Below are 72,089 nucleotides of genomic sequence, written 5' to 3' on the forward strand. Positions count from 1 at the left end.
ATTTTGATCAAATATTTTGTATCGGTTTTCATGGTAGAAGACACTAAAAGCATCGCAATAATAGTGGAAAATCAAGGGGCAAAAGGGAGGGAGGAACTTAAAACAATCAAATCACTAGAGAAAATGTACTAGGCAAACTAATGGGACTAAAGACTGACAAGTCCCCTGGATCTGTTGGCCTGCATCCTAGGGTCTTAAAAGAAGTGGCTGCAGAGATAGTGGATGCATTGGTTGTAATCTTCCAAAATTCCCTGGATTCTGGAAAGGTCCCAGTGGATTGGAAAACCGCAAATGTAACGCCCCTATACAAGAAAGGAGGGAGACAGAAAACAGGAAACTATAGGCCAGTTAGCCTAACATCTGTCATTGGGAAAATGCTGGAATCCATTATTAAGGAAGTAGTAGCAGTACATTTAGAAAATCATAAGACAATCAAGCAGAGTCAACATAGTTTTATGAAAGGGAAATCGTGTTTGACAAATTTACTAGAGTTCTTTGTGGATGTAACGAGCAGAGTGGATAAAGAGGAACCAGTAGATGTGGTGTATTTGGATTTCCAGAAGGAATTTGATAAGGTGCCACATAAAAGGTTACTGCACAAGGTAAGAGCTCACGGTGTTGGGAGTAATATATTAGCATGGATAGAGGATTGGCTAACTAACAGAAAACAGAGAGTCGGGATAAATGGGTCATTTTCAGGTTAGCAAGCTGGATCAGTGCTAGGGCCTCAACTATTTACAATCTATATTAATGACTTGGATGAAGGGACTGAGTGTACTGTTGCCAAATTTGCTAACGATACAAAGATAGGTGGAAAAGCAAGTTGTGAGGAGGACACAAGGGGCACGATCTTACCTTTCAGTGCGAGTTGGGAGTGGGTCAGCTGCCTTGCGGGTTTCGATCCTGCCCCCCAACGACGCCCGACGCACAGACGTAATTTGGCCTTGTTAAGTCCACCCTGCAGGCTTCCTGGCTAATTAAGAGAAAGTCGGTGTCAGATGACGTTAGTTGATGGCGCGTAATCTGCCGGTTTTCTTAAAGGGGACACGCTCATTTTTTTTTGACAGCTGATTTTTGAGTGTTTGACAGCATTGAGGTGAGCCCTTGCACTCAGGCTCTCCAAAGACTCTCTCCTTAGGATAAAACAGATGGCAGCTGCAGGTGAGGTTACAAAAGCGATCTGTCACTGGTGAGAAAGGTTTTCCCAATGAGGTGGGACTACACAAACACTTCAAACCTTATTACCTTCAGAATAGTCTACATACATTAAAAATGATTTTCCCAGCATTTTCTTACCTCTGAAACTCACCAGTGTACCATAGGATCCTTCACACCACTTCTGCAGCTGTCATCAATGAAGAAACATTACAGTAGACCCACAGCACACCACACTTACCTGGCGTGGTGTCCGGACGTCGGGAAGCCCGCAGTTGACCTGTCAAAATTGGAAAAAGCCTGTTAACAACCTGTTAACAAGCAGTTAAGTGCCTATAATCCTCTCCCCGCCGGTAGGTGTCGGGTCCCTGTGCAAATCAGGGACCCGACACTTGAGAAGATTGTATGGAGGCGGGTTGACAGGGGGTTAGGGACCCGCTGTCAAGCTTTGTAATTTTGCAGCAGTCCCACCTCCAAACCCACCCTCTGAGCGCCGGCAAAATTCCCCCAAAGAGTCTGCAAAGGGATATAGAGAGGTTAAGTGAGTGGTCAAAAGTTTGGCAGATGGAGTATAATGTGGGAAAATGTGAGGTTATCCACTATGGTAGGAAGAATAACAAAGCAAAATATTATTTAAATGGAGTGAGACTACAGAATGCTGCGGTACAGAGGGATCTGGGTGTCCTCGTAAATGAAACACAAAAAGTTAGCATGCAGGTACAGCAAGTAATTAGGAAGGCAAATGAAATGTTGGCCTTTATTGCAAGGGATTGGAGTATAATAGTAGGGAAATCTTGCTACAACTGTACAGGGCGTTGGTGAGACCACACCTGGAGTACAGCGTACAGTTTTGGTCTCCTTATTTAAGGAGGAATATACTTGCATTGGAGGCAGTTCAGAGAAGGTTCACTAGATTGATTCCTGAGTTGAAGGGGTTGTCTTATGAGGAACGGTTGAGCAGGTTGGGCCTATACTCGTTGGAGTTTAGACGAATGAGAGGTGATCTTATTGAAACATATAAGAATTCTGAGGGGGCTTGACAGGGTAGATGCTGAGAGGATGTTTCCCCTCATGGGGGAATCTAGAACTAGGGGGCATAGTTTCAGAATAAGGAGTCGCCCATTTAAAACGGAGATGAGGAGAAATGTCCTCTCTGAGGGCCGTGTATCTTTGGAATTCTCTATCCCAGAGAGCTGTGGAGGCTGAGTCATTGAATATATTCAAGACGGAGATAGACAAACTTTTGAAAAACAGGGGAGACAAGGGTTATGGGGAGCGGGCAGGAAAGTGGACTTGAGGCCAAGATCAGGTCAGCCATGATCTTATTGAATGGCAGAGCAGACTCGAGGGGCTGAATGGCCAACTCCTGCTCCTATTTCTTATGTTCTTATGTTCTCATGTGCTTATCTTGCTTCCCCTTAAATTCATCCATGCTAGTCACCTCAGCTACTCCTTGTAGTAGCGAGTTCCACATTCTAACCACTGTCTGAGTAAAGAAGTTTCTCCTGAAGTCCCTATTGGATTTATTAGTGACTATGTTATATTTATAGCTCCTAGTTCTGGTCTCACCCACAAGTGGAAACAACTTCTCTACGTCTAACCTATAAAACCCTTTCATAATCTTAAAGACCTTTATAAGGTCACCATTACATTATGTCATATGTCTTACAGATTGAAACAAATGGAATCTGTATATTTTGTAATGTATTCTAGATAGATACAGCACTCGACTTTTGTTTATACTGAGAACTTGAACACCATAATTGTTCGTAAGTATACTATGTAAATATATAAATAGATCCATTTATATAACTGTAGTAGTTATTTATTTAGCTAGCTACTGGTAGTGGGTAAGTAAAATACTATTTCATGTATTTTCATGAACCAATAAAAAAAACTTGCTTCACTGTCTTTGGACAGGTCTCTTACAAACTTCTTTTCAAACTCTTTCACTGGATGTGTTTACCCCTCCCCCACTTCCACATCCTCTCCCACCTTGGAACAGCATCATTTCTGATTCGCTATGGACAATACCGCAGGAAATCTGATATGTGAACTTGTAACAATGATGTTACAATAGTTAATCATCGAGTGTGGACGTCATTGCATGTCAATTGCATGAAACATCCCAGCCATTAATGTTGCCATGACACGCTGCCAAACACAAGTAGCAAAACTAAAAATGAAATAAAACAACTTTCAGCAATTCCACAGTTTATATTATGAAAATAATGGATACATCGGAGTGATTTGAAGATGATAAATTTCCAGGTGTCCCTTACTCTGTATTTAGCAAGCTACACAGAGTGCTCAAACTCTATACTGTGTCGGTCCTGTTACTGGACTGAATCTAATTTGGGATTTGACAGGACAACATTGACTATTAACTGTGAATAGTGGTTCTGAATTTCACTTCTATTTAATCTTAGAATTGGAGCCCCATCATCATTTAAAAATAAATTAAACAGTTAAAAAGAACTATAATTAACGTCAACTTTCTTTCCCCGCTTATTACTATTGTTTTCTTTAAAGTTTTTGTTAGAATGGCGAGTACTAATGACCTCATTGAGATTATTGGTTGGGAGGAGCTTATGATTCAGAGGGTGTGAGGAAGTTGAATGAACAGCGACAGAAAAACTGTAATTAAACACGGGAGCTCCAACATTCGTGACATTTCAACTATGCACTGGTTTCCTCATACCAACGGGCTCAGCAGTGGAATCCGGAGAATTTCCCAAAGATGTCGTCAGCATTCTTTTTTAAAAACATAAATATTTTAAAGAAAGATTTATATAGCAATTACAACACAGAAACAGACCATTGAAACCAAACAGTCCATGTTGGCGTTTATCCTTCACGTGAGTGGTAGTCCTAAGCTTATGTGCCCACCTTGTTCCCACATCTTTTTATCTCCATTTACTTCAACCAGCCATCTAACCTGTTCTTAAATGTTGACATGGTCTCTGCTTCAATCACTAAGGCCTAGAAATTGGGTTTTGGCTTAGCCAGGGCTTTAGCGCTGGAAGTTAGTGCCGGCGCTAAGTCCCCTGCGCGCGCCAAAAATTCAGTGGCGCCGCGCCCAAACGGCTGCCGGCGCTACTGAAGGGTCTTTGCGGCGGTACATCGGCGCTAACTGCCGTTTCGCGCCGCAATTCCGGCGCTGCGGCACCCGATGCGGTGCGGCAGGCTGGGGACGTGCAGGCCTCCTCCTCCCGTTAAGGAGGAGCTGCCTGCACCCGGCCGCGGCCCGCGCAAATCAGCTTAAAAATGAGCCCGGCACCTCGGACAAGTGCCGGGCTTGCATCTGTTCCAGGGGGGGGCGGGGAGAAGTCCGGGGAGGGAGCTGCGGGCAGGCGGCCGGCGGGAAAGTGGCCGGCCGCCGCGGGGCCTTTAATGCGCCGGCGCAAACTGGAGTAAGGCACCTCTGCCAGAACGTTGCTTGCGGCTGCCACGGGCGAGGCGGCCGCAACTCAATTTCGGAGTTCGGGCGGGTTACCACGGCAACCGGGACGCTGCGCACACCGATGACGTCATCGGTGCCGGCGCAGCGCTACCGGTGCAACGCCGATTTAGGGCCCCAGGGAATTTTTAAACTGGCCATAACTCTGGCGCTAGTCCCTCTAGCGCCTCAAAAGCGGCGCGAAGGCTAGTGAATTTCTAGGCCTAATTCCCTGCACAGGCTCACAACCCCCTGTGTAAAAAAGGTTCTCCCGCTCTCTGTCCTAAATCTCTTACCATTAATCTTATATCTATGTACCCTTGTTCTAGACCCCTCAATCACTGGAAACAGGTTGTTTCGATCTACCTTGTCCCATAATCTTAAACACCTCTATCAAATTTCCTCTGTTCCAATGAAAACAGACTCCATTTTTCAAGTCTGTCTTTGTACTTGTACTACTTCATACCAGACTGCATCCTGATCTGTGCTGTACCATCTCTCACTGCCTCCACATTCCTCTTATAGCATGGAGCCCAAAACTGCACACAGCACTCCAACTGTGGTCCTGCTAAGAAATACAGAACAAAGTCAAAAGGATGTTTAGTTAATCAGTTTTCCCTGTTGGATTAATTTGCAAAGAGTTCTCGGTAGTCAGCCCTTCTCAGTAGTAACACATACATACAGTAGTAAAATAGTGGTTGTGCACATAATGGTACTATTGTGAATGGGTATTTACCATCCACTGTTAGCAGCACTTCAGGAATTCCTGTCATGATTTACCACAGTATCTGAGGTATTTCATTCCCATTTAGACATGGGATCAAATTCAGTATGGATTGCATTAAACTGAATGGATTCCACTCACTAGTACTTAAACTACACCTTTGCCCCTGCCCGGGGCATGTAGCTGACATTTTGACCGCATCATATTGCAGTTCAGTGCATGTACTCTATAGAGAGACTGAAGGAATCCTGGTATTTAAACCAGACTGACTTGTGTTGTGACCTCTTAAATCAGAATTAATTTTAAACCAACATCTAAAAAATTGAGGAAACTGTAGATTATGCCCCCATCTAACATTAGATACAAAATTTCTATTATTCAGGCCATGCATTATAGCTCAGAACAAGCACAGATTTAGAATACTTTAAAATTTAGTACTTTTATCTGAACAGAGCTTAATAATGCCATTATAGGATCTTACATTTCTATAATGCAAAAAGAATTTAGGTTGCAATAATACTGCAGTTACAGGTCTCAAACCAGAAGCTGGAGTACAGGTTCCAGGCAAGTAATTCTGTCATTACACTTCCCAGCCACTGCTGGCTGTAACTCCCACTGTCGTGCCCAGGAGAGAGCTCTGAGCATACATCATTTCACAGAGCTCCTCCCTTAATGTTTACAATTAAACGTGGTTAAGATTGAAATGTTTTTAGAGTGCAGAGGGGAGAATCCCCATTCTCCAAACATTTAAAGAAAGAAAGACTTGCATTTATATAACAAAAGCAAAATACTGCGGATGCTGGAAATCTGAAATGAAAGCAGAAAATGCTGGAAATACAGGTGAGGCAGCATCTGTGGAGAGAGAAACAGAGTTAACGTTTCAGGTCGATGACCCTTTGTCAGAACTGGAAAAAGTTAGAGATGTAACAGATTTTAAGCAGGTGCAGGGGCAGGGAAAGGTGGGAGGGGAGGAAAGAACAAAAGGTTCTGTGATAGGGTGGAAGGCAGGAGTGATTAAATGAAAAAAGGGATGATTGTACAAAGCAAAAGGAGATGGTAATGGGACAAGTAAAGAAACAAAAGACGGGTCTAGAAGAGGTGTAAATGGGTATAGAGATGATCAACAAGCAGCCATCTAAAAAAAATAGGGGCAAAGGTTATGGTCTGAAATTGTTGAACTCGATGTTGAGTCCAGAAGGCTGTAAAGTGCCTAATCGAAAGATGAGGTGCTGTTCCTCGAGCTTACGTTGAGCTTCGTTGGAACAATGTAAGAGGCTGAGGACAGAGAGGTCAGAGTGGGAGTGGAGCGGAGAATTAAAGTGACAGGCGACCGGAAGCTCAGGGTCACACTTGCGGACTGAATGGAGGTATTCTGCAAAGCGGTCACCCAATCTGCGTTTGGTCTCTCCAATGTAGGAGTGACAGCACTGCGAGCAGCGAATCCAGTATACTACATTGCAAGAAGTACAAGTAAATCGCTGTTCCACCTGGAAGGAGACCAGGGTGATCACCGCTCTCCCAGTGGCAGTCAAGGTCACCGTTGCCCTCAATTTCTTTGCCAGTGGATCCTTCCAGTCTGCAACAGGAGACATAGCTAACATCTCCCAGTTCGCTGTCCATTGCTGCATCCGGGAGGTCCCAGAGGCTCTCTACAGTAGGAGAAGGGACTACATTTCCTTCCCCATCACCAGAGAGAAGAAGGACGAACATGCATGTGGCTTTGCCAGGATAGCGGGATTTCCCATAGTGCAGGGCGCCATTGACTGCATCCAAGTGGCTTTGCGGGCACCGCATAACAATCCTGAGATCTTCCGTAACCGCAAAGGCTACCACTCACTTAATGTGCAGGTGGTGTGTGACCACGCACAGCGAATCCTCACCATCAATGCCTGCTATCCTGGTAATGGCCGCGATGCCTTCATCCTGTACCAGACCGGTGTGTCAGCACTCTTTCAGCTGCCACATCAAGCTCGTAGCTGGCTGCTTGGAGACAAGGGCTATCCGCTCTCCAGCTTGCTCATGACTCCCCTCCGCAACCCCAACACTCCTGCCCAGCACTCATATAATGAGAGCCATGCTGCCACCAGAAACATCATCGAGCAGACCATCGGCCTGCTGAAGCAACGGTTGCGATGCCTTGACTGTTCAGGAGCAGCCCTCCAGTACTCGGCTGAGCAGGTGCCCCATTTCATGGTGGTCTGCTACATGCTCCACAGCTTGGCCATCATGAGGGCCCAGCCCTTGCCACCAGGGATTGCGGGACCACCTCAGGAGGAAGAAGAGGGAGAGGAGGAGGAGGACTGTTATGTATTGTGTGTTCTATTGTGTGTTCTCCTCCCACCTGTGGTGGCGTTGTCACAGGAGATAAATGGTTGGGTGTTCTCTGTTAAGTTTAGCTCTCTTTGTTCGGAACTTTCCAGAACTTCCTTTCCTTCCAATAAAGCACTTCATGTTTGAATCTCTGAGTTCTGAGTCCTAAATTGTGTCTAGGTAGAAAGGTACCGACAAAACAAGTGGCAATGAGGAGCGGATGAATCTGCGTACGTTACGGGTGCAGTGAGTAAACAGAAAATTTAATTTGAAACGTGAGATGGCTACTATATTAGGAAACATCGGTGATTTTGATGAAAATGTGGAGCAATGGAGTGCATATACGGAACGTTTTGACTATTTTGTATTGGCGAATGCAGTGGCAAATGAAAAGGTCGTGCCTACCTTTTTGAGTGTAATCAGGCCGAAGACATTCAATTTACTTCGCAGCCTCGTGCAGCCAGATAAGCCAGGAACTAAAACATATAAGCAACTAGTGGAAATTCTTGGAGCACATTTTTCACCAAAACCTCTGGTTATTGCTGAGAGATTTAGATTTCACAAACGGAATCAAGAGGAGGGGGAATCAGTGACGATGTTTATTGCTGCTTTAAAAAGGTTGTCGGAACACTGCCAGTTCAAGGAGGTGCTGAATGACACCATTAGAGACAGACTTGTGTGTGGTCTGCAAAATGCAGCCACAGAAGCGCCTTCTTACTGAGGACAACCTTACTCTTGAAAAGGCCATTAAAGTTAGTGTCTCCATGGAGATGGCGGAAAAGGAGGCTCACCAGTTGAGTTCAACAGGGAGAGTTCACAAGGTGTCGTCTGAGCCTAAAGGTGCGCGGAACGGCACATGTTACCGTTGTGGGAAAACGGGCCATCACGCTAATGACTGCTGGTGTACGGAGCTGGAATGCCGAAATTGTGGCAAAAAGGGTCACATTGAACGCGCCTGTAGAGGTAAAAAAAGAACAGACAGAGCTGGGAAGCATGGAAGCAAAATGTTTGTATTTGGACAAGAGAGGAAAAAGAGTGTTCATTCAGTGCAGTATGATGGAACAAGCAAAACAGAGGGGAGTGACACCTCTGAGGAGGAAGAGGTGCACATACTGACAGTTGCAGGTGATTCAAATGGCTACTGGGTGTCACCACTGGTGGAGGGACAATCAGTGCGGATGGAGGTGGACACAGACGCGGCTGTGTCCCTTGTTTCAGACACTGTCTACAACAAAATGCTAAAGCATCTTACCCTTCAGCCAACAAACATTGTGCTAAAGACGTATACCGGCGAACCTGTGGCCATGAGAGGTGTCATTGAGGTGACAGTTAAATTGAACGGACAGACTGCAAAACTGCCACTATATGTGGTAAAGGGAAATTACCCATCGCTACTGGGACGTGTGTGGCTAGAGGAAATCACGCTGGACTGGCCTGCAGTCCGCATGATGTCAAAAGGGGAGTCAGGTCTGACTGCAGTGTTAAACAAACATGCAGAACTCTTCAATGGGGAACTTGGGAGCATGAAAAGGATCAGCGTGAGACTGGACATTAAACCTGACAGCAAGCCGAAGTTTCACAAAGCCCGACCTGTACCCTATGCAATTAGGCCAAAATTTGAGGCTAACTTGGAGGCCTTAGTCGAGAATGGAGTCCTGGAGCCTGTGAGCATGAGCAAATGGGCCACACCCATTGTTCCTGTCCTGAAAAAGGATGGATCTGTTCGAATCTGCGGGGATTTTAAAGTGACTATTAACCCGGTGCTGTCTGCGGAACAGTACCCTCTTCCCCTCATTGATGATCTTTTTACGGGCCTGGCCGGAGGGCAAAAGTTCAGCAAAATAGACTTATGCCAGGCTTATCTACAAATGCATGTCGATGACAAATCAAAGGAGCTGCTGACAATTGTGACACACAAGGGGCTATACAGGTACTGCCGCCTTCCGTTTGGAATTACGTCGGCCCCTGCTCTATTCCAAAGGGCAATGGATCAGATTTTGAATGAACTGCCAGGAGTCCAGTGCTACCTGGATGACATCCTTGTCACTGGGACAAATGAGGAGGATCATCCTCTGAACTTGGATGCGACACTACAACGACTGAAAGAGTACGGACTCAGAGTTCGTAAAGACAAATGTGAATTCTTTCAGTCTTCAGTTGAGTACCTGGGGCATGTGATTGACGCTACTGGCCTGCATAAGGCACCGTCAAAGGTCAAGGCGATCGTGGAGGTCCCAGCACCCCAGAATGTGAGCCAGTTACGTTCATTTCTGGGGCTACTTAACTACTATGGGAAGTTTATTCCAGACTTAGCAACATTGCTGAAGCCGTTACATCAGTTGCTATGTCAAGATTGTTGGTGGGTAAGTGCTGGGGGTGTGGTGCTTTGGGCAGTGTGTGAAGATTGTGGTACAGATGGTGGTACCTGACCACCCGAATGAGGTTGCTAAATTTCTTCCTGCACTGTATGTGGGTCCTGGGGACCACAGTGCTGCCCGAGATATGCTACGCTACCTCCCTCCACATGCTGTGGAAGACTTGTGGCGAGGGCCTCCTGCCACTTGTCGGGTAGAGCACCTCCCTCAGTCTCTTCATAGTGAAAACCAATGCCTCCAATACTTCATCTGAGAATCTGCGGACTCTCTCCCTGGGGCGTGGATCTGCCATGAGCACACCTGGTTCAGTCCTCCGACTCTTCTCCTTGTTCTGTTTCTGCTTGCTGAGGCAGCTGCACAGCCAGCAATGCTGAGAATGAGGTGCTCCAGTATCAATGAACCTCCCCTTTAAGAAGTGAAAAAAGTCTGTGGCAATGATGAGTTGCGATTAGATTGCACCTGATATTGGTCCACCTTTTGAGTGTGACGCCAGTGAGCTTGTGTTTTAAGGCTTGATTTAGGACTCCAATCATTTTATTGAGCAGTGAGCATGAATTTTGCGTGTAGTCTAAAGCATTTGTGCCTGGCGCTAATTCTCCAACTTTTCGACTGACACCGCCCATTCCTTGGCTATGACGAATTTCTAGCCCATAGAATCTTACAGCATAGAAAGAGACCCTTTGGCCCATCGTGCCTGTGCCGACTCATTGAAAGAGTTAACCAATAGTCTCAGATCCCGAAATATATTGGGAGCAATTCAAAATCTTCCTACCAAAATTATGGCTGAAAGAAACCATCAAAAATAAACAAACTCCCCAAACAATGAAAAATTCAGCTCTCACAAACCCAAATTTAAAGCCTACTTTCATCTATACTCCAACTAAAAATACAGCAGGTCTCCTTTAACATTAACTTCCTGTCAGCCCAGATTGTGCCTCAATATCATTGCCCACTTTATAGAGGTGAATTGTGTGCACAGTGAAATCCCAGGGAGAAAATTGGGGAATCACACCTGCGCGCTTTTCCATCTCATTACATCACCATTTTCATAGAATCAGAGATTCATAGACTCATAGACAGCACAGAAGGAGGCCATTCGGCCCATCGTGCCTGTGCTGCTCTTTCATGAGCTATCCAATTAGTCCCACTCTCCTGCTCTTTCCCCATAGCCCTGCAAATCTTTCCTTTTCAAGTACTTATCCAATTCCCTTTTGAAAGTTACTATTGAGCTGCTTCCAGATATTAGATGATCACCACACTTTAATAAAGATTTGCAGCAATCCGATTTTACTCTAATGCCTAAATTAGTACTGTTCTCATAATTGGATTCCTTCTTGTCTTCCCTGAATGCTGGCAGGGACCTTAAAAGAAAAGAATCAACATTAAAAACAGAGCTGGAGATTGAAAAATTCATGTGGTTTTAACATTTTGAAGACTATTGTAGCTTTTCTACTCTCGACTTAATAAGGCAACCAAGTTACAATGTTTTTGATTATTCCTACAAGACTATGAAGACTTTGAACGTAAAATGACTGTCCCTCCATGTGCTGCAGGTGATTAACTTTTTTTGTTTGTCCAGTGTATTTATTTTAGGGATTACCATTTGAAGGGCTGATGAAAGATTCGGGCAGACATGTTTCACTGACCAATAGTGTGGGGAGTCTGGTGGAATTTGTCTTTACCCAACATTGATGTGTGTGTAGTGGTTTACTTCTTGCCCAATCAGAAGCTCTCTTGTTTTCCTTTATTATAACCTCTCCTTTTGACCTTTTCACTGGTTAGCAAAACAAAAGCTCATAAAGAGAGAGAGAGAGAGTTTAAAAACAATCTGTTGAGTTTACAACTTCCATTTATTAGGCTTTCTAACAAAAACTATGGGGAAATAGAGTCTGGCTTTAAAATGCACAGCTCCCACTTGACCAAGAAATGGACCTACTACACTTACATCACATGCTTTGAAGAACTCTTTTTATTGTACAGGTATCATGAGGGTGCACCTACACGACTTTATCATGAACTAAGATGGATGTCTTCTTGGCTCCAGAGAGGCATTTACAAAAAAGAAATACATTATCTTAAACAAGTGGAAAAAGGTCCTTTAGTGTTCAAAGAGCCACATTGCATCCTTATGGCTTCTCTGAGCGAGACTATTAATTAATGCTGAATTATTGTCCATTTTGTGCTCTGGGCTTGTGTCTGTGCCCATAGTCAGTAGGAAGTATTTTGAGACTACCCAAACCCATTTCACAAAAGACCTTTACAGCAATCAGATGAGGGAGACCTTCATCCATGTATTATTTTATATCCCATTCAAGCAACACAATGACATTTTCATTTAATAAATCAAATTATGTCATTGTATCACATAGTTGCAACATTTAAAAAATTGCCGTGCAACTTTGGACCAATGATGTTGCTTCTTTAACAATTAAGTGTTCATTTGTATAGTATTGATGCATTTAAGGGGAAACTAGATAAACATATGAGCGAGAAAGGAATGGAAGTTTATGCTGATAGTGTTAGATGAGGAAAGAGGGGAGGAGGCTCGATTGGAGCATAAACGCCGGCATGGACTGGTTGGGCTGAATGGCCTGTTTCTGTGCTGGATATCCTATGTAATTCTATGTAATTTGCTTCATTGATTCTCTTAGTACTGAACTCACTCATGAGTTTTGATATTATTCACAAATGGTATCAGTTGCATCTGACCCATTGATTATGAATATTCTACTTGAGCTTTCTGTCTTGGATGCTTAAGAAGCCAGTCTGGGTGTTAAACTTTTTACAAAGCAGAGAGATTGGTGGAATCTCATGAGTGAAAAATAACTCATAACTCAGGAGTGACAACATTATAGTTTCTCTCCCCTACAGCAAGTTTCCGTCACTAAATAACTTATTTCCAACTTCCTTGAGTTTAGTTAAAATCCAGTCATAGCACGTGTAGCTGCACTTTCCTAGGGTGGCCATTTGGAGCATGAGAGAACACTTTTAGTTCAGAATCATTTAAAGGTACAGTGTCACTAACCTATTAGGAGAATTTTTGGGCAGGCTATATCAATGATCTTGCTATCCCTTATACTCTTTAGTCTGCCATTTTGCCTTTATGTGCTTTGCACTTCACTGGATAATTCATCTGCTGTTATGTAAACTTTTTCTGTGTGTCTTTGTGCTTTTAGATTAGCGTTTAGTACAATTTTTAATATAAAAGTTAAAAATTAACTTTTAAACAGCAAGGAGAAACATTGCTTTTCCCAGCAACATCACTACACGCTCCTCTGTTTAAACAGTTGGTGAAGTATCTTCAAGATACACAGATTTTAACTTTGGTATCTGCATGTGCCCATACTGTGCCAAGGTGAATGCCAGGTGGCCCCACTCCCAGAATGATGGAGGAAAATCCAGAAAGTAAATTGCTTGGGCTGTTCCCTGACAGCTGGATAAACCACTAACCGAGGTTAACCTGGCATCACTTGACATTGGTAAGTGGCTGAGAAGGCTTGGGTGGAACAAAATTAACCTACAAAATGAAAGAAAAACTTGCATTTATATAGCGCCTTTTAACAATCTCAGGAAGTTCCAAAGTGCTTTACAGCCAATTAAGTGGTTTTGAAGTGTATTCACTGTTGTAATGTAGGAAATGCAGCAACCAATTTGCACACAGCAAGAACCTACGAACAGCAATGTGATAAATGACCAGATCATCTGTTCTTTAGTGATGCTGGTTGAGGGATACATATTGGCCAGGACACAGGGGAGAACTCCCTTGCACTTCTTCGAAATAGTGCCATGGAATCTTTATGTCCATCTGAGAGGGTTGACAGGGCCTCGGTATAACGTCTCATCCAAAAGATGTCACCTCCAACAGTGCAGCACTCCCTCAGCACTGCACTGGAGTGTTAGCCTAGATTTTTGTGCTTGAACCCACAACCCACAAGATGCACTGCAGCAACTCGCCAAGGCTCCTTCGACAGCACCTCCAAAACCCGTGACCTCTTCCACCTAGAAGGATAAGGGCAGCAGGCGCATGGGAACACAACCACCTCCAAGTTCCACTCCAAGTCACACACCATCCTGACTTGGAAGTACATCGCCATTCCTTCATTGTCGCTGGGTCAAAATCCTGGAACTCCCTCCCGAACAGCACTGTGGGAGTACCTTCACCACACAGACTGCAGCGGTTCAAGAAGGTGGCCCACCACCAGCTTCTCGAGGGCAATTAGGGATCGGCAATAAATGCTGGCCTTGCCAGCGATGTCCACATCCCATGAACGAATTAAAAAAAAACTTCTGACCCAGAGGAGAGAGTGCTACTACCCAGCCCAGAACAAAAATAACTTACACAATGAGGGAGGAGAAGGAAGAAACATAGAAACAGAGAAGATAGGAACAGGAGTAGGCCATTCGGCCCCTCGAGCCTGCTCCACCATTCAATGAGATCATGGCTGATCATCCAAATTCAGTACCCTGTCCCTGCCTTCTCCCCATATCCCTTGATCCCTTTAGCCTTAAGAAATATATCTAACTCCTTCTTGAATATATTTAATGAATTAGCCTCAACTGCCTTCTGTGGTAGAGAATTCCACAGGTTCACCACTTTCTGGGTGAAGAAATTCCTCCTCATCTCAGTCCTAAATGGCTTACCCCTTATCCTTAGACCGTGACCCCTGGTTCTGGACTCCCCCGCCATCGGGAACATCCTTCCTGCATCTAGTCTGTCTAGTCCTGTTAGAATTTTATAAGTTTCAATGAGATCCCCTCTCATTCTTCTAAACTCTTGCGAGTATAAGCCCAATCGACCCAATCTCTCCTCATACGTTATTCCTGCCATCCCAGGTATCAGTCTGGTGAATATTCGATTCCCCAAATTTGCCTGGAGTAACCAAAGTGAAGACTCTGCAGTGGGAAAGCGCCCCCGCCCGCGCTCAGTGATTTGGTTGGGGGTTTGGGGCTGGAGACTGCTGGTGTGGGAGCCGAGAGCTGAGATCCCAGCCGGGTTTTGGCAGCAGCTCGGCAGTGAGGAGGTTGGTCGTGTTTGGAGGCGGGGCAGTGTTTGGCCGGGCTGGCTGTCAGCTGTAATGTAACCGTGTGACGTGGAGCTGAAAACCTTACTACACAGAAAGTTGCTGCACTAAGGAAATGTGATGCTCTGTCATGCCTTGGGTCTGAGAGGAGAGCGCTTTGGACGTGCGGGACTCCCAACAACACCAGGCACTTCGAACACTCCTCAAGCCAAACAATAATGTAGAGAGAGTGGGAGAGAGAGAACAGTCAATCGTCAAGATTTGTAGGATCTCTTTATTTTTTTTACCTCCCCTGGCGATCGGACCCGAGGAGAATTGAAAAAAAAAGAAAATGTTAAGTACAGTCTTGGACTCGGTGATCGCAGTCCTCCTCTTGTGTAAAGCGACGACATCGCAGTATTCCAGCAACCAATGCAGCTGGAAGGGAAGGTGAGCAGTAACCCCACTAACATGTAACCTGTCAGCGAGAGAGAGAGCAAGACCACGTATCAGATCCACAGGAGTGGACAGGCTCCCTGAGCTGTATCGGAATGCTCCGATTGACGAGGGGAGGAAGCCCATCTCGCTGTGGTCCACCAGCACCCCGCACTGTGCCACCCAGGGCACTGGGGTTGTCCTGACGGGGCATTAGAATGGGGACCTCAGACCATTTGTTGCTGCTGGATGTGGTCAACACATCCCATTGTGTGGGGTCGTTGCATTGGGTGCTGAGTTTGAGCCACTTTTATATTTATTTATGTATATATAGTGTTTACACGTTCCCTGCTCGGTGCTTTATTTTTAGTAAATAAGAGATTTGACGGGTTATAAAGTGTTCAATACTGAGAAAAAAGTAGCTTTTTTTAACAAAAACAAGGCACCTTCATTGTTCTGGAATATTTCAGTATTTCGAGTTGGTGTTTTTCTTTAATGGAAAGAGAGGAGAGTTTCAAACCTATGAGTTTAACGAGCCGCTTCTACCCTGTAATTTAATCCCAAAGTAACAGCACACTGAGATTCTCTCCAGTCTTCATCTCGCCTCTGGAAGGCGGTACATTGTTTTTAAACAGAGAGAAGAAGAAAAACACCTGCGACGCATCACACTTGTTTACTTAAGAAAGACTTTTAAATTGAACCACTTTGAGAAAAAGATTTTACAAGGAGATACTGTTATGATTATACACGAGGTATATGTTTTTATGTTCGTTTAAAATAATAATTTTAGTGTTCAAACGTCCCTATTCTTATTTTTGTCTGAAAACCGTAATGAAATTACCTGTTGCTGTCACCTGCTCCTATTATACTCGCAGTGATTCATCCACTTGATTCACTGGGCTTGTGATGTCTCATTGAGCAACTGGGATTTTGAAACGGTGCTGGTCAAAAACGACAAGGGCAACAATCTATTGTATCGATGGAAGATGGTGGCCTATATTTTTGAAGTGCTATTGCCTGGAAAACATAAATTCATCAGAGATCTCTTTGAATGAAAACGGCAGCTCAGGCTCCAAGGCCCCACACTGCCAGTGGGCATTAAGGAGTGTCGAGCGTGTGTGGCGGGAAAGGGAGAGGTGTGAGCTTAACAGGCACACGCATGAGGAGTGGCACTTGGCAAGGTGTAGGAAGACCAACATTGTTCCCCAGCATGAGCTGTCACTCCTAGGTGAAGTGGAGGTGAGTGAGGGGAGAAAATGGAAGTGGCAAAAAGCACAAGTTTCAAGCTTCAATCAACCAAACCATAGCTTTCATTTGTATATTTTTGCTATGTTACTCAAAATATGGTATCTAACTAAAGTCCAACCTTGCTGTTACAAACTGCTGGGTACGAAGATGTGCCAGGGATTTCGCTTTACCGGAACCTCTACTGTGTGTGTTCTAATGGGGCCCAGCAGATAGTTTCTTACAATAGGTATAATGGTACGTTTACCAACATATGAGTTTGCCTTCTCTTCCAACCATGTTTAAAAAAAAGGCTCAGCTAATTCCTTCCATGTTTAATTAGTCAAATGCCAAGGCTCTTTGTTTGCCCACCTTAAAACCTTTGTGTATAGTTGTAGTTATTGTTTGACATGTGATGATTATACCCTGGGAGGTCTGAGACGTCCTCCAGACAAAGAAAGTTTACTTTACCCAGGAAAAGTTTGCCAAAGCTAATGAAAAGTGACCTGTTATCTGTCAGTACGTTTACAAGTGTGAGATAAGTCGACTCAAAATAATGACCACTTAAATTAAATATGGCTTACTGCAATATAGCTGCATCGCCCAGTAAATTTAATTGGAAAGATAAGCTGTTCGTGCTTGGTGCTTTTTTTCTTTAAGTTCACTTATTCAGATTAAGTCAGCAGTTTAAACTGACCTGAACATTGGGAACATATGTGCAACGACACTTCAGTTGAGCTAAAGATCCACTGCAATAGGAGCAACATGCAAACACCACCGATTACTTTTAGTGCATTATAAACCCACATAAATTGACTTTGCTGGCAGATACAAACTTTGAAGTGGGCAAGATTATCAAATGTGTTAAATAGAAATAAAGATTTTTTTTTAAAAATTTGCTTGATTGTCTTCGGAGTTTCCTGTCAGCAGGCTAACTACTACCTCAAACTCGAGCAACTTGTCAAATTCAAAACAAAAAGAGTATTTGAGGCAAAGTTATACTGATTGAAGAACGGAGTTATTCCTGCTTGTTGAATATCTTCACTATTATCACAAGTGTATGAAAAGGATGCTGAGGGTTAGAGGAAGTCAGACAGCAGCACTTGCCTTGCAATTGTTCACACAGTATCCAAGGGAATAGGGATGAGAAATAGATCTCCACCCTTCTGAAATATATACAGCCCGGTTCAGGGGCAGCAACTAATGTTAAATTGCATTATCCCTTTGTCTTTATTCAGAGATCAATATTGTAATCTACAAAAGTTACAAACTACAGTGCCTTTGTTTTGCAATTCAGTTACAATCATTCTTCTACTGAAACAATTGATGTCTCATGTCAATATTTTCTGATAGGCCTTGTTCAAAACCCTTCCGAATATGGCGAGATTGCTTCTTCCGTTTCAAATTTATGGAACTAATAAAGAAATGAATGTAAAAGGATTGCGGCAAGGAATACTCCACCAGCAAACCACCCAAGGCACATTCAGTGGGATTTTTTACAAATTGCAAAGATTTTAATTGTTTTTCCCTCTGTTTTTTTCCTAGTGGATTAACGCACAACGCTCACTCCAGAGAAGTTGAACAGGTGTACCTGCGCTGTTCCGAAGGCTCACTGGAATGGCTGTATCCTACTGGAGCCTTAAGGGTTAACTTAAGAACCAATATAGCAACATCCTCCTACAAAGACTTGACTGTCTGCGTTAAGCCTTTCAAAGACTCCAAGGGAGCTAATATTTATTTGGAAAAAGTTGGTGATCTGAAACTTCTTGTGAGTGAGGAGGACCACATCCCTAACAAGGTGTATTGCTTTGGAATGGACCAGGGGGCACTCTTTATCCAGGCCACCCCTCAGATGGACATAAGCAGAAAAATCACTGGCTTCCAGTATGAATTATTTAAAGATAGGACTGTTGCAGATTTACACAATACACCGGGTAAGCAATAGATTTATGGTTACTGTCACAGCTTCGGCATTATTTTACTCCCTGTTGCAAATTACATATTGATTGCCAGAAGCCAGTCACTAATCAATGGTGGAAAGATTTTTGACTTGAAATCACTGTTTCTACTTGGGGTAAATGCCATGGCTTATAACTGTCCTCCAAAATAGTTACTGCAGCGCAGACACTGGTACACAACATATGGGGAGAAAATAACTTGCCATATAACCAGTTATAATTGATCTCCTTCTTAGGCAGTCCCTCGGAACCGAGGATGACTTGCTTCCACATTAAAAATGAGTTCGCAGGTGACTGATGAGTCCAATGCGGGACCTACAGTCTCTGTCACAGGTGGGGCAGATGGTGGTTGAAGGGGCGGGTGGGTGGGGTGCTTGGGTTGACGTGCACTCCTTGCGCTGCCTGCGCTTGGCTTCCGCTTGCTCCCGGTGAAGAGACTCGAGGTGTTCGGTGCCTTCCCGGATGCTTCAATATAATTGATACAGATATGGAAACTAACATGAGGGATGACCACCTGTTGTAGTTTCCAGATGTTCAAGTCCCTCTGAGCTTCAATAATTCACTCTTTTCAAAGGATTTTTCTCTCTGTGTTTTAAGCCCTCACTGTCATGCTTCGTCCTGGGGATTTAGATAGACTGGCCTGTGCAGTAGTGTAATGTGGCTGCCAATAGTGTTCTGGGATTGGCTGTATGTAGATAACTCATTGGGGTCCTGCTGTCTCTCACTCGCTGTCTCTCCTTGAATTAAAGTGTTGCATTGGCACACTGCACTCCTGCAAGCAGCACACATAAGAAGTGACAAAATGTGCCCAATGGCTGGGATTCAATCGCCTGACCTGATGGCTGAAGCACGGTGTTAATATTTATCCATTAAATGATGGTGCAACTCTACCAGGAATTAGGGTATAACACTGACTAGGTCTGATTTATTTTAATTGGTGAGTGCCAGATGAAAAGGCAGTATCCACAAAGTTTAACTACAACATGTATTTATAAATATAATCCAACTATAAATAAACAGCAACTGGTATGTCCATTACAATATTATCAGTGGGTTTAAAATTGATTTGCTGTTTAAATTTAGTTGGGTTAAATGTAATCGGAGCTTAACTCCTTGACCTCTACACAACCTCAGGAATGGGGTGCAGTGCTTATCTGTAATGATACTAAATACAAAAACATTTTCTATGCACTCATGCCTCTGTGCTGCACAAAAGAAGTATGATGAACTACAAAGCTACAAAATGACCTGTACATGATGAGAAGATAATGCTTGCAATAAGCAATTATATTTTCTGCATGCAGACATAATGGCACCTAATATTTTTACAGCAAACTAGGTACATTTTGAAAGAGACCCACAATATGACTAAAATGTAAGTTACTATACCTACCTAAAGATCATTTGAATCAGTTACATTCTTTGTTTAGTTTGGTTTACTGCAGCCGTAGAGTTTCTACCACCAATAGGTGGCGCTTTCACATCAGAACCTTTAAATGAAACAAAACTTTTTAAACCATTACCGACCGGTCTAACCTGCTTTGTTTAGACAATGAAGTAAGATTATTGGCTTTCTTCACAAACTTAAGTCTAATTGGAAATGCAGTCAAATTTTAAAACAAAAATGGATGAATTGTTCAACCATACAACTTGTCTCAAGAACTGAATGAGGCCTTAAGGAAATCGCATCGAAATATCTGGGTAGCATATCAATGGAAATTTGTGCTTTCAACATTTACTGAGCCTGTTTTCAATGCCAGGAACTCTTGTTTTTCCTTCGCATTAAGCAATGGCAAGTTTTGCACACATTCTTTATGGTGTCAGAATGGAGAGGCTGACTGGGGCAGGTTGTGCTTTTAGATTGAATCATGCATTACCAATTCATTGCAGTATGAAATGAAGTGTCCAGTGTGCATTGAGGTGCAATGTAAGTCAGAGGTACAGGAGTCTGTTTGAGCCAAGTCAGGAAATGAAAACCATTTAGTAAGGCTGCCAAACAGCTTGAAGTGTTTTTATATCGGAATGAATAGGTTTTTCTTTTTTTTCAACATCTGTTTACATCAAGTATAACCAAATCTAAAGTAGGGAGCCTCTCAGGCCATAGTCAGTCCTATTGAGAAACGACCTTTTTAAGTATTCAAAATACACACATCTGCCATTTCATAATGCATCTTGAAAAAAACATTTTTTATACTTTCCAATCCTACTCCAAAATGCATTCCAGTAGTTTATTCCTCGAATAAACAAACAAAAATAAAGTTGTATTCTAACCCAGGCCATGTTGTTGAATCAGCCTTGTCTGTACCATTGTAATAGTGACTGAGAGCTGTTGTATACTGTCTGGCACACAGATACACAGAGAGAATGGACAGGTCACTTAGTGGTTTATTTTCCAGAATGCATTATATAAAACTAACCTTAAATTGGGTGAACAGCACCTTTGAAGAGTAACTTTTGGGTAATTACTTCCTTTTGTTGAGCTATATGTGAAATATGTTCAAAAGGCTTAAAGTAAAATATCTATCGCAAAATCTTCAGCCCGTGCTATAGGACCACTTGGTTTTTAAACCCTTGCTCTTGCTGGAAGCAAGGAGTTTAATCTTGTGGTGCTATGCTTCATCACATTGGGCTACCTGTTTATCTTGTCACCTCAGTGATGCAAGGCCCATTTCTATTACTGAAGCCAGTTCCAAAAAATATATCCAGTTTCCTTGCTGCCAAGTCTGTTTGTGGAGTAGTTTTGACAACAACAGATATTTGTGCATGTGCAGTATTTGTGCAAAGTCATGCTTGTGACTGCCATTCTAGCCAGGATCTTCCTCCCGGTTCTGGAGGAAGTCTATGCAGGTCATCAATGGGAGAACTACATTGCACGCCTGAAAGGCCAGCCCATCTGTAACTGGAACCAACATAGAAGCCAAATAGATCTACAAGGCACAAGTAAGGAGTGTGATGGAATACTCTCCACTTGCCTACAGCTCCAACAACACTCAAGTAGCTCGACACCATCCAGGACATAAGAACATAAGAAGTAGGAGCAGGAGTAGGCCATACGGCCCCTCAGGCCTGCTCCGCCATTCAATAGGATCATGGCTGATCCGAATCTAGACTCACGTCCACTTCCCTGCCCTCTCCCCATAACCCCGAATTCCCTTATCTGCTAGGAAACTGTCTATCTCCATTTAAAATTTATTTAATGTTGCAGCTTCCACAGCTCTCTGGGGTAGCAAATTCCATAGATTTACTACCCTCTGAGTGAAGAAGTTTCTCCTCATCTCAGTTTTGAAAGGGCAGCCCCTTATTCTTAGATTATGCCCCCTAGTTCTAGTCTCACCCATCAGTGGAAACATCCTCACCGCATCCACCCGATCAAGCTCCCTCACAATCTTATATGTTTCGATAAGATCGCCTCTCATTCTTCTGAACTCCAATGAGTAGAGTCCCAACCTACTCAACCTTTCCTCATACGTCAACCCCCTCATCTCCGGAATCAACCGAGTGAACCTTCTCTGAACCGCCTCGAGAGCAAGTATATCTTTTCTTAAATATGGAAACCAAAACTGCACGCAGTATTCCAGGTGTGGCCTCACCAATACCCTGTATAACTGCAACAAGACTTCCCTGTTTTTATACTCCATCCCCCTTGCAATAAAAGCCAAGATTCCATTGGCCTTCCTGGTCACCTGCTGCACCTGCATACTAACTTTTTGTGTTTCATGCACCAGGACCCCCAGATCCCTTTGTACTGTAGCACTTTGCAGTTTCTCTCCATTTAGATAATAACTTGCTCTTTGATTTTTTTCTGCCAAAGTGCATAACCTCACACTTTCCAACATTATATTGCATCTGCCAAATCTCTGCCCACTCACTTAGCCTGCCTATGTCCTTTTGCAGGTTTTTTATGTCCTCCTCACTCACTGCTTTCCCTCCCATCTTTGTATCGTCGGCAAACTTGGATATGTTGCACTCGGTCCCTTCCTCCAAATCGTTAATATAGATTGTAAAGAGTTGGGGTCCCAGCACTGACCCCTGCGGAACACCACTAGTTACTGATTGCCAGCCCGAGAATGAACCATTTATCCCAACTCTTTGTTTTCTGTTAGATAGCCAATCTTCCACCCATGCCAGTATATTACCCCCAATCCCGTGATTTCTTATCTTGATCAGTAATCTTTTGTGTGGAACCTTGTCAAATGCCTTTTGGAAGTCCAAATACACTACATCCACTGGTTCCCCTTTATCCACCCTGTATGTTACATCCTCAAAGAATTCGAGCAAATTTGGCAAACATGACTTCCCCTTCATAAAACCATGCTGACTCTGTCCTATTAAATTATGTTTATCCAAATGCTCTGTTACTGTTTCCTTAATAATGGACGCCAACATTTTGCCAACCACAGATGTTAGGCTAACTGGTCTATAGTTTCCAGCTTTTTGTCTACTTCCCTTCTTAAATAAGGATGTTACATTAGCAGTTTTCCAATCTGCCGGGACCTTTCCTGAGTCCAGGGAGTTCTGGAAAATAATCACCAATGCATCCACAATCCCTACCGCCACTTCTCTCAAGACCCTAGGATGTAGGCAATCAGGTCCGGGGGATTTATCCGCCTTAAGGCCCATTATTTTACTGAGTACCATCTCCTTAGTGATTTTAATCGTCTTTAGCTCCTCCCCCCATTGCCCCCTGTTTGTTCAGTGTTGGGATATTTTTAGTGTCCTCTACGGTAAACACTGATACAAAATATTTGTTCAGCGTCTTTGCCATCTCCATGTTCCCCACCACTAGTTTCCCGGTCCCATCCTCTAAGGGACCAACGTTCACTTTAGCCACCCTTTTTCTTTATATAGCTGTAGAAACTCTTGCTATCTGTTTTTATATTTTTTGCTAGTTTACTTTCATAATCTATCTTCCCTTTCTTAATTAATCTTTTAGTTATTGTTTGCTGGCTTTTAAATGCTTCCCAATCTTCTATCCTCCCGCTTGACTGGCACCCCATTCACCACCTTAAACATTCACTCCCTCCACCAATGGCGCACTGTGGCTGCAGTGTGTACCATCTACAAGATGCACTGCAGCAACTCGCCAAGGCTTCTTCGACAGCACCTCCCAAACCCGCGACCTCTACCACCTAGAAGAACAAGGGCAGCAGGCGCATGGGAACACCACCACCTCCAAGTTCCCCTCCAAGTCACACACCATCCTGACTTAGAAATATATCGTCGTTCCTTCATTGTTGGTGGAACTCCCTCTCTAACAGCATTGTGGGAGTACCTTCACCACACGGACTGCAGCGGTTCAAGAAGGTGGCTCACCACCACCTTCTCAAGGGCAATTAGGGATGGCCAATAACTGCTGGCCTTGCCAGCGACACCTACATCCCAGGAACAAATATAAAAAATAAATAACCTCCTTCTGTGCTGTAAAAATCCTATGGCTCTATGAACGCTATTTAATGACATTATAGGATTCATGTGGAATAGTTGCAAGTCACAACACCCGGATCCTCTGGATTATTCCTAGAACATTTCCCATGGTTATTTATTCACATTCCCCTTTTGTTGACCCAGAATAAACTTCCATAAACTGATGGTGAAATCTTAATAGCAATCTGCAATCTAACTTTTAGAGGTTTTGATAACATCTTTAAACTTGGGCCATTTAAGAATGCCCTGAGGTTTATTTTGACCTTGCAGGTGCTGAACATCCATCAACAAAGAAAGGTTGAAAATATTAAACTATCTCGGTCCTTGGCAACACAGGCTAGTAATACAACATCTGAGTTTTTAGAATTACCTAAACACAGGTCACTGAGATATTGGCTTGCAATCGTTTTAATTTTCGTTTTACCATTTTGAAGAAAATCATTCATTTTCAGTGCTTAAGTACGGGCTGAAGTCAACTTGAATTGAAGAAAAATATTTTCTGCCTATTAGCTGACCTGAGCACAGATATATTGGTGTATTTATGGAATGCATATTTTCCTTATAGTTAATGCTTTACAAGCTTCTCCAACCTAAACATTTACTACATTCATAAAACTTGTTAAATCAGAGCATCCTTACTAATTTTACAAATTGAACAGGTTGGTGGAGTCTCTTCCAGTCAAGTGTAAAGGTTCAGTTGTTTGATTGTTTTTGTATTTTTTTTCTCAATGCATGTTTAAGATGGAATCAGAAGATTGGCTGATAATCATAGCGTACAGCGAGAGGGTTGTGGAATCCAAAATAACTGTTTTGCTGGGCTGCACACCAATTATAATTCATCTAATTTTTCATCTTGAGAGTTAGTCAAATGCAATAAATCCAGAGCATGAGTTACTGCCTATTATTGTCTGGCTATGAGCATGAAAGATTTTCAGTGACTTTAAAACTTTCATGAATTCTGATTCCACAGAGCCTCCTCCTAATGTGCGGGCAATTGCTAATTTAGTTGAACTGAGTTGGGGGTGAAATCTTGTTCACGACTATTTTGTTGCTTAAGAGAGAGGAGAAAAAGTGCAAATGTTTACTGCTCTATCTTGTTACTGATGTTATTTGCACTAGCGAAAGAAATCTGTGATAATCTGTACTGAATTGGACCTTGCAGCCATAGACCTGGCACAATTGACTGAACTAATCATATCTGAGGGACAGTATTGAATCACAGTCCAATCATCACCTCAGACATAGAATCATACAGCACAGAAGGAGGCCATTCAGCCCATTGTGCTTGTTTGTAAGTGCTGTCCAATTAGTTCCACTTCCCCTGCTCTTTCCCCATAGCCCTGCGATTTTTTTTTTCCTTTTTAAGTACATATCCAATTCCTTTTGAAAGTTACTATTGAACCTGTTTCCACCGCCCTTTCAGGCAGTGCATTCCAGATCATAGCAACTTGCTGCGTAAAAACAAATTCTCTTCATCCCCACGCTGGTTCCTTTGCCAATTATTTTAAATCTGTGTCCTTTTAGTTACTGACCCACTTGCCAGTGGAAACAGTTTCTCCTTATTTACTCTTATCAAAACGCCTCATCATTTTGAACACCTACTAAATGCCCTTTAGTATACCGCAGTGACGCAGGACTGAGGTGTGAATCAGTGTTGCCATCAAGTACAAATACTCCCCTGGGTTTGACGAGGGGTAAAAGCTCGCTCTGTGCTGCCCAACAGTACAGCTCAAGCCCTCCCCTACAGCAGCCCTCCACTTCACTGCCATTCCAACAACAACTTCACAGCTTCAAATTGGTGCTGAATCCTCGGTTTGTGCTGACACCCGGTCCCATGTTTAGTAAGAGCTGGGCTGTGGCTGATTTCAACAGAGCACTTATAACTTCTTGGAATAAAGAGGACTGTTTACCTCATCAGCTTGGACCACATTCCAAACCAGGGCTTAGAGCTGAATCTCTCGCGCCCCATTTCAGAACCTAGTCCATGTTTACAGAGTTTTTTGTAAACTGGTATCAGGAGTTGGGAATTTTTACTTGGAGTTAAAGTTCAGAATGACTTGTCCCACAGGGTTTGGATGGTACATTTTAACTGGCAACACCAGTTCATTCAGAACAAACACAGACTTATAGCTGTTGTGTAAACAGGACCTTTGCTTACTTGTACACAGACTGCAGTTAACATTGATGGCTTGTTCATTTTGAGTAATATCAGACATTCCTGATTTGAGGAGTCTTATAATGTCTTTGAGCTCAGTGCTTACCTTTCATCCTCAATTGATGTGGATTGGGGAGCAGGTAACTTGTGTCAGATTAAATCAATGTCGCTGCAGCATGTCATATCTAAGATAGGATCAAATCTGTTGACCATATCATAATATAAACCTATCTTAACACAAAGCTTCTTTGCAACGTGTATATATAAAATAATAGGCTTCCATGACCTAACTATTGCTCTTGCTTCTGAGATGAAACTGAAATGTTGAACCATAGATGCCACACAGGAAGATCAAGGCAATGTTGTAAAGAAGGAAAGCACATCCTGCCCCTGACATGCTATCTTCCAGGAAGTTATTTGGCGATGTTAGTGATGCCCTAACTGGACACTGGCCAGTGAGAAGTTCAGTCGTGGTTGTCTGTGGATCCACCAAGGCCAACTTTACAACTTTGTGCCAGTGGTTTCATTGTTTGATGAACTTAGGGGATGACATCAAAGAATCCCCTTATCATCTGTTCATGTAGAGCTTGATCTGTGCAATAATATTCTGTTGTCTGGATCAAGCTGAGCTACTTTCATATACCCTAGTGGGAGGTTGGAGCTGTAAGACATGGTGAAGGCTTGTTTTTACACTCTGCATGTGATGATTCCTCGAGAACTGCAAATTAGTTCTGTTCTCCATTTTTCACATGTTGTTACTATGAAGAGGTGCTTAGACAAGAAATACCTAGAATACTTGAACATACTTTGAACTAGCAGTATGGTCTTTTAGATGTTAAATGATACAGTGCTGGAAAAGATGAGGGCAAGGGATCAGGTAAAAGGGAAGGTTTTTTTCATGTACAAGGAATTAGATGCCTTAAGTTAAGGTACAGGCAATATTTTTAGGCAAGTAATTTGAATATTGATTTGAGACTTTTTTTATCCCCCTTTTTCTTTCCTCCCCATCTGTCCTGAAGTTAGTGGCTCATGCTAGGTATGGTTTGCTGTATGAGCATTGCTATCCCTCCATTATTTCGCCTGAGTGGACATTCCTTATGTGTGAGCCTGCTAAGTGAGCACCCATTGGCTATTTGACAACAGAGGGTATCAGAGCTGAACCTGATCCTGGTCTCACATGATGTACACACATGTCACTTTTCAGTAGGGAGCACTTGATACTGACCAGGACTCCGCCCCCCCCCCCCCCGGCCCCCCACCACCACCTACTCTTCCGCTCCCTAGTCCAGGGACATTGAGGCCTGTTTGTTGTGCTGCAGCGTTGTCCTGGCTGAGATCTGCTAACACAGCACAGGTCATAGTTGACTAGCTGTTAAGCGATCCTGATGCTCTCTGAGGTATTTCATGGATCCTGGAAAGGGAACTAATCTGCAGTACGAGAAATTTGACATACAAAATTTACCCAAGTGTTTACTTATCCAAATACTTTTCCAGGAAACTGGTGGAACATAAGGCAGTCATTATTGTGAACATTCAGAGATTACAAGCACTTTATGATTTCTCGATCTGTTTTTGTACTGTAATCCTTTCATGCAGCACTGAACCACAAACCAGTTCTGGTGAATGTTTTTTTTAACCAAAGTGGTGACCACTTCCATAGTAACCATTCACTATATTAAACCAATCTTTTACTGATAATCAAGCTAAGCCAGTTTCTATCAGGCTGATTTAATTTTTGTTGTATAGGATTGAAACTGTGCAGTGCAGGACTGATATGTAGCATTCTTTGTATAAGATGTCATTCTGAAGAGCACATTATGAAGTCAAAACTTATTCTAGTACAGTAATATATTGGTCTGTGTTGATGTTGGTACCAGTATCATATATAAGACTATCAGCAATTGGTACTTAATTAGCAATACTTAATGTTGACAAGTTTGTAGGGTTCATTTTTGAATGAGCTAGACTTTTAAATATTTACATTCTCCAATATGATTCACCATTTATAGAACTAATTCAAATGGACCAGCCTAGCCAGGGTGCTTTCTAGCTAGGAATACACTGAGAGATTCCATAAGGTCTAGAATCAACCCCTGTTGTGCTGTACAACATATACACTTTTTCCCCTTCATGGATAAAACTTAGTTCTTGTGTTGTGCAAAGATGGGAATGCTTTCAGTAATAAAAAAACAGTGGATGTGTGATGTCGAAGGTTCAACATAATAACAGTGGATGTGTGATGTCGAAGGTTCAATATAATAACAGTGGATGTGTGATGTCGAAGGTTCAATATAATAACATCTAATCAGAGGTGGAAAATGACTGCATCACTGTAATTCACACATTCTTGCTATCAGCATATCAGAATATAAAGATATAATTTGAAGCATTATGAGCTAATAAAGGCACTCAGACCTGTACATTTCAGTTTTTCAACAAGTTAGAGGCTGCAACTTCAAGTGTACATTGAGTTTAATGAAGTTCTTGGTCTCACGAACGTAGGGATCAAGTCAGCAATGGTATGACCTTAAAAGCTTCAGTTTTTTATATATGTGCATGTGTGTGACTGTGTGTAGGTGTGCCTGTATGTGTATGTGCATTGTGGGCATCTGTATTCAAGCGTGTATATGTGTATATGTGTATTATGGGTGTTTGTATGTGAGTATGTGTGTATATATGTGTGTGTATATATGTGTGTGTGTGTGTTTGTATATGTGTGTATATGTGTATGTGTGTGTGTATATATATATATGTGTGTGTTTATATGTGTATATGTGTGTGTGTGTATATGTGTGTATGTGCGTGTGTATATGTGTGTGTTTGTGCATGTGTGTATTTGTGTGTGCGCGTGTGTGTCTGTATGTGTGTATTTGTGTGTACTTGTGTGTATTTGTGTGTATGTGTGTGTATATGTGTGTATTTGTGTGTATTTGTGTGTGTGCGTGTATGTGTGTGTATGTGTGTGTATTTGTGTGTATGTGTGTGTATATGTGTGTATTTGTGTGTATGTGTGTGTGTGCACCTGTGCTACAAAGGTTGTATTGGGCAGTCTGCTATTCCTACATCAGGTAGCTGACGTCCAATCACAGGCATTCATCAAACCCACATTGCTAATGTGCTGCCATGTTACCATAGCTTACTGTGTCTGTTCTTTTCACATTAGAGGTTATTAAAAGAACGTTCAACAAGCAGGAAACAGTGTTAAAAGCATCTTAAGGCACGACAAGTTGTTTTTGGTGTTTTTAAAAGATATGCTATTATGGCAGAGACGTTCTAACCTTTCTGTTTGGGCGACCCTCTGCAAATATTGCCACACTCTCAGTGACCCCCTGCAACTACTGTAAATAGTAACACATCCCCGAGGGGCCCTTGTCCTAACTTCCAAATGACAGTGCTGCTTTCGCTTGGGTAGGTAACTATCATTGCAGAAACCGCCATTAGAGTACAAAATATTTTGATGTTCGGTTTGCGTGCGGAATCACCAATTACTGACAAATTTGGCTACCACCAGTGGTACATCCTACATCCTTTTCAGTATTTCATGAGGTGACCAAAGCAAGTACAGGAAACACAATGAGAAAATTCACCAAGGACTCAAGTCAGGCATCATCTGAACTGTATCGGTCTGATCTGGTGTTGTTGTGGCTCGCTAAGAAGGCTGGTTATTCAAGGCCTTACTATAAAGTTGACGTATTTGTTTTGTTTGAAGGTCTGCTCTTCCGCGATCTGTTGTTTAGCAACATCTAAGAACTCCAGGGGATGGGGGTGTTGGGAAAGTATGAAGGAATAATGTATGAAATAAAAACAGAAAATGGTGGTGTGTCAAGCATTATTAAAACAGGATAACATTTCACGGGTGTAGATGCTTCACCAGAGCTCAATTAATGCTGCAGTCACTCTGCTTTGATTCTGGAATTTTTAATTTTTAGATGCCATTTCACAGCGCCTTCTAAAGATTTCAGTTAAAATACAACTTCAGCAATAAATGAGACTAGACCAGATTTGAAACTTGATGTTTTAATCGATTTTGGCATAGTATTCCTGTTCTTAAAGTTAAGTCTGCAGTACTTCAGAACAAACAGTCTTTCTAATCCTACAGATCTGGGGATTATAGTGACTAGCAGAACACAGTTAATACAGCTCAGTGCTGTACTGAAAGGGTAGGAAAGTGTAGGAGAAATACTTTTTATTGAAAGTACTGTGCTATTCTATTGAATGTTCAAAAATATTCATGAAATATTCCGTGATTGAAAAAAAATCTTTATCTCTAATAGAAAGCCACGTAAAAAGTATTCTCTCTAGACTTTCCTTCAATGTTAATTAATTAGGGTTGAGGAATCTGAAGGGAAAGTGCTCACCTGCTGAGGTCTCGGCCATTATGCCATTCTGGTGACAAGTAGTTGCTGCCCCTTGGGAAGACCTACTCACAAAGTATGTTGGCCAACAAGTGCTGCCTATTGTTAGCAGCATCATGTACTTTCAGTAACATCAGGTTCAGAGGGCAAGTCATTCAAAGCAGCTGCAGCACGACTGCTGGCTTGTGCGGAATGATGTAATTACATCCTTCTGTCAAGCAGTGAATGCAGCGGCTCATGAGCGGTGGTTAGGGCCTGAGTCAGGTTACTGCAGGATGCTGTCAGTATCCGTAAAGTAATCCCCAGTAGAATTCACTGTGGACTCCAGACAATGCCCGCATTATACTAGAAATAGCTCCAAATTGTAAGTGTCTATGCTTTGGGGATCCATAATGTGTTTCTTTATCTATTGTGTGGAAGCCTATGGTTGCCTTCAAGTGATTTGATTCAGGGACAGTAAGGAAAGCAGCCCTGGAGGAAATGGAAATAAGTTTGTCTTCTGCTTGCTTTTTGGGTCGATGAAGGAAAAAAAATATACTGACCACAAAAAACCTTTACTTCCTTCCGAGAAAAACCGATCAAGAATTTGAGCGTTTTCTGCATTGTTAAAAATGCAATATCCTTATTCACTGGTGTGTGTGGTTCTCAGTTGAAGTCTCCGACAAATCACAAGCTTTGTTCTGTTGCTTTAATTCTTTTTCTTCCTGACCTATTTAATAAATAGAAAGCTTTACAAAAATGATAAAGTAGCTGATTAAATCTGATGACCTGTTGAGAAGATTGTCTTCATATTTTGAATTATTAACTCGGGCATCCTGGAACTAATAGCTGTCCTCATTGAAGACTTCATTACCTTCTCATATTCTGCTGGCGATTAGGAACCAATCTTTCAATTCTCAAGTATTATTTAAAGGGTCCTTATTATGTGGTAAAGTGTGCTATAAGGTGCTTTACTGTGTGCATATTTGATGGAGGGGGAAATAATTTTACAGTGTCAGTGATCACTTTTGCTGCTACAAATAATTTTTTTAATTAAGTTTTAATAAACTTACAAAAACGCATTGCAAAAGGTACTGGAACACAGCATGATCAAAAACCTGACAATATGGTGACATGACCCCTTTAAGAAACTGAAAGCTTTCTGTTTTTGCAGAAGCCAAACACTTCTACAAATAATTTTGAATCCCCCTTGTACATAACTCCTTAGCATTCTTTTTGTACCTTTTACAGTTAGTTAGCCAGTTAAAGTATTGCTTGTCCCTTTAAGACAACATTCAAAAAAACCACCTTTAGGTAAAAACCTACTCAGCAATTTTATGCCCGCATTTCATTGAACGTTAAGCTCTCCACATCTAAGCCATTTCAATGTGGAAACCTAGAAGCAGACTAGAATTAACTTCAGTACCGCGATTCAATGTTAGTGAAATATTGCACACTTAATCAAGTTAATTTGGGATTTAGGGTTTTCCAGCACATAATAAAGGGTCAGCAGTAATGCTTTTCTGTCTATCACAGAAGTAGTGTTTATAGCAGCTCTCTGTCTGAAATAATGGATTAGTAACAGCATGACAAGGAGAGGCATGGCTGTATGGAAAAACCTAAGATCAGATATTCTTTACAATGCACAGAGACAGTCCCTACTGGATATCTGTCTTTGAATATTAAGATGGTGCTGGCTACTAATAGAGACATTGTTGCATTTATTGTAAGGGGAAGTTTAACAGCCTTGAGGTTTAATACGTTTCCCTTTTCTTTCTAGCTTCTTGTCGCCCCTGCAATGACACAGAAGTCCTGCTCGCTGCCTGCACTAGCGATCTGGGTAAGACTGGCTATGGTCAATCTTTTCTCTTTACCATTCTACATTTTAAATAGGCATTCACTACTTCAGAACGTTGCTCAATTCGAGCATGCCAAACATTGAGCACCTAAATAGACATAGAGCTAAGCAGGAAATAGAACTAGTAAAAGGAATCAAAGTAATCATTGGGTTTAAGAGACCACAATTAAGCAAGTTGATAACAATTTGTTTTGATTAAAGGCTTTGAAATTGTCTGCACCTTTGTGCGTCGGACAAAGAGGCCATAGAGTTTAAAGGAGCTGTGGATTCCGTGTTCAAAGATTCCCCAGGGTGCGCACTGGACATTTTCTTTACTCCTTCCTCCGTAGGATGTAAAAGAAGAAAGGAAGATTTTTTTGGACTCGGCTTGCACTGTTTAAACTGTGGGTTTCGGGTACACATTATGCTACATCATTACACAGTGAAAAGTGTATCCTGCTTTACTGCTTCTTAATGAACACACACAGCTGAGTTGCAAACAGCTTTCTGAGCTATGGAATGCATTGTGTTGGGCACCCTGTGATCTTTGAACTCAGCTCAAAGACAAAGGGAGAAAGTTTTTGAAGAGCAAAAAAAAAGGTCTTTGGACCTGACTAACGGTCACTTTAATACGCCGGCCAGCCCATTTTACTGATCATTAAATTGCGAATTCAGCCCAGAGGCCCAGATAAATCAACAATTTGAGTTTCAGAATTTGGACTCTGACCAATGTCAGATGCGATCTGGTTTCCAAAATGCAGTGTAACAATTTGATATGCATTTGGAGTGTGACACAGTCTGATGAGCTAAAGTCGTGCTTGAGGTTGACTTTGGCCCATGGGCTGGCTGCCTCATACCAGGTTGTAATTTGGACATTACCAGACTCCTTTTTTACCCTTGCTGTACACTGTAATTTAGTATAAATATCTCCTGCTCATGTATAATGCTAGGGCTAGGTTGTCGTACAATGTCAGGCCTGGCAGTTTATCTTTATGCTGCCGGAGCAGAAAGGCATTAATAATCTCATTTATATGTAACAAAAAAAAAGTTAACAAAGTACTTTGCCCACTTGACCAACTATTTTACTAGTGGTTTCTAACTTAAAGGGAGAGTTTTTACTGTGTTCATTTACACAGTAAAACATAGAGGGGTATTCTAACCCCCTCCGCCCTATAGACACTGGGAGGGGGACAGTTAAAATGCACCGTGACTTATCCCACTGTGTTCCCAGGTGTCTCTATATTCACCTGCTCTTTTTAGCAGGCGAGCAGGACACCAGCCAGAACACAGTGGGATCCTGCTTTACATATTCGGATTGGGCTCTGCTGACGCCATCAAGGCCCAACTACAATCCTAACCGTAGGTCTCGTGCCTTCCCCACCAGGCCAAACCTGTCAGGAAAGAGGTTTCTTTGAATTTAGAATGTTTTTTTCCTTGTGGGCCAGGGGACCAGGAGTTACTACACAGAAACCTCGCCCCCCACCCCATCCCTAGCTACCCTCCTCCTCTGACCACCCGAACCCTCTCCCAACCACTTACCTCAGTGCTGCGGACCATTCCTTTGGTCTCCTGCCGCCCAAAATCCTGCTCCTGCCTAGAGGCCAGGTAGTGTTTCCCGCCGGGTTTGGGCGGGAGACTGATGGGGCCTATGCAGATGAGGCCTGGTAGTTCAAATCTCCCAGGCCTCATGCTGTGGAGGACGGGATGACTCCCCATCGTCTCCTGGCTGCACCGATCCCACTCTTCATTGAAATTGCCCCCATAGTGTTTTACAGGAACTAATAGAGCATTGCCAGTAGTTGTAGCAGACAATCCAGAAACTGTAATTTGGCATTCGCTTGTAGATCAGTGATTGCTAATATATGGAATCGGAACCATTTCACTACTGGTTCCGTACAGTTTTGTTACTTTTTCCCATGGTGTGTTTTAAAGTTTTAAAAAGTTCCTTTTTTTTGACAAACTTTGATTGATTATCCCCTGCAACTCATGCAGCAAAGAAAGAACTCACCTTTATATAGTGCCTTTCCTGTCCTCAGGGCATCTCAAAGTGCTTCACAGATACCTGACCAGACCAGTAGAGTACAAACATCACAGGTTACGAGAATGCTTTACAAAGCAGTTGTCAGACCACAGGTCTGGTCACCATTCCCCAGGACTGGTCACCATTCCCCAGGTCTGGTCACCATTCGCCAGCTCTGGTCACCATTCGCCAGGTCTGGTCACCATTCCCCAGGTCTGGTCACCATTCCCTAGGTCTAGTCACCATTCGCCAGGTCTGGTCTCCATTGCCCAGGTCTGGTCACTATTCCCCAGGTCTGGTCACCATTCCCCAGGTTTAGTCATCATTCCCCAGGCCTGGTCACCATTCCCCAGGTCTGGTCACCATGCCACGGGTCTGGTCACCATTCCCCAGGTCTGGTCACCATTCCCCAGGTCTGGTCACCATTCCCCAGGTCTGGTCACTATTCCTCAGGTCTGGTCACCATTCCCCAGGTCCAGTCACCATTCCTCAGGTCTGGTCACCATTCCGCCGGTTTGGTCACCATTCCCCAGGTCTGGTCACCATTCCTCAGGTCTGGTCACCATTCCGCCGGTCTGGTCACCATTCCCCAGGTCTGGTCACCATTCCACCGGTCTGGTCACCATTCCCCAGGTCTGGTCACCATTCCTCAGGTCCGGTCTCATTCCTCAGGTCCGGTCACTATGCCACAGGTCCGGTCATCATTCCCCAGGTCTGGTCACCATTCCCCAGGTCTGGTCTCATTCCCCAGGTCTGGTCACCATTCCCCAGGTCTGGTCACCATTCCCCAGGTCTGGTCACCATTCCCCAGGTCTGGTCACCATTCCCTAGGTCTGGTCATCATTCCTCAGGTCCGGTCTCATTCCTCAGGTCCGGTCTCATTCCTCAGGTCTGGTCACCATTCCCCAGGTCTGGTCACCATTCCCCAGGTCTGGTCACCATTCCCCAGGTCCGGTCACCATTCCCCAGGTCTGGTCACCATTCCCCAGGTCTGGTCTCATTCCTCAGGTCCGGTCACTATGCCACAGGTCTGGTCACAATGCCACAGGTCTGGTCACCATTCCCCAGGTCTGGTCACCATTCCCCAGGTCTGGTCACCATTCCCCAGGTCTGGTCACCATTCCCCAGGTCCGGTCATCATTCCCCAGGTCTGGTCACCATTCCCCAGGTCTGGTCACCATTCCCCAGGTCTGGTCACCAATCCCCAGGTCCGGTCACCATTCCCCAGGTCCGGTCATCATTCCTCAGGTCCAGTCTCATTCCTCAGGTCCGGTCACTATGCCACAGGTCTGGCCACCATTCCCCAGGTCTGGTCACCATTCCCCAGGTCTGGTCACCATTCCCCAGGTCCGGTCACTATGCCACAGGTCCGGTCATCATTCCCCAGGTCTGGTCACCATTCCCCAGGTCTGGTCTCATTCCTCAGGTCCGGTCACTATGCCACAGGTCTGGTCACAATGCCACAGGTCTGGTCACCATTCCCCAGGTCTGGTCACCATTCCCCAGGTCTGGTCACCATTCCCCAGGTCCGGTCACCATTCCCCAGGTCCGGTCATCATTCCCCAGGTCTGGTCACCATTCCCCAGGTCTGGTCACCATTCCCCAGGTCTGGTCACCAATCCCCAGGTCCGGTCACCATTCCCCAGGTCCGGTCATCATTCCTCAGGTCCAGTCTCATTCCTCAGGTCCGGTCACTATGCCACAGGTCTGGCCACCATTCCCCAGGTCTGGTCACCATTCCCCAGGTCTGGTCACCATTCCCCAGGTCTAGTCACCATTCCCCAGGTCCAGTCACCATGCCAAAGGTCCAGTCACCAATCCCCAGGTCCGGTCACCATGCCACAGGTCCGGTCACTTGGATGCAGTTCTGGTCACTGTGTTGCACTCCTAGTCACTAAGTTGCCATTCTGGTCCTCATGTCGTAACAAATGTATACATGCTTTGGAGAGAGCACTGAGCTGGGCAACAAGACTGATCCTAAGTGTAAAGGGTTGAGCTAGGAGTACAGATTAGAGAAGCACCACAGTCTAGGAAAAAAGTGGGTAAATGGGGACTTCAGTAAAGAATATAAAGTATTAAATGGCACAAATAATATGAATCCAGAATAACACTTAAAATTAAACTAGGAATGTAGGGCCCGAGGACATCATTTTAAATTAGTGAGAAGGAAATTTGAAACAGATATTAGGAAGGACTTTACTTAAAGAGCAATAAACAGTTGGAAACAATTTCAGGGAGGGAAATAGCAATAAAAACATTAGGATGTCCAAAATGCAATTGGAGTGTAAAATGGGAGAACTAGGGTTGCAGTTCAATGAACCAGATGTCTTTTTCTCATTTTTATGCCTCATGCTTTATTACTGCAGCATTTTTTTTAAATTGTGATATTTTCTTTGTTCCCTAGTGGTCAGAGGAAGCATTCGTTCTGTGTCACATGATTCACAGCAGAAAGAATCAACAATAGATATATTTGCAGACAAGATTTACAGACAAAAGAACAAAACATTCCAGCCAATTGGGAAGAGCGGGAAGTGGCTGGGGCACATAAAGACCCTGCTACAATGTGGAGTCAAGGAGGGAGAAGGGGACTTCCTGTTCACTGGCAGCATGCACTTTGGTGAGGCCCAACTCGGCTGTGCACCCCGATATAAGGACTTCAGAAGGATCTACAAAGAAGCAAGGGACAAAGGCGAAAACCCTTGTGAATTGTCCACAGATTGAAGCCACTCTTTCACGATTGATTGCCAGTATCCAGATAAAGCAAATGGAGCGAAAGGAACACTATCCCATAGTGCACTGCATTTGACACGTGGTACTGATGGAACTAAGCATTATGCCACTTTATTAGAGCTCAGTGTTGCTAGGCAACAGTGCAGATTTTCAGCTAAACTAAAATGGACAAGACTTAATTTGTTTCTCTTAAAAATGATCATTGCTATTCAAGACTGCCATGAAAATATCAATACTAATGAATTTCAATGTCTTAAAGAACGTGAATGTAGCATAAACTTGTATATGATGTACAGATGTTCCTTGTGACAACCAGAAGTTGATGTTTTGTAATGAAGCTGATGTACAGTGCAAGAATTTCTTATGACAGAAAATGATGAAGACAGAATGTTTCCGGGAGAATGTACAGTCCAAGCTATTGTCAGCCCTGTTAATAGGTAATAAAATGATTCCAGAGAAATAACTATCCCTGGATCAAACATACACTGACTCTAGCTGTCAATCAATGGTTTATGCTTGTGATGACAGTGGAAACTAGATAAGGTACAAAGTGCAATAAAAAGGTGTCTGGTACTTAATGTCCAAGGGAAATAGATTACACTGGTAACTGTAGTCATAAACATGCTCCAAAAGGGTCACAAGTTTGAATCCAGACCTCGATTGACATCCAAACTCCCCTGCCCTCCATAAACAAGTTTTGAGTTCTCAGCTTGGCTGCCAGCTAAGGCATGCTTAGCTGTTGGGACAAACAGTCCTGCTGCCCCAGAGCTGGCCTCTGCCAATAGATCATGGACTATTTCACACGTCTGTCACGGTGACGCTCCCAATCTGGCCTCCTGAAAGTAGCAAGACAGCAGTAAAGGTTACTTCAAAGGCTGCTGTGTTATGCTGGGCACTCTATTAATAATTAATGGGACTGAGTGCATGAACTATTGTTGAACAGGCTAGTTCAGAGTTTAAACTAGTCCAAAGTTGCTAGCACAGAATCATTGGAGTGACTGGTTTACTGTGACATTGTTGCCACATACAAAGAAACATGTCACATAAGCAAAGTCTGGTGATAGCAGCAGTGAAAGACAACATAGAACTCTTGTAAAGAGTAACTTAAGTGATCGGACCTGGGAGCAGCGAGGCCGAGTATAAAACCGGCAGTGAGGTATGGCCCGACCAGATCGGACCAGGGAGCAGCGAGGCCGAGTATAAAACCAGCAGTGAGGTATGGCCCGACCAGATCGGACCTGGGAGCAGCGAGGCCGAGTATAAAACCGGCAGTGAGGTAAGGCCCGACCAGATCGGACCCAGGAGCAGCGAGGCCGAGTATAAAACCGGCAGTGAGGTAAGGCCCGACCAGATCGGACCCGGGAGCAGCGAGGCCGAGTATAAAACCGGCAGTGAGGTAAGGCCCGACCAGATCGGACCTGGGAGCAGCGAGGCCGAGTATAAAACCGGCAGTGAGGTAAGGCCCGACCAGATCGGACCAGGCAGCAGTGAGGCCGAGTATAAAACCGGCAGTGAGGTAAGGCCCGACCAGATCGGACCAGGGAGCAGTGAGGCCGAGTATAAAACCGGCAGTGAGGTAAGGCCTGACCAGATCGGACCTGGGAGCAGCGAGGCCGAGTATAAAACTGGCAGTGAGGTAAGGCCTGACCAGATCGGACCTGGGAGCAGCGAGGCTGAGTATAAAACCGGCAGTGAGGTAAGGCCCGACCAGATCGGACCTGGGAGCAGCGAGGCCGAGTATAAAACCGGCAGTGAGGTAAGGCCTGACCAGATTGGACCTGGGAGCAGCGAGGCCGAGTATAAAACTGGCAGTGAGGTAAGGCCTGACCAGATCGGACCTGGGAGCAGCGAGGCTGAGTATAAAACCGGCAGTGAGGTAAGGCTTACCAACTCAGCAGCGGGGAGAGAGGTAAAAAGTAATCAGAGTGTGACGTCACCAGGGAGCAGGTAAGTGATTGGTTGGTGAGTATTTCTCTTTTTTAAACTTTAACTCTGGTTTATAGTTGCTAAGGTCTTTCTGGTGTAGCGGGGACTGTTGGTAAACCATACAAGCGCCCTAGTGTATATCTTTAATTGGTGGTATTGAATTAATTTAAATTAATTAAAGGGTAAGTCATGTCAGGACAGCCCAGCCCCATGTTATGCTCCTCTTGCTCTATGTGGGAATTCAGGGATGCTGCCTGTGTCTTTGATGACCATGTGTGGCAGAAATGTATCCAGCTGCAGCTACTAGTAGACCGCATTGTGGTGCTGGAGCTGCGGATGGATGAGTTTTGGAGCATTCACGATGTTGAGAGGGTCGTGAGTAACACGTTTAGTGAGTTGGTCACACCGCAGGTAAGGGCTGCACAGGCAGAAGGGAAATGGGTGACCATCAGGCGGAGCAGTAGAAGCAGGCAGGTAGTGCAGGGGTCCCCTGTGGACATCCCCCTCTCAAACAGGTATACTGATTTGGATACTGTTGAGGGGGATGACTTACCAGAGGAAGGCAGCAGCAGCCAACTTCCTGGCACCAGGGGTGCTTCTGCTGCTCAGGAAGGGAGGAAAAAGAGTGGGAGAGCAATAGTGGTAGGGGATTCTATCGTAAGGGGAACAGATAGGCATTTCTGTGGCCGTAGACGTGACTCCAGGATGGTTTGTTGCCTCCCTGGTGCCAGGGTCAAGGATGTCACTGAACGGCTGCAGGGCATTATGAAGGGGGAGGGTGAACAGTCAGAGGTCATGGTTCACATTGGGACCAATGACATGGGTAGGAAGAGGGAGGAGGTCCTGCAGCAAGAATTTAGGGAGCTAGGTAGCAGACTAAAGAGCAGGACCTCAAAGGTTGTAATCTCTGGATTACTCCCGGTGCCATGTGCTAGTGAGTATAGGAATAGGAGGATAGAGCAGATGAATGCGTGGCTAAAGAGTTGGTGCAGGAGGGAGGGCTTTAGTTTCCTGGATCACTGGGCCTGCTTCTGGGGAAGGTGGGACTTGTACAAGTCGGATGGGTTGCACCTGAACCAGAACGGGACAAATATCTTTGCGGGGAGGTTTGCTAGCACTGTTCGGGGGGGTTTAAACTAACTTGGCAGGGGGATGGGATACAGAGTGGAGCTATAATAGGGGGTGATGTACAGCCAAATATAGAGGAAAAAAATAAGTCAGACTGGAAGGCAGAGCAAATATGTAATGGCACAAGGGAGTAGGGCAAGGCTAAATGGCATTTATTTTAATGCAAGGAGCCTTACGAATAAGGTGGATGAACTGAAGTTGTTGATGAACACATGGGAGTATGATATTGTTGCTATCACGGAGACATGGTTGAGGGAGGGGCAAGACTGGCAGCTCAATATTCCGGGGTATTGAATCTTCAGGCGAGACAGAGGGGGGGGGGGTGTAAAAGAGGAGGGGGTGTTGCAATATTAATTAAGGAGACAATTACTGCTGTAAGGAGGGATGATATATTAACAGATTCCTCTAATGAGGCCATATGGGTTGAACTTAAAAACAAAAAGGGGGCTAGCACTTTGCTGGGAGTGTACTATAGGCCCCCAAACAACCAGGGGGAGATAGAGGAACAGATATGTAGGCAAATCTCAGAGAAGTGTGCAAATAATAGGGTAATTATAGTGGGGGATTTCAACTTCCCCAATATTAACTGGGATAGTCAGAGTGTGAAAGGCTTAGAGGGTGCAGAATTCTTAAAGTGCATCCAGGAGAGCTTTTTGAGCCAGCATGTAGAAAGTCCTACAAGAGAGGGGGTGGTACTGGACCTAATTCTAAGGAATGTGGCCGGGCAAGTGGTAGAAGTGTTAGTAGGTGAGCACTTTGGTGACAGTGACCATAATTCGGTGAGATTTAAGGTAGTCATGGAAAAGGACAAGGATGGACCGGAAATAAAGGTTCTAAATTGGGGGAAGGCCGATTTTAATATGATAAGGCAGGATCTGGCCAATGTGGACTGGGATCAGCTACTTGAAGGAAAATCCACATCGGAGCAATGGGAGTCTTTCAGAAAGGAAATAGAGAGAGTACAATGGCAACATGTTCCCGTAAAGGTCAAGGGTGGGACCAACAAGCCCAGGGAACCTTGGATGTCAAGGGATATACGAGAATGGATTAGGAAAAAAAGGGGGACTTTTGGCAGATACAAAGGACTAAAGACAGAGGAAGCCCTAGAGGAGTATAAAAAGTGCAGGGGGATATTAAAAAAGAAATTAGGAGAGCGAGGAGGGGCCATGAAATAACACTGGCGAGCAAAATAAAGGAAAATCCTAAGGTGTTTTATAAGTATATTAAGGGCAAGAGGATAACTAGGGAAAGAGTAGGGCCCATTAGGGACCAAAGTGACAAACTGTGTGTCGAGCCAGAGGATGTAGGTGGGGTTTTAAATGAATTTTTTGCATCTGTGTTCACTATGGAGAAGGACGATGTGGACCTAGAAATCGGACAGGGGGACTGTGATATACTTGAACATATTAGCATCGAGAGGGAGGAGGTACTAACGGTTTTAGCAGGCTTAAAAGTGGATAAATCCCCAGGCTACTATGTGAGGCAAAGGAAGAGATTGCAGGGGCTCTGACACAAATTTTTAGAACCTCACTGGCCACAGGGGATGTGCCAGAGGACTGGAGAACAGCTAACATAGTACCATTATTCAAGAAGGGTAGTAGGGATAAACCAGGGAATTACAGGCCAGTGAGCCTAACATCAGTGGTAGGGAAATTATTGGAAAAAATTCTGAGGGACAGAATTGGTCTCCACTTGGAGAGGCAGGGATTAATTAGGGATGGCCAGCATGGCTTTGTCAAGGGAAGATCATGTCTGACCAATTTGATTGAATTTTTCGAGGGGGTGACTAGGTGTGTGGATGAGGGTAGTGCAGTGGATGTGGTTTACATGGATTTCAGTAGGCTTTTGATAAAGTCCCGCATAGGAGGCTGGTCAGGAAGGTAAGAGCCCATGGGATCCAGGGTGCCTTGGCACATTGGATCCAAAACTGGCTTAGTGGCAAAAGGCAGAGGGTGATGGTGGAAGGTTGTTTTTGTGACTGGAAGCCTGTGTCTAGTGGGGTACCGCAGGGATCGGCGCTGGGTCCCTTGCTGTTTGTGGTCTACATTAATGATTTGGATGTGAATGTAAAAGGTATGATCAGTAAGTTCGCAGATGACACGAAAATTGGTGGGGTGGTAAATAGCGAGGCGGGAAGCCTCAGGCTACAGGACGATATAGATGGGTTGGTCAGATGGGCAGAACAGTGGCAAATGGAATTTAACCCTGAAAAGTGTGAGGTGATGCATTTTGGATGGACTAACAAGGCAAGGGAATACACAATGAATGGTAAGACCCTAGGAAAGACAGAGGATCAGAGGGACCTTAGTATGCATGTACATAGATCCCTGAAGGCAGCAGAACAGGTGGATAAGGTGGTTAAAAAGGCATATGGGATACTTGCCTTCATTAGCCGAGGCATAGAATATAAGAGCAGGGAGGTTATGATGGAGCTGTACAAAACGCTGGTAAGGCCACAGCTGGAGTACTGTGTGCAGTTCTGGTCACCACACTATAGGTAGGATGTGATTGCTTTGGAGAGGGTGCAGAGGAGATTTACCAGGATGTTACCTGGGCTGGAGCGCTTCAGCTATGAAGAAAGACTGGACAGGCTGGGGTTGTTTTCCTTGGAGCAGAGAAGGCTGAGGGGGGACCTGATTGAGGTATACAAAATTATGAGGGGCATAGATAGGGTGGATAGAAAGGAACTTTTCCCCTTAGTAGAGGGGTCAATAACAAGGGGGCATAGATTCAAGGTAAGGGGCAGGAGGTTTAGAGGGGATTTGAGGAAAAGCTTTTTCACCCAGAGGGTGGTTGGAATCTGGAACTCACTGCCTGAAAGGGTGGTAGAGGCAGGAACCCTCACAACATTCAAGAAACATTTGGATGAGCACTTGAAATGCCATAGCATACAAGGCTAAGGACCAAATACTGGAAAATGGGATTAGATTAGACAGGGCTTGATGGCCGGCGCAGACACAATGGGCCGAAGGGCCTCTTTCTGTGCTGTATAACTCTATGACTCTATGAAAATGAAACAAGATAAGCAAATACAATTTGGGTCTAAGTTGTTGATGCTTACGTTCTGGTTTTTAAGGCTTAGAGAGAAGATTCTCCTGCCCGCCCCACCGTCCCAGCACTGTACAGAGGCAGTGCACCTGACGTGTTCTGCTCTTGCACAGTCCGAGGAGTGCCAGGATTTCCCTTCCTGTGTCATAAACATAATACATGGGCAGCCCCAGGCTGCAGGCCTGGCAGGGCCTAGTGCCGGCAGTAGGAAGGCAAAGTCTCGTAGGCCTGTAGGAAAGACCTGCATTTTTATAGCGCCTTTCACGACCACCGGACATCTCAAAGCAAAAACAGGAAATGCTGGAAATACTCAGCAGGTCAGACAGCATCTGTGGACGTCTCAAAGCGCTTTACAGCCAATGAAGTACTTTTGAAGTGGAGTCACTGTTGTAATTTGGGAAAGTAGCGGTATGTCGGGCCTCAGAGATTGGGACCTTCTGATGGTGGTCATCAGCCAGAGGTCCCAATTAGGGACTTGGATATCCTTGGGCGGGGGAGAGGTAGATTTAAACATAAAATAGTACTACCCTTTAAGTCTGGCCTAACCCTGTGACTCATTTAGTTGTTAGGGGTGTGGGACAGGACACAGTGCCATGTTGTGTGGGTGCTCCTGCATCGGGGTGCATAGTGAGCAGGCCGACCATAAAATGATGTAGGAGGTCGGGAAAGTCCCTGTTCACCTCATCTGCCCGATTCCAGTGGGCTTGTGCCATTCACTCAGCTGCATAAGCTCGCGTTTCTGCCCTCACCCTTGCTGCAGCCACCTGGCAGGCCTTGTACACAACAGTGCGGTGAACCCCACAGTCTGAGAACCCTTACCTTAATGTATTACACTGCGGAGTATAATTATGTCTTTGATTGAAAGTACGGTCAGCAGCATCATTAATGCTCAGCCTTGTTATTTTAGCAAGGTTTAACAAATAGACACGGTGGGACAGGATTTCCTCTTGCACGGGACATAACTGATCGTCTGGGAGCAGCGAAGATAGGAAGGGCGAGCGGGAGGATCACATGCTTGTGACGAAGTCCACCTGATTTTCTGCCCCATGTGATCAAAAATACCGCTTATGGTAATTAATCCTCTTCATTCATTTTTAATTGGTGCCTGCTAATTTTTGACTAATTAGTGAAATGCATAATCCCACCAAGCTATTGGAACACCATAGTTCCTGATCTAGTTGATACCCAGGAAAATTAAGTGACAAATCCAAGTCTATCAGTAATCGCTGGTACCTTTGTGTAAATTGGGTCATATATACCTTGCTTTCAGCAATCACACAGGCTCTTACCAGTCTGTGTTGTCTTGGTGTTTCAGCTTCTATCTCTGTTACTCTCCTCCTCAGCTTCTCCCTGTGCTTCTCTTTGTTTTTGCTTCTCTCTCCTGCTTTTCTCCCTTTTTTTCTTTCCTTTCAGTTGGGGGATGATTGGGGAGGGGGGTTGCTGTGGTGAGGGAAGTGAAGCTGCTGAAGGCGGCAGGCTGAAATTTCCGGGCATAGAGTGCCAGTCAGGCAGGACAGGGGACCACAGACTGCCACTGGCTGCATTTGGTCGTGATGGGTGTGAGGAGCTGGTTATGGAGGCAGGTGGCAAGGTGATTTTTGGATCACCGATGACAGGTGTAGAGAGGGAACTGTCTAGATCTGTAGACCAGTTTTGGGTTGTGGCTCGGGGGAAGGGATCCAGCCAAGGAGCCACATCAACTGTTAATAACATTGCATTAAAATTATTAAGTACTTAGCCATCTGATAAAGATAACTATTATTTCAATAATAGGAGTACGTTATTTAATAATTCTACCAAGGGTTAGATGATGAGGAGAGATTACATAAACTCGGCTTATATTCCCTGGAATATAAAATGTTAAGGGGTGGTTTGATTGAAGTTTGTAGGATTTTGAAAGGAATTGATAGGGTTGATAGGGAGAAGCTTTTTACACTGGTGGAGGAGTCCAGAACAAGGGGACGTAACCTTAAAATCAGAGCCGGGCCATTCAGGAGAGAAGTTAGGAAACATTTCTTCACATAAAATGTGGCAGAAGTGTGGAACTCTCTTCCACAAAAAGCAGTAGATGCGAGCTCAGTTAATAATTTTAAATGTGAGATTGATAGATTTTTGCAAAGATATTAAAGGATATGGAGCCAAAGTGGGTGGAAGGAGTTAGGATACAGATCGGCCATGACCTGATTGAATGGCAGAACAGGCTCGAGGCTGAATTGCCTTCTCCTGTTCCTACCACGAAAATAAAACCTGCCTAAGGCGTGCCGCTGCCTCTAAATGATTCAAATAACTGTTCAGCTTATGTTTTTTTTGGTGAAGATGTTAGCGTTATCGTAACATGGTCATTAAAAACAAAGAGAAATCTTATGAACCCACCACATGAAAAGCCCAGCCAAATACTTCCCTCCCCACATCAGTCTTTCTGTATCCTTTCCAAACCAAACAGGCTCTCCATTTATAGATGAAGGGTTCAGGAGACAAGAAAACAAAAGCAAAAAAAAAAACCTGCAATTTTTCTGATACAAATAGTAGAGATTATATTACAGCAAAGGGAACATCGTTTCATAAAAATAACCCACAGGGTGTGGCTTGTGCGACCGTTTGAACTGCAATGTGGGGCTGTGCAGGTACCTGGGAAGAGTTCTACAGAGATGCCAAGTGATCCTTAGTTCAAGGATCCGAATCTCGTTTCACAACTGAAACCATCTGACCCTCATCATAATAAACAGAAACTTAGAACAAATCTGAGACAATCCAGAAAAAGCAGAGGAAACAAACAGTTGTGACATAATAAAAACACAGAAACATGAACATGCTGGAAATATATTGCATGTCAGTCAGCATATGAAAGAGAGAAAGACAGGTAAATGCTCAGGCGTTAGGTTCGACTGGTCTTTCTCTGTCAGATTTCCAGCATTTGTGTCTCTACTTTTCAGCTCAATTTTTATCTTGTACACTTTTTTTCTTTATAATCCACCAGATTCATTGCTGGGGGTGTGCAGAGGATGTTGTAGCAGAGTCACTGTTACCCTAGTCAGAAACTTGACACTAACGGTCATATTTGTAACTTTTTTCAGCTTTTGTTTAATCTCCCAGCAGTGGTGACTCAGTTGGTAGCACTCTTGCCTTTCTGCCAGAAGGCTGTGGGTTCAAGCTCCATTACAGACTTGACCACATAGCCTAGGCTAACATTCCAGTGCATTAACTGAGAGAGTGCTTCATTGTCATCTTTAGGATGAGGCATTAAACGGAGAACCTGACTCGCTTTGGTGAATGTAAAATCTCATGGCACCATTAAAAGAGTGGGAAGTTCGCTTGACTAATATTTCTTCCACAACCAATGTAATGATATCAGCAAATAGTGATGATATTTGTCTGTGTTTGATTATTTATGCCTTACAGCATATTTGTCTGTGTTTTTGATTACTTGTGCCTGACCAGCAGAGGTCATGTGAGAGACAAGCAGTCCAGAGGAGTTTTACTTTCAGTTTCATTCTAGATGCATCACAGCATAGTGTGTTCTGTAAAAAGCTGTAGAAAGTCTTGAACAAGACTTTAGATTAAACAACATTCTCTTTCAGAAATGAGTCTTTATTGAACCCAAAAAGAAATCAATACATGATGTCAGAAGTGGCTGAAAGAGAAAAAATCTGAAGTTAGCAACTCGATGGGACAGTGAAAGCAGTTGTGGCAAGTAAGCGAAATCAACTCTCCGCATATTAGCAAGCCAGAAGAGAACATCGTTGCTTACCATTAGAGAATAGCTAACGAAGTGAAAGAATGGAAGGTTTACACCCACCGGCGACGCTTCAATTGACAGGTAATGTGGCTGAAAATTGGAGGAGATTCAAACAACGTGTAGGGTTGTATTTATCAGCAATCGGAGCTGACGATAAAAGTAATAAAAAGAAATCATCACTGTTTTTACATGTCGTGGGTGATGAAGCGCTGGAGGTGTATAATAACTTCACATTCGCTGCTGATGGAGACAAAATGAAGCTAGATAAAATAATGGAACAGTTTGAGGCCTACTGCATACCTAAACGCAACGTGACCTTTGAGAGGCACAAATTTTTCACATGTGTACAGAAAATCGGCGAGACTATTGATCAGTATGTGACTGAACTGAGAAACCGAAGCAAATCGTGTGAATTTGGGGGACTGACAGACTCGCTGATAAAAGACAGACTGGTGTGTGGTATTCCAGATAATGGTCTAAGGGAAAGACTGCTAAGAGAGCAAGATCTAGACCTGGGAAAAGCCATAGCACTGTGTAGGGCTACAGAAACTGCAAAGTTGCAGGCAAAGGAGCTGTTCAGTGACAGTAGCTGCAACGTGGATGCAGTGAGAAAGAACGGATACAAACCGATTAACAAAGAGAGCGCCAATGTGAAAAAAGAGACCTGGCCAGTAAACAAAAATGAAAGGGACAATCGGAAGTCATGTAGTCGATGCAGTACACAGCATCCACCAAGAAAGTGTCCAGCATATGGTAAAACATGCAATAGATGCAACAAAAACAACCATTATGCCCGTTGCTGTAAGAACCAAGCGCAACAAAGCAAGGTCCATACAGTAGATGAAAGCGAGATAGAGGAATTCAATGTAGATGTTGTGTCTGAAAACAACAAAGAAAGAGACTGGATGTTGACACTAAAAGTGAATGACATACACATTCCATTTAAATTGGATACTGGAGCAGAAGTTAATGTGATATCAGAGACCGATTTTAAGAGAATTAGACCCAGACCAAAGTTACATGGAATACAAGTGAAAGTGACCGGATACTCAGGTACTGATATACCAGTGAAAGGAAAATGCATTGTCAAAGTAACACACAAGGACAGAGAGCACACGCTAGCATTAATCGTGGTACCAAAGGATGTGCAAGCCATACTAGGGTTAAAAGCCTGTGAGAGACTGAACCTGGTAAAGAGAGTCCTCGTTGTGGAAAGCGAAGGAGAGACAGTCTATGATGAACTCATGAAAGAGTACAAAGACCTATTTAAGGGTCTAGGCTGCATTCCAGGAGAACACACGATCAGAGTAGATAAAAGTATGACACCGGTCATACATCCATGCAGAAAAGTTCCATTTGCTCTTCAAAAGCAACTGAAGGCAGAGTTGGACAGGATGGAAAGCCTGAACGTGATTCAGAAGATAGATGAGCCAACTGAGTGGGTGAGTTCCCTTGTCGTAGTGGACAAAAAGAATGGAAAGCTCAGAATTTGCCTGGATCCAAGAGATCTAAACAGAGCAATAAAGAGAGAGCACTTCAAGCTTCCTACACGTGAGGAAATCATGGCACAGTGTGCCAATGCAAAATATTTCAGCAAGTTAGATGCGTCCTCAGGATTTTGGCAGATGAAGCTGGACGAAGCAAGTTCAAGACTGTGCACGTTCAACACTCCATTTGGCAGCTACAGATTCCTAAGGTTACCATTTGGCATTGCCTCAGCTCCTGAAGTGTATCACAAGACTATCCATATGATCTATGAGCACCTGGAGGGAGTTGATACATCAATGGATGACATCATAGTATGGGGAACCACGAGAACTGAGCATGACGAGAGACTGAAAAAAGTGCTGGAAGCAACAAGGAAAACAAACCTGAAGCTGAATAGAGAGAAATGCCAGCTCGGGGTGACAGAACTGACATTCGTGGGAGATATCCTTAGCAGTGAGGGCATCAGACCAGATCCCAGAAAGGTGTCCGCCATTGAGAATATGCCAAGGCCACAATGCAAAAAGGACGCGCAGAGGTTTAATGGAATGATCAACTACATGGGTAAATTCATATCCAACCTCTCAGAAAAAATAGCGCCACTGAGAAGACTAACTGAAAAGAACATAGAATGGGAATGGAATCATGAGCATGAGAAGTCATGGAGCGATCTAAAGAAACTGCTCACAGAGGAACCAGTTCTGAGGTTTTATGACCCAGCGAGACCCATCAAGATATCATCAGATGCATCACAGAGTGGGCTCGGTGCCGTTCTTCTGCAACAATATGACTACTGGCAACCTATTGCATATGTATCGCGCTCAATGACAGACGCGGAGACGCGATATGCTCAAATAGAAAAGGAGCTGCTCAGCATCACATACGCCTGTGAAAGATTTCACCAGTTTGTGGCAGGACAAGCAATCAGTGTAGAGACTGACCATAAGCCCTTGATTGCATTGTTCCAAAAGCCACTGAATAGCTGTCCGCTTAGAATACAAAGAATGATGATCAGGCTGCAACGCTATACACTGAATGTTGCGTACACACCGGGTAAGCTGATGTATACAGCAGACACGTTGTCCAGAGCTGTTGACCCAAGTGAGCCCGCAAACACCACAATGGATGAAAAAGTGAACGCCTACGTGGACATGATCACAAGTGCACTGCCCATAGCAGATGCAAAAATGGAGCTCATAAAGACTGAGACAAACAAAGATGAAACAATGAGACGACTGAGAAAAAGCATCTTGGATGGATGGCCCAACATGAAGCAAGACTGCTCACCTGATATAGCAGAGTACTGGAACTGCAGGGCGGAACTATCAGTGGTCGAAGACATCATCTACAAAGGAAGTAAAATAGTTATCCCAAAGAGTCTGAGAAGAGAGATGCTAAAAAAGATCCATGGAGGACATCTGGGAATCGAAAAGTGTAAGAAAAGAGCACGAGAGGTGATGTACTGGCCACGAATCAACCAAGATGTGACAAATGAGGTGTCAAACTGCACAATATGCCTGAAATATCGAGCAAGCAATCCGGTAGAACCACTAAAGCCACACCCAGCACCAGACAGACCTTACCAGAAGGTAGGCGCTGACCTATTCGTATGTCAAGGGAAGGACTATCTTGTCGTCACAGACTATTACTCCCTGTATCCAGAGGTTTGTAGACTGTACACCACCACTGCAGAAGCTGTGATAAGAAGTATGAAAGCCATATTCTCCAGACATGGCGTGGCAAGCGAGGTCTTCACAGACAACGGACCCCAGTTTAACAATGCAAATTTCCGACACTTTGCCAAAGAGTGGGACTTTGTCCACACAACGTCAAGTCCTCACTATCCACAGTCCAATGGACTAGTGGAAAAATCGGTCCAGACAGTGAAAAGACTGATGTACAAGGCAAAAGACAGTGGAACTGACTTCTACCAAAGCATGCTTGTATACCGCACAACGCCGCTCGAGTGTGGTATGTCACCAGCCCAACTCCTGATGGGACGTCGGCTAAGGTCAAACCTACCCATCCCAGAGAACCTCCTGAAAACAAAAGAGGGGGAGAAAGTGAGGAAGTTCAAAGAGCAACAGAAAGAAAAGCAAAAGTACTACTATGACAGAGGAACACAAAACCTACCTGAACTCCACACTGGTGACCAAGTAAGGTTGAAAGACAAAACAAACACATGGACTCAGAAAGGAACTGTCCTGAGTGAAGTTCAACCAAGATCATACACCATTCAGACAGATGAGGGTGCTGTTCTGAGAAGAAATCGTCGAGATCTTCTCATGGGACCAGCCACAGCAGGTCAAGAGACTGATACTGGTGAACAACCTGATCACACAGCTGAGAACCAATCATCTGAGGCAACAACTCAGATTCAAGGACAATCAATCAGAAAATCCTCAAGACATGTGAAGCCTCCTGAGAGACTCATTGAGCAAATTTAAGGACTATTGTTAAAGAAGGAAGTAATGTTATCTTATTAATTCTTCAAGTTCTAGTGTATTGACATATTTCATGTGAACACACAAAGCAAGGGTAAAAAACCTTGATCATGATAATGATAATGTAAGCTCATTAAATGTTGTTAGTTAAAAGTAAAATACTTTTGTTTTAAGAAAGGGAGATGTAATGATATCAGCAAATAGTGATGATATTTGTCTGTGTTTGATTACTTATGCCTTACAGCATATTTGTCTGTGTTTTTGATTACTTGTGCCTGACCAGCAGAGGTCATGTGAGAGACAAGCAGTCCAGAGGAGTTTTACTTTCAGTTTCATTCTAGATGCATCACAGCATAGTGTGTTCTGTAAAAAGCTGTAGAAAGTCTTGAACAAGACTTTAGATTAAACAACATTCTCTTTCAGAAATGAGTCTTTATTGAACCCAAAAAGAAATCAATACAACCAACACCACCAAACACACGTCATCTGGTCAATCATTCATTTGCTCTTTGCAAATTGGTTGCTGCGTTTGCCTACATAACAACAGCGGCTCCATTTCAAGAATAATCCATTGGTGATAAAATGCTTTGGGATGTGATCAGGTGCTATATCAATGCAAGTTCTTTATTAAATAGGTTAACATCTGTGCAGTTGATAAAAGAATTTCGCAAAATGCATAAAGTATTTGTATGGTAATATTCACAGAACAGAACGTTAATATCTAAGGTTTGTAGCAGTTAAATGTGGAAATTTGGAGGCGATTTTAACCCTACTCGCTCAGCAGAAACCTGGCGGGTGGGTAGTTAAAATCACCCTGGCTCTTACCTGTCCGAAAGCCGCCATGAAAATAAAGGTTTCAATGTTTTTCACCACATTAACAGAAATTTCACATGAACATTGGCTAAAACACACAAGTGTCTACTCTTGTGTGTTGTTAGTTGGTCTGATTGGACTAGGATGAGGGTGAGAGTGAGGGGTGACTAGTGAGATGGGGAAGTGATAATGTAGATAGAGAGGGATGGGTGGAGGTGCAAGGTATGTTGGAGTAGGGTAGGGAAGGCAGAGTGATGGGTATGTGATGAGTGGCACGGCAGGATGAGGTTGAGTTGGCTTGGCAGTAACCTTTCATGATCTACTGAGATCATTGAAAGGTTTGCGCCACTGCAGCCTGGTCTTCCTTATGACACCCCTGCTTGTGTCCTCCTGTGCAATGTACAACCAGGCTGTGTTGGTCTCCTGGGGAGGTCTCTTCCGCCCATTGGAAGGGAAGAGAACCTCCCTGCATGCTGTGACTATATGGAGGGAGTCATGGGAGAGCCTGGGTGCAGCCGTGCACCTCTGTGCAGTGCTTGTCAGTGTTTGCAGCACCTCAATGCTGGAAAACACTGACAGCACAAATGTTGAAATAAATTTGGACATGGTCACTTTAAGGAAACCAGCTGATGATGCATCATCAAGTGACGTTGTTGTATCCGTGTGTTAATGGAGACACGGAATGCAGGAGTTGGTTTAACAGGTGTTTACTGAACAAAGTCTGGAGGTGAACTAAAAGATACAAGACGCTATACAGGCTTATATACCCGAGTGGTCACTACCGGTATTACAGTACACAGGGGCTCTTAAAGGTACGATAGCAAAATACTGCAGATGTTGGAAATCCGAAATAACAACAGAAAATGCTGGAAAAACTCAGCAGGTCAGGCAACATCCGTGGAGAGAAATTTGAGTTGCTCTTAAAGGTACATACACTACAGATGTCATCAGACCTGCTTCCTTCAATTGGCCGGGAAACTCGCTGGGCGGGCTTAACAAGCCTAATCAGGGGAAAGTCATGTCGGAGGCCGGGATGGAGACAGGAGCGGGGCTGCGACCCACCACCGCGTCACCCGCCATGGACCTGCTGAGGTAGGGAAAATCGAGGCCCAAGGGTTTGAATTTCACTGACATCAGCCTGGCCGTGAGGTTGCACTTGCATCAATTTGCAGCCCACAACTCATCTGACTAATTATACTGTCGATTTTGTATCAATTCAAAGTGATTTTAGACGTGCATTGACAAAAAGCTGTTGTATTGAATCAGGAGTCAGGTTGGTGATCTGACTGTGGAGCATGCTGGAGGCAAAGGCTCTGGGTTCTATCTCCAGGATAGTCCCACATGATTGGGTTTTACACCAAGTGTGGTATAACTACAGTCCCACAATGTGGAGACAGGTTTAACCACTTTCTAAGTTTAATTTTGAACCTTCTGAATGTTAGCAGAGAGTCCACTTTGTTGTCTCCTCATATTAAAATGTAATTAGCATTCAGAGGCCGTTGAATAAAGCTCACCCTTGCATGCTTTGGTGCTTGTGCAGAGCTGCATTGTTACTAGGTAGGGACTGACACACGAGCCTGCAGCACAGTTAAGGAGTTTGCAGGTACCGGCCTCAGCCAGGTACCTGTGGTATAACTAACATCTTATAATGCCAATTAGTATATGTAATTATAGGTGAGCCTGTATACGTGTAAGCGGGTAGGTCATAGTAGTGTGATCACCAACCTTGATGCAAGGGGTATATGGTGACCAGGACATGCTGGAATCTTTTCAGTTTATGCAGCTCCTGAAGCTGGTTTACTTCACAACCCGATAATCACCCTCTCAGGAAGACACAGAAATAAAACTAGAAAATACTGCAAAAACACATCAGGTCCAGCAGCGTCTGAAAATATAAAAAAACGGGTTGACATTTATAAGTGTGCACTTTTTGTCAAAACGCTCTCTCAGGTCTGATGAATTGTCTACGCCCAAAGCGTTAACTTTGCTTTTTGCAGATGCCGTGTATTTCCATCATGTTCTGTTTCTATTTCAGCTTTCCGATATCTGCAGCTTTTATCTTACCTCAGATTTCAATGTTTCCTACATTTTTTTAAACATCATCTTTTCATTCACAAATATAGTACAAGATTGATACTTAATGCTGAGTAAATAACAGCCCTGATGTACTTGGGGTGTCACTCAGCTGGGGCCATGGGTTCACACTGCCCGAGGTCTATGAAAAATGTTTATATTTGTTTTCATTAGTGAATGGAAAACTGGAAAAAAGAAGTTAAGTGATTATATACAACAGTCACTTTCTTCACATTAATAAACATTCTATCTCCCCGTAGGGGAGAACAACTCATTTTAAGGTCACAGAACTGAGCCTGAGTGGTGCAATGGCAAAAATATTTGGTTAGTTCTTCACAATAGAGCTTATGTCTGCTGTAGGTAAGCACCTCAATCATTTACTTTCAGTCTGCTTCTTCCTGATGCTTGGAGCCTGGTCTTAATGGCACCATTGCTGAAACTGTGATTGCGCAATTAACCATCTGCCAAACAAAACTATCCATAATATTTCAACCTCCACTCAAGCCAACAAACAGAATAAACATACCTGGGCTGTTCCAACATCAGACCCAAGAGAATCTATCAAAGAATCATAAAAAGTACAAGCGTTTCGATCAAGGTCAGGATCACTGCTAGGTTGCCAACAGACAGGTTTTACTTCAAGTTTCTTTGCCCATTCCCTTGTTGTTCCTCACAATGATTTTTTAACAAGTGCACTCTTTTTCATATCCAGTTTGTGGGACATTTTTCTGCTTTTGGGACTGGACCTATCGTTGCAATACTGAAAGCACTTTCAAGCACTGGTTTGCATAACAAAAACAGATTATCTGAAATAAAAACACATGGCAGGAGAATAGCCTGTTCTCACAGCAAAAGGAGAGGTGGAACAACATAAGCAGTAAATCAGACTGATAAATATAATAAAGAGAAAATGAACATAGGAATACTGAGACCTATAATGGTAAAGTTTAAAAGGGGCATTGCCTTCTTGAATAAATGTTTTGCAAAACCTTTTGTTTGGGAAAAGAAAAACATCCATGTAAGTTTTTTTTCATGATGATTTCACATACAAGTTGATAAAATTTGGACTCCTTCCTAATACTTTTCTCGTGCTCAATACAAAAATCAGCTTCCATAGACAAACCTGTGCAAAATACCTGGGATAGCATTGTCATGAATCCCTCTCCCATTGGAAATGACCCAACCTAACCATTATATGCTCTAGATCTCTCTGGATCAATGGGAAACATCTGTTCAGGCTAAACATTGTGAAAAAGGTTTATTAAAAAACAAGATTACGTAGAAGCAAGAATGAATCAGCAGTTTAAAAAACTGCCAATACATGCCTTAAATTTTCACCACTACTTTAAAACTTTCAAACCAAAATAACAAAAATCTTTTTAACTGCTTTTTTATTTACACACACGCCATTGCCACACTACAGAAAACTGTGCATGTGATAGAATTACATGAATTGATATAAAGAACTAAAGAAAGGCTTGTCATATTTATCTTCAGACTCGGGCAACTTTTGGCTCCTGAATTGTCACTTACAAATCCCAACAAAGACACATTGGCAGGAGAAGTTTCACAACCGTGTGGATTGACAGCAACTCCCCCGCGTCTGAGGACAATTGTAATTCCCTACATACTGTCCTTTCGGACTTTGTGTTGCCGGCGGAGAGCACACATAGGAAATTGCTTTAAATGGTCAGAAAATCATACAGTGCGGGCACTGGAATTTCCGACATGTCCTCCTACTTCCTTAGGATTTGAAGATAAAACCGTCTGCTGTGCAAGATGTTTCTGTATTGTCTGCACAACGCAGCAGTGTCCTCAGCAGTACATACCACACAAGGTCAGCTGCTGGCAGGAAGAGGCCTAACATGTGTAACAATTTAACATTTGACATGTTGAGGAAACAAAGAAATGCACGGAATTTAGTACCTGTGAGCGTGTCTTTTTTTTCTGCTGCTTGCTCGTTTTATTTTATTTTGCTACCTTCCAGATGTGATTCAGTAAAACCTACTAGGAAAAGCAAAGCTGCCCTGGCCGACTGCTCATTTGGTAATTGCACAGCGTAATGGATTTGGTAACTCCAGAAAGGTTAAAATATATATATGCGATTTCCAAACATGGCTGGGCATTTCTAGGTATAATCTAATGGAGACAGCATTCAGGGAACAGGAACATTTATTTTCCCATTATAGAGGTGGTGGTATAATGGGCTGTTACATGGATGTAGCTCTTTTTATATATGTGGGCGTCGCTGGCAAGGCCAGCCTTTATTGCCCATCCCTAATTGCCCTTGAGAAGGTGGTGGTGATCAGCCTTCTTGAACCGCTGCAGTCCGTGTGGTGAAGGTACTCCCACAGTGCTGTCAGGGAGGGAGTTCCAGGATTTTGACCCAGCGACGATGAAGGAACGGCGATATACTTCCAAGTCAGGATGTTGTGTGACTTGGAGGGGAACTTGGGGGTGGTGCTGTTCCCATGCAATGCTCCACCTGATAAAAGGCAAGCTGCTTTGAGCCCCTTATATATTGGTCTTTTAAACTGGGTGACAGGAGCTCGGTGTCTGTGAGCCGGCTTCCAGTACTTATGCTGTTAAATCCACTTTCTACAGACTGGCAGCACATTTTTTGACTGACAAACCTCAGAATCTGACTTAAAAGACCAATATAAAAGCCCTTTAATTAATATAGATGCAACCTGGATTCTTACAGAGGAAAGGGGTCTCAGGAACCTGGTGTGCAGCACAGGTGGCTTTTGATTGACAACCTTCTAGTATATTACAGCAGTGAATACACTTCAAAAGTATTTAATTGGTTATAAAACGCTTTGGGACGCCCTGAGGTAATGAAAAGAGCTATAGAAATGCAAGTTTGTTCTTTCTTATTACAACTGACTAGTGTGATACTGAGCCATATAGACCAGGAAGGTCCTTGATCCAAATCCCTGGTCTGAGCTGAGTTGGCCGATCTCAGACAGGACAGCAGTCGGGCTGTTACAGTTGGCCTCATTGGTTCTGGGCTAGGGACAGGCTATACTAGAGTTCCTTTTTCGGATTGCTATCGAATGCTTGCGTGTGTCAACATTGGGCGAGGGGAGGAGCGGGCTCAGTTGTAATGTCCCAAATGATTGACGAGCCCGATGATAGTCCTTGTCTCAGCTGATACATGACGAATGACATGGAGTGCTTTGAGAGCTTTAGTTGAATACAAACAGTGCAAGGACTGAACAAACCCACCCTATAAAATTAACCAAACATGCTTTTAAGAATGAATAAATATTTAAAGGGTATTTCAAGGTAGCAATCTAATCTCAGTTTCCAGATGTTAATTGTAAACCACTTGAGCCTTGCTGGCGAGTTAAGATGTGATCTGAACCCCAAGGTTACCTTTAAGCTTTGAAATATTTATTATTCTCAAAATACAACACAAAGTGCCACCTCAGAAAGTACTTACAAATTCCAATATATTTCCATGTTCATGTATCCCAGGGGAGGGAGAATTGACATCATGCAGTTCACCTTGACCAATCCTGCAGCAACATTAAGTGATCAGACATCCACAATTGGAATCAACCTGCCCTTCCAATTAAACCAGGATGTCTGGTAGGATGTAGCCTGAAAGAAGAAGAAAATAGGGCTCCTTCCCCTCCCCCAACACACACACCAGATGTTATATTAACTAATCTAAGTTTAATTGTTTTGCCCTAATTTTCTCCCTCTTGTCTTGCAGAAACACTGACCCATTGTAGGCTACTGTTCCACAGCAGCTGGTAACCCTTTAAACCTCACTCAACTGTGAGCCCAGATCATAGAACGATACAGCACAGAAGGAGGCCATTCGGCCCAGTGTGCCTGTGCCGGCTCTTTGAAAGAGCTCTCCAATTAGTCCCTCTCCCCTGCTCTTTTCCAATAGCCCTGCAAATTTTTTCCATTCAAGTATTCATCCAATTCCCTTTTGAAAAGTATTATTGAATCTGCTTCCACCGCCCTTTCAGGCAGTGCAGATCACAACAACTCACTGCGTAATTTTTTCCCCCTCATGTCGCCTCTGGTTCTTTTGCCAATTACCTTAAATCTGTGTCCTCTGGTTACCAGCTCTTCTGCCACTGGAAACAGTTTCTCTTTATTTACTGTATCAAAACCATTCATGATTTTAAACACCTCTATCAAATCTCCCCTTAACCTTCTCTGTTCTAAAGCGAACAACCCCAGTTTCTTGAGTCTCTCCACGTAACTGAAGTCTTTCATCACTGGTATCATTCTAGTAAATCTCCTCTGCATCCTCTCTAAGGCCCTAACACCTTTCCTAAAGTGTGATACCAAGAATTGGCTATAGTACTCCAGCTGGGGCCTAACCTGTGTTTTATAAAGGTTTAACATCACTTCCTTGCTGTTGTACTCCATGGGGGTGATTTTCATTCAGAAGTCGGGAAGGAGGCGGGACTACAACTTTCGGGGTTGTAGTCCCGCCTCCATCGAGATGCGGCCAATCCACGCGATTTTCACTTGATTGACCTTGTTGAGCCCGCCCAGCGGGCTCAGCAGGCCAATTAAAGGCCACCTGGCAACAGGTGACGTCACAGACTGAAATTTCATCTGTCAAGACGTGTTGACAGATGAAATATCAGTGTTTCACAGCTGTTTGAAGCTGTCAAACACTGACAGTCTTACTTCTAACCTGAGTCCTTCTACACAGACTCAGTTAGAAATCTCACTGGCACAGAAAGCTGCAGGCTGTCACTTTTGACAGTTCGCAGCCATTCTGCTTTCTGTGCCGGTTAGATGATGGATTCCCGAAACCTAGAGGAAGGAAAGCTGTAAAGGTAAGTGCAGGTAATTTAAACTTCTTTACACACTTTAAACACACCAAACACACTTACCTTTGCACTCATGCACCCATCACTCACCTGAACACCGACATCTCGACCCCTCCAAGCCCTTCAACCTGACGGCCCGACTCATCTAACGGCGTGGTTTGGAGCCATCGGGAATCCCACACTTCAAGCTTTAAAATAGGGGTTAGGCTAAAAACTGCCTGTTAACCACCTGTTAACAGGCAGTTAATTGGCACTAATCCCTTCCCGCCTCGGGTAGGCGGGCCCCAGTGCGGGGCGGGTACCTGCCTCCTTTGAAACTTACATGGAGGCGGGTTGGGGGCGGGATGGTGTCGGGACCCCCGATTTCGGGACTTTAACCCCCCGCACACCTCCAATCCCGACTCCACGGGTCAATGAAAATCTACCCCTATGCCTCTATTAATAAAGCTAAGGATGCCTTTATAACAGCCTTCTCAACTTGTCCTGCTACCTTCAGAGGCTTGTGTACCTACACTCCAGATCTCTCTGTTCCTGCCCCCCTTTAAAATTGTACATTTAGTTTGGATTGCCTCTCCTCATTATTCCTACCAAAATGAATCACTTCACACTTCTCTGTGTTAAATTTCATCTGCCATGTTTCTGCCCATTTCACCAGTTTATCTATGTCTTCCTGGAATCTGTTGCTATCTTCCTCACTGTTTACTACATTTCCAAGTTTTGTGTCATCTGCAACTTTGAAATTATGTCCTGTATACCCAAGTCCATATCAAAAAGAGCAGTGGTTCCAACACCAAACCCTGGGGTACACCACTGCACAGTTCCCTCCAGTCTGAAAACCAAACCCTGGGGTACACCACTGCACAGTTCCCTCCAGTCTGAAAAACAACTGCTCATCACTACGCTCCGCTTTCTGTCCCATAGCCAATTATGTATCCACACTGCCACTGCCCCTTTAACCCCACGGCCTTCAATTTTGCTAACAAGTTTATTATGTGGTACTTTATCAAACACCTTTTGAAAGTCCATGCACACAACATCAACCACACTACCCTCAGCAGCCCTCTCTGTTACTTCATCAAAGGACTCATTCAAGTTAGTCAAACACAATTTGCCTTTAACAAATTCCTGCTGGCTTTCATTTATTAACCCATATTTTTCCAAGTGCCGATTAATTTTGCCCGCGATTATTGTCTCTAAAATTTCCCCACCACCGACGTGAGGTTGACTGGCCTGTAGTTGCCAGGTTTATCCCTCTCCCCTTTTTTGAACAGGGTTTAACATTTGCAATCCTCTAGTCCTCCGGCACCACGCCAATATCCAAGGAGGATTGGAAGATTGTGACCAGAGCTTCTGCAATTTCCACCCTTACTTCCCTCAGCAACCTAGGATGTATCCCATCCGGACAGGGCGACCTTTCTATTTTGAGTGCTGATGACCTTTTAAGTAGCTCCTCATCATCTATTTCTATCCAATTTCTCTACTATCTCCTCCTTTACCGTGACATTGGCAGCAGCCTTTTCTGTAGTGAAGACAGATGCAAAGTACTCATTTAATACCTCAGCCATGCCCTCTATCTCCACAAAAAGATCTCCTTTTTGGTCCTTAATCGGCCCCACCCTTCTTTTGACTACTCTTTTGCTATTTTTATATGTTTATAAAGGACTTTTTAGTCCCCTTTTATGTTACCCGCTAATCTATTTTCATACACTCTCTTTGCCCCTCTTACTTCCTTTTTAGTTCTCCCCTGTACTTTTTGTAATCAGCTTGGTTCTCTACTGAATTATGAACCTGATATTTATGATAAGCCTCCTTTTTCTGTTTCATTTAATCTCTATAGCTTTAGTAATCCAAGGGGCTCTAGCTTTGGATGCCCTTCTTTTCTCTCTCGTGGGAATGTGACTAGTCTGTACTCAAACTATCTCGTCTTTGAAGGTCTCCAATGGCTAAGAAAGAAACCAAAGCAACAAGATTCTTCCACACTTGAGGCAAGTACTTGTTTAGCTGCCAGCAAGCAGTTATTGTCGAAACAAAAAGGGCAGTTTGAGGTTTAAGGTTGTCTGACACTCCAATCTGCTGGTTGAACTTTGTTAATTCTCAAACATGAACCAACTTAAAAGATGCATGGCAGAGGGTGAAAAGAGAGATCTTAAAGGCTCTGTTCGGGCTGGAAATTAGCCAGGACCCAAACCTGCCAGATCCCAGCCTCATGTGGGGATTTCCATGAGCCTTGTAAGGGGTGGAGTCTACACCAGTGCAGGATGGGGACTCCCAATGTCGGGAGTTCTGGAGTTCCCAACCCCCATTTCATTGGCAGTGGTATGCCCGGTAAGACCAAGGATATTAGGCCACCAAAGGACACATGAGAGCTCCACCTGGATTCATCCCAAAGATCTCTAACATTTTTGAGTGCTTTTTGGCCCCAGTACAAAATTGTCAGCATTTTGTCTGTTTCCATTAGGGGCCCTGGTATCTGTCCCAAGAAGACTGATTTTGGCCACAATTTCCAGCCTCTTGGGGCAGGCAAGCCCCCAAGATATGCCCCTAGTGACGCAAGCTTCTGCCATTCTTATATGAATGAAAGGATCTTTCCTAGTGCTGTAACCTTAAGTGAGGTTATCGGTAGAGGTTGCGGGGGATGGGGGGTGGAGGAAGCGCATGAAAAATGACTTTGATAAACATTGCTGCTTGTAAGGTCCTTGGTACTTCATAGGACGTTCAGTAATAGGACAGATGGTTGTGATGAATCAGCTCAGTATCTGTCCTGCTTTGGTGCAGATACAAATTGCCCAATTAACTGCATAAATAATCTACCTACATTTTGGAAAATATTAAAACTTAGTCTGCACAATATGCCATGTAACAACGTTGTTATTTTACCTACTGCGTAACAAGCTTTTTTTCAGCATCCCACTCTTTTCTTGTTTCCATTCATTGTTATCACAAAATCCTCCAGTCTCCACTTGGAGTTTGATGCACAGTCACTGAATCCTTACAATAATCACTTGCAAATGAAAAGCAGCGGGACATTTCCTGTTAGCGGGCTGAGTTTTGTAAGGTTTTAATTCAAAAGAAGGAGTGGAGACAGAGAACAAATTGCAGCCTGAAAAACAGACTGAAATTACCCCAACCCCACCCGCTTTGGGGCCCACAGTCCTCCTGGCCGTTCAGTAAAACAGTTCGAGAGGTTGCTGAAGATCAGAGAGGCCTGCTGTGATTGATTACTGACGACCATCATCATGTACCTCAGCCTTGCTCTTTTTCAGAAGCAGTAAAGCCTTATGCCACTCTCTGATGTCATGTTGTCTGCCGGAGAAATATTTTACAAGTTGATCACCAGTTGGCAAATAGGGCTTATTTTTTTAAAAACTTGTCTAAATTAAGTTTTCATTCGCCAAAAGTGCTGTTCAAATTTTAAGCAGACAACAAGGCAGCATACTGATCACTGGTGTAGATGACCGGCTGGTCAATTAGGGAAGAAAGACAACAGGCCACAAAGGGCAAGATGTAACATGAAGCAACAAATGATTAGAGTTGGAGAGGGATAAACAAAGTGATGATAGTTACAAGCTTGTGAGCTTCTTTGTTTTCCAGTTCATCAAAGTAGGACAGTAACTTGTCCCAGGCTAGTTGATGAGCAGAGTTTTTCAATCTTGGTCGTAACCGCTAATCACTGAATATCAGTATGACCTGGCACACATCGTTCCAAGTACATTTCTAGGACATTTGTGCAGAGCCTTTTTTTTCCGCCTTGTAAGGCGAGCCAGCTCAGCTGATAGCTTGACATTTACTCAACATTGTTCCGTCTCAACTGTTACCGAGCCTCGGTTAAGTTGTGCGTTGAAATCTCAGTAATTTATCTGTGTTGTTTTATCTGCACGTGCCCCAATCTGTACCAGAGGAGTCAGAGGACTTCTTTGATACTATAAATAATCGTAATAGTTTCTGTGTCAGCCGCTGGTACCAAATAGCTTATCTTGGTGATAAGGGAGATCAAGCAATTTGACGACCTTCATCCATCAATTGAAAGGTGTTACCAAGCTCTGTTTTTAATTGTAATTTGTGATGTTAATGTTAGTGAATGGACCATAAATGGGAAAGAATGAAAAGTAGACGAGGGCCTCCTCCCAAAGTGAATACAATGGAGTTCTGCATTCTCTGTCAAGTCTAAACTGGAACTGAATCCATGGCCAAAATGTAATATTAGTTTCTCCTTTCTGAGAAAACGGAAAAAAAAGTCAACATTTAAAAATGGACCTTTCTCTGCTAACAAACAACCAGTGTTGATGACAATGGTGCACACACAATTAACAGATGATATGTAATTGCTCCAATGTCCCAAATGTACAAGGATTCCAATGTTTAACATGAATCATGACTCCAGTTACCCCACCATGGGTTACCTTTTTCCTGCCTCTTAAAAGGGTGGCCAATTTGTTTTGCTTTCCTTGCTTTTTCCACCAATGAGCACAGAGAACAGACGTATGCCACCCAGGCTGGCCGTCTCCGTGACTCCGATGCATTCTGATTGCGACCCCCCTTCAGTTTTTGTCCCTGTTGTTGTCCTCCCCATGTCTCCATTTGCATGTTAAAATGCTCAGCTGCTCATGAAAGCATGTCAGCCATGTCTTAGTGAAACAGCTGAACATTCAGTGATACAAGATGAGCACGACACACAGACACAGGGAGAGGAGGAAGAGACACAGAGGAGGGGAGATAGAGAGGAAGTAAGAAAACAGGCAGACTGGGAGACAGCACGAAAATATAAATGGGGCAAGAAAAACATGTGGAAAGACCGAGAGAAAGAGACATAAAAACACTCTCCGTGAAGGCAGCCTGTGGCGCCTGCACTGGGAACAGGAAGCACTGGCTTTGCGGAGTTGGACACAGCCGGCAGAATTTGGCAATGCCCCTAATTTCCATCTGATCCCTGTGCGTCCTTTCCATCTGTAGGGAGGCTTCCAGCAGAGGAAAGGAAGAAGTGGGCAGTGGGAGAAATAACAAATTCAAACAATCCTAACCTCACTAGGAATGGTGCTAGCAAACAAGATCAGTCTGAGCTGTGCAAGCATTGAAATTCACAAGGGTTATCAAGCCCTCCAAGCCATGCTCAGTGTGATTGGCTGGAGGGGATGGGGTGGGAGGTCACAACATCTGTGTAGGCTGCAGCTCAGAAAGGGCCACTGTTTGACATTGGGGGTAAGTTGCTGGTACTCCCTGGCAGCAGAAGAACCACAAGCGTTGTTGTGAGGACAGAGAGTGAGCACATTTTTGTTTTGTCCAAAATGTGTGTAATGATGGCTGTGGGGAAGAGGTGCAGCAAAAAAGAATGACCCTCTTTGGATTATAGGACCATCCCCCGGTTAAAGGTCAAAGGTGCATAGGTACAACTAGTGCAACAAGTTAATGCCTCATTCCAAATCCATTGGTACCTGGGAGAAAAGGTGAAAGAGGTTGACTGGCCTTTGGAGAAGTGCCAAGGTAAGTGTATCCACCTTTGCGCACATTATTACTATTGGGCATGAAAGGCGTGGCACACATGTAAATGTTCAGCTGCTGCGCTCTCAGGGAGACAGCACACAAAGCACGGAGGTAATCTTTCCTGCATACCACTAAATTTGCAGGAAACAATTATAGTCAGGCAAACTTATACCTGTACATAATAGTATAAAATTGTGTTGTGCAGGAGTACTGCCGAAACAATGAGCATGTGTGCTGCTTTTCAAAGCCTTTGTTGAAGGAGAGTGGTGGGCTGGGCACAGTGGTGGTGTTCGGGATGCCCAGGTAGTTTCTAACATCTTCCTAAATTGTGTGTGCTTCCTGGCCAAGGTTGTCCACAAGCATAGGGATAAGTTTAGGACTGGCACTGAGCTTTCCTATGTCGAAACGGTTTTCCCAATTTGAGGAAATGGGCCTGTCCCTTTTTGGGCATGAGCCTATGGAGGGTATACACCAGGGTGTATTTTTGTGGGGAGGGCAATGCCACCATCCAGTAATCATTCTCCATTTATTATTATCCTCTATCCATTTCCCAATCATTACCACTGGGCCAAAACTGTGAATAGCAGGAGTATGACATACAGCATGCATTGGAATCTCACCTGTCTTTGGAGATGGTGCACTGGGAATCCATTCTAATTCTGCGTTTCATAGATTTTTTTCCTAGAAAATTATAAAAGACAAAGTGGCACCATGGCACCTTGTCCATCACAGCAGCTCCCATCAAATACTCCACCTGTCACAAGCAGGAGCACAGATCTTAAGAGCTTGTGGAATATAGGTGGTGAGTTTGAGGAGTAAGGTGCTGCACCACTCACACGTGAAGAGGAACAAGGGCAGATGGCAGGAGAGAAGCAGAATGGGCAAGGGATTAAAAACTATTGGACCTGTCTTTAGATGGGAGCTAATGGAGGAGGAAAATAACTTCATGAGCCCATCATGGTTCGTGGAGAATGCGCAGCATTGCCTCTCCAACAATAATGCAGTCATGTGTGAGGTTTTTACTCAAATGTAGATGCTGAATTTTTATTTGGTAATGTTTATGCATGAACACTAAATGCACACCACACTCACCTTTGTGCTGTCTTAAGGCAGGTGTTAACCCAAGTGGAATGCAGTACCAGTGAGTTTAGCATACCAGTGTATACTTCATTGATCAGAAGATCTGACTTTAACATTTTGAACGGAGAATGAAGCCACATTTGTGATATCAGACTATAGATTTGATTTGTTACCAATCAGCCAGAAAAAAGTATCATTAGTTGGAGTGACTGATATGTGTCTGATGTATATTCTGGTCTTGTGCCTTCCTGGCATAATGGAAGCAACAATTTGCCTATAGGCAGATAGGGAATAGGAGACAAAATCAAGTACATAGATATTTTTATTTGTTTTTATGTCAAATTGGAATAAAGGTAAATACCATTCTTATATAATAGCTCCTCACTGTCACACATTCTGATTTCCCATAAGCTATGAGACTGATATGCCACAAATGTTTTATGACTACCCCATTAATAGAGGAACCATTCTAAGCTGTAAAACACCCCAAACTATGACATATTCTGGCCCCAAAGGCAGTGTCATAGAGCTAACCTGTTGGCTAACCTGTCGGGGAACATAGGGTCTAATGAGAGGGAGGAACTGAAAGAAATCAGTATTTGTAGGGAAATGGTGTTAGGGAAATTGACGGGATTGAAGGCTGATAAATCCCCAGGGCCTGATAATCTACATCCTAGGGTACTTAAGGAAGTGGCCCTAGAAATAGTAGATGCATTGCTGGTCATCTTCCAAAATTCTATAGACTCTGGAACAGTTCCCATAGATTGGAGGGTAGCTAATGTTACCCCACTATTCAAAAAAGGTAGTAGAGAGAAAACGGGGAATTATAGACCGGTACGCCTGACATCAGTAGTGGGGAAAATGCTAGAGTCCATTATAAAAGATGTAATAGCAGAGCACTTGGAAAACAGTGACAGGATCGGACAAAGTCAACATGGATTTACAAAAGGTAAATCATGCTTGACTAATCTACTGGAATTTTTTGAGGATGTAACTGATAGAATAGATAAGGGAGAACCAGTGGATGTGGTGTATTTGGACTTTCAGAAGGCTTTCGATAAGGTCCCGCATAAGAGATTAGCGTGTAAAGTTAAAGCACATGGGATTGGGGGCAAGGTACTGACTTGGATAAAGAACTGGTTGGCAGACAGGAAGCAAAGAGTTGGAATAAACGGCTCTTTTTCCGAGTGGCAGGCGGTGACTAGTGGGGTACCGCAGGGATCAGTCCTAGGACCCTAGCTATTCACAATATATATAAATGATCTAGACGAGGGAACTAGATGTAATATCTCCAAGTTTGCAGATGACACAAAGCTGGGTGGGCATGTGTGCTGTGAGAAGGATGCCGAGAAACTCCAGTATGATTTGGACAGGTTGGGTGATTGGGCAGAAGCATGGCAGATGCAATATAATGTGGATAAATGCGAGGTTATCCACTTTGGTGGCAAAAACAGGAAGGCAGATTATTATCTGAACGGCAATAGATTGGGAGAAGGGGAAGTGCAACGAGACCTGGGTGTCCTTGTGCACCAGTCGCTGAAGGTAAGCATGCAGGTGCAGCAGGCGGTTAAGAAGGCAAATGATATGTTGGCCTTCGTAGCGAGAGGGTTTGAGTACAGGAACAAGGATGTCTTGCTGCAGTTGTACAGGGCCTTGGTGAGACAACACCTTGAGTATTGTGTGCAGTTTTGGTCACCTTATCTGAGGAAGGATGTTCTTGCCATGGAGGGAGTGCAGCGAAGATTCACCAGACTGATACCTGGGATGGCAGGAATGACGTATGAGGAGAGATTGGGTCGATTGGGCTTATACTCGCTGGAGTTTAGAAGAATGAGAGGGGATCTCATTGAAACTTATAAAATTCTAACAGGACTAGACAGACTAGATGCAGGAAGGATGTTCCCGATGGCCGGGGAGTCCAGAACCTGGGGTCACAGTCTAAGGATAAGGGGTAAGCCATTTAGGACAGAGATGCGGAGGAATTTCTTCACCTAGAGAGTCGTGAACCTGTGTAATTCTCTACCACAGAAGGCAGTGGAGACCAATTCATTAAATATATTCAAGAACGAGTTAGATATATTTTTTAAGGCTAAAGGGACCAAGGGATATGGGGAGAAGGCAGGGACAGGGTACTGAATTTGGATGATCAGCCATGATCTCATTGAATGGCGGAGCAGGCTCGAGGGGCCAAATGGCCTACTCCTGCTCCTATCTTCTATGTTTCTATGGTTTTATTAGTAAATAAAATTGGTAATTCTTGAAATTATTTCCCTTCGGCCTTATCCCTTCTGTGGGCAGAGAAATCTCACTTACTGAGCACATTATTGTGGAATGAGTTAATCGTTATGATGGCTCATTTCCTACAACAGTTCCATTGAGATTGAGCACATGACAGTGACTTTACATTGTGAAACATTAACAGAATTGTAATTGAACAATCTGTGGTAGAAGTATTTTGGAGGAATGTGTCACATGTCATACATAAAGAAGGAAATGATATACTAATGCAAAATAAGTGTTTCTCCGTTGTCAGATGCGATTGGCTTGCTATGCATGGTTTAGAGGGTTTGTTAATTTCACTGCACGCACAGCTCAAAGTGATTTGTTTGCCTGCACTGTTCCTATTGGGGTTATAATTGGTTGAGTTTATTACATTTCCCAGTGCCAATTAAAGCCATTTCTTCCTCTGCTGGGAGGGTGCTTGATTCCTACCTAAGTTCCAGAACCACTAGGTTAAAGTAAGAAGTGCACTGACTGTGGGATGGGATGGGATGGGATGGGCTGAACATTAATTATCCCGAGGTGAAAGGGTGTTGGTTGTGGTCCTCCCACTCTCTGAGGTAAAGTACTTTTATCATAGAATTATATACAATTACGTAGAATCTACAGCATAGAAACAGGCTATTTGGCCCAACTAGTCCATGCCAGTGTTTATAAGCCACAAGAGTCTCCTTCAACTCTAATGATCTCTTCCTACTCTGCCCCGATAACCCTCTATTCACTTCTTCCTCATGCATGCATCAAGCCTCCCTTAAAATGTGTCAATGTTCTCGGCTTCAGCCACTCCCACGTGGCAGCGAGTTCCACAATCTCACCACTCGCTGGAAGGAAATTCCTCCTAAATTTTTATTTGACCTGTTAGTGGTTATTTTATATTTACGCACCCTTGTTCTGGACTCAATGCTGAGTGTCAGCCGTGGCTCAGTGGGTAGTGTAAAGTCTGTGTGTTATATTGCGAATTACTACACAGACCACAAGAGTAAACTTTAACAGGACTTTACTATTCGAAGGTCAGGGCGGAACTGCCCAATAAATCATTACACAGCACTTATATACCCGTGTGGTCACCGCCGGTATTACAGTATACAGCAGCCAAGATAAAGTAGTGCAACCCCTAAAATAGTTCTCTTAAAGGTGGACGGTTACATACAATAGTTCTCTTAAAGGTAGAACGGTTACATACACTACAATCCTCCCTTTTTAGCTTACAATATACCTATTCCCCATTAAACATAACATCATAACATATATTCAACTTCATGTAAAAACAGTTCACAGATGTAGTCTCTGCGGGAAACAGTTCACAGATTCAGTCTCTGCGGAGGCGCCTCCTGCGCTTCCTGACTCGGTCGGGATAACGCCTCGGTGGTGTAGTAGTTCTCGGTGGTGTAGTAGGTTCACGTTGCTGGGGTGACTCATCCAATAGTCCTTCACTGGACTTAACAGCTTGAACTTCCGTAACTTCAGAACCAGCCTTGCTGACTTCTAAAGGCTCGAGTACCTTGGGAAGTTTTCCTACTTCCAAACTGATTTGACTCAGTTCGGAGGGACCCCGTGCGTGACCTGGTAGAGGTGATAATGGTTCAGATGGGTCATCATCTTCTGCTTCGTCTTTTCCTTTTCTGCTTCTTGGAGACTCTCTGGGCTCCACTCCCAGCTGCATGCACAGTTCCTCCTCCTCTTCCTCCTGTTGCCGTATCAGCGCCACCATCTCCCGGTGTTTCTTAGACTTTTCGTGATTCTTCATGGTTTTTTTACTTTGGAAGACTTCCCCACAAGCTGGGCAGAACAGGTCGTGGTAATATTCGGTGTCGTCCAGGTAGTGGTAATAATCGGTGTCATCCTGAGCTAGGCCAGCGAGAGGGTCCTCTATTTCCTCCATGCCCAGCTGGACGTTAGCCAGCTTTTGTTCCAAATCCAGACATCTCTCCTGAAGAGACTTCTTCATGCGTTCAGCTTCATCCAGCTTTTTCTGGGCTTCCTGCAAGTCTTTTACTAATGACATCATTTGTGATTTCAATACTTCAACTTCATTCGGAGATTGATTGATCGGACTATTCAATCCCTCTACTGGAGCAGCTGTTTCAGCATTCTGTTGTTCTACGTTGCCATGAGTCAGCGTACTCCTGGCATCCAAGGGCTGCTCTGTTGCAATCTTCTCAGTCTGTGTTGCAACCTCAGCTATTTCAATAACTTTTGAGAGCTCCGAACCCCTTCCCTTTGAAGATTGAAGCTCGTGTTCAAGTTTTTCCCATTTCAGAGTCTTGTCCCTCAGCATATGAAGGAGTTGGCTGACCGTTAACTCTTCTGACATCAGATGTTTCCCAGTATCGTCGTCATGTGTTTTTGACGTATAGGCTGCAGGGCTGTTTGTAACCTTGCACTGGGGCTCCTTTGCTGCTTTTAATTCGCCATCATCCGCAGCCTCCACCATTCGAATTTCAACAAATGAATCGTCCGGTGATGCTGCACCCAACTTCAGTAGGAGCTCAGAATTCATGGCAACCAAATCAGCCTTTTCTGCCTGCAACCTGCTAACAAGCGCCTTCAGTTGCTGAACATCTTGCTCCAGCAGATTAGAGCACGCACCTTCAGAAACCGAATCAGCTTTGATTCGTTTGGCCTCCTCGCGCAGACGGTTTGTGTGCTCCTGCTCCATTTTCTCCATCAGCTGCTTCTGTTGTCTTTCCAGATTCTCCCACTCTGTGTCAAAGAACTTTTTCGTTGCATTCATCTCTTGCTCAAGACGGCGAATCATTTGTTCTAATTGCTGTTGTAGTTTGAAATGGAGTTGAGTTCGAGCCCGGTGTTCCTCAGAAATGTGCATGTCTGAAGACTGGACAGACTCAGAATTCTCTGTCAACCTATGTTGTTGTTGTTCGGTGGAAATCTGTTCTGATACTTTGCTCTCTTCTGAAGCATTTATGCACTCCTTCGTTTTTCCATCATTAGTCTGCAAGTCCATTTTAGACTTGTCTTTTGCACATGGGCTGGTCTTACCATCATCAGTTCCAGAGTCTGAGCTGATTGTCTTCACCGAGTTCTCACTCTCTGCTTTGTCCCTGTCACTGTTGCATATGCCCTCATCCAGTATTCTGGACAATCGTGCAGGTTTGACATTTTTCTTTCCGGAATCTACCGTTATTGCTTTTAGGGAGTGCCAGTCCATATTTATTTTCCTGATCCACTCCCGTCCCAGAAGTGGTGGACCTCCCTCAGGTAGTACATAAAATTCCATTCCTTGGTGTTCTTTGCCCTTGTGTATCACCTTGACTTTTATCTTTCCGATGGGGTATACTTTTTGCCCCGTGTATGTCTGCAATACTATCTTCGTGTCCCGTAGGGGAATATGTTTGAATAACTTTTTGTAATCTTGTTTATTCATGACCGTCAACGCCGCTCCGGTGTCCAAGTCCATTTTCACATGGACTCCTGCTATCTGCAGTGTGACCCAGATAGTTTGTCGGTCAGCTTCCTTACTCATATTGTGAATTCTCAGACTACCCAGTTCCTTGCTGTTGGAGTCTGAATCTGAATTCTGTTCATCCGAACTCTTCTCAGCCACCTTGTGTACCTTGCTGTACTTTTCCGGCGGTGACTTTTTTTTGTTGCTGGTCTTCTTTCCTGACCGGCATACTTTAGCTATGTGACCAAGCTTGCCACATTTTCTACATTCCTGGTTTTTAAACCAGCATTGGTTCTGGTCGTGTGTTGTCTTCCCACAACGATAACATTTCGTTGTACCCGAAGTCATTTGATCCACGCTGAGTACCGCTGCCTTCAGTTGCATTTCCGCAGTGCCTCTCGCTGCGGCTTTGTGCGATGCTGCAATAAGGACAGCCTTATCAAGTGTAAGATCGTTCTCTTCGAGCAGTCGCTTTTGTGTTCCTTCCTTTGACAACCCGCACACGAACTTGTCTCTCAATGCCTCTGTCAGATTTTCCCCAAACTGACAGTATTTCGCTAGTCTACGCAGTTCAACCAAGTACTCCGCGTTGCTTTCCTCTTTCAGTTGCGTTCTCGCATAAAATTTGAATCGTTCCGCTAACATCAGCGGTGTGGGGTTCAAATGATCCTTCAGGACAGCAACAATATTAGCGAAAGTCTGATCCGGCGGTTTAGCTGGTGATAGAAGATGCTTCAATAGCCCGTATGTCTTCGCACACATTGAGTTTAGTAAGGTTAGAGCTTTATCATCATTTGCTATTTTATTGGCCTTACAATATATCTCGATGCGTTCTACATACGTGGCCCAATCTTCCACATCGGAATCGAAATCGTTGATGTTACCACGCTTAGGCATCTTCACAATCTTTCTGAGAAACAACAATGAATTTTTCTTTAACTTTTTTTTTAAATGGCGGTTTCCCGCGCTTATCTTCTTCCCCGCCTCCGAGAATGGCGGTTTCCCACGCTTGTCTTCTTCCCTGCCTAACTGGCGGCTTCCCGCGTTTCTTCCTCTGGCGGGAGGGGTAAGCTTTGCCCTCGGGCGACGACCGCTGGCTTTCGGTTTATTCTGAAGCGCGAGAACTGCTGATTGAGTTCCTTGTTCCCTTTCCCGACAGGGGCAACCGGGCGCTGGGGACAACCAGTTGGCGGCGGACAGTTCCAGCTCTTGGTCCTTTGCGGAAAGCTGCTGTAAGCCGCTGGGCGGAAATCTCGCTCGGTCT

General features: G+C 43.8%; 1 protein-coding gene across 1 annotated transcript; it reads left to right on the forward strand.

Annotated features, from left to right (window-relative positions):
- The first annotated feature begins 15,083 nt into the window (after positions 1-15,083).
- metrnla (meteorin like, glial cell differentiation regulator a) lies at positions 15,084-37,603 on the forward strand. Its single transcript, XM_085963431.1, has 4 exons — positions 15,084-15,453; positions 18,208-18,596; positions 32,314-32,373; positions 36,795-37,603. Exons 1-4 carry the CDS (start codon positions 15,356-15,358, stop codon positions 37,109-37,111), a joined length of 864 nt encoding a protein of 287 aa, XP_085819557.1. The 5' UTR covers positions 15,084-15,355; the 3' UTR covers positions 37,112-37,603.
- Positions 37,604-72,089: the final 34,486 nt, after the last annotated feature.

This window comes from Somniosus microcephalus, chromosome 21, assembly GCF_052327205.1.
Source record: "Somniosus microcephalus isolate GS21.2 chromosome 21, FLI_Smic_1.0, whole genome shotgun sequence".
Classification (NCBI taxonomy): Eukaryota; Metazoa; Chordata; class Chondrichthyes; order Squaliformes; family Somniosidae; genus Somniosus; species Somniosus microcephalus.

Bases quoted from the DNA above. Each gene is read 5' to 3' on its own strand.
- metrnla (XM_085963431.1), top strand. From the start codon at position 15,356: ATGTTAAGTACAGTCTTGGACTCGGTGATCGCAGTCCTCCTCTTGTGT. The intron at 18,597-32,313 runs GTAAGCAATAGA...TTTTCTTTCTAG, and splicing joins AGATTTACACAATACACCGG to CTTCTTGTCGCCCCTGCAAT. The intron at 32,374-36,794 runs GTAAGACTGGCT...TTTGTTCCCTAG, and splicing joins TGCCTGCACTAGCGATCTGG to TGGTCAGAGGAAGCATTCGT.